This window comes from Somniosus microcephalus, chromosome 13, assembly GCF_052327205.1.
Source record: "Somniosus microcephalus isolate GS21.2 chromosome 13, FLI_Smic_1.0, whole genome shotgun sequence".
NCBI lineage: Eukaryota > Metazoa > Chordata > Chondrichthyes > Squaliformes > Somniosidae > Somniosus > Somniosus microcephalus.
The window spans coordinates 151,009,428-151,081,516 of NC_140999.1; the positions used below are offsets into that span (position 1 = coordinate 151,009,428).

The window sequence follows — 72,089 nt, forward strand, 5'->3', positions numbered from 1 at the left end:
CTGAGTGAAACTGCAGCAACTGATTTTTAGATGGGGAAAGGTTATGAATAATTTGTATCTGTAGATTTTCAGCAGCATGCAAGCATTCAGGTAACACCGTCTCTCTCAGACTGCTGTTCCAGAAACTGTTTTATTCATGCCAATGACATTTTACAGACTATAAACCTGTTCTTTCCAGCCTCACCATTGACATGCATTGAATGTTATGAAGTTGCTGTGTTTGCACAGTAAATACGAATTAAACCCACCTCAGATATTTAGGGCTCATAATTATAAGTGTAAGCATCCTTTTAATGACGTGATAATTGTTCATTACTGCCAATTTGTGGAGTCTCATTCCTTCAGGTTTTGAATTTTTCTGGGAGATTTTAAAAATGTAACATTTTAAATTTAATTTTTGTTTCTTACATTTCCTTTCTGTCTCTTTTCTTTCTCTCTCTTTCTCTTTATCCAATCTTTCTTCACTCTGTTTATTTCTCTTTCTGTACCCTGTACCTGATTTGACATTGAAGTCACCCCCTTTAATTCACCCTCCTTCTCAATCCTTCCACTGTTTATTTCCCAATCCTTAAATCTCATTGGTTAAGGACCTACACTGTTGTTTGCACTGTTTACTCAGGTCCCAGATGCCCTGTTTCCCTCACTGCGCTGTTATCAGCTTGTACTTTCAGCAACTTTGTGAGCAAAAATGTTTTGCGCTGAAGGGCACAGGGGCAAGTCTAACTAATGGCAGATGCCATTGGATGCCCTGTTACAGCAAAATTTGGCCCCATTACTTTAAAGAAATATGATATGACATTAAAAGGACCTGCAATGGCACCATCCACATGGATTTATGGAGAAAAATACATTCTCATATCAAGTCTAAAAAGAATGAACTATCTGTGAGGTTACGCATGACTGTTTCCTTAAACTTTCGAGATTTAGATTTTCAACAGTTGAAATGCTGAACTATACACCAGACTTTGGGCTAGAAATTCACTTTGGGCCCGCCAGCTGGCTAGAGCCCAGAAGTTAGCGCTGCGCGCGGAGCCAGTTGCGCCCGTCGGAAATTCAGTTTCTGCGCCCCAAGTTGAAACCGGCCACTATTCCAGGGTGTGCCCGCCCCCGCTTGGGGCGCTGAAACTGAATTTCGACGCGCTAGGTGCCGCAGCGCCACCCGCTGCGGAGCGGCAGGCTGCGGTACTGCAGGCCTTCCTTCTTCTCTTAAGGGGGAGGTGCCTGCAACAGGGAGATCGCCGCTTGATAGTGCCGGCAAATGAGCCCGGCACCACGGAGAAGTGCCGGGCTCCCGGAAAACAGCCGGCAATGCTGGGGGGGGGGGTGGAGGAGGCCGGGGAAGGAGGTGCGGGCAGGCGGCCGCCGAAAAAGCGGCCGGCCGCACCTCCGCCTTAACTCGCCCCACTAAGGCTGCAGGACGGCCCCGTCTTCACATCGTTGTTTGCGGCCGCTGCGGAAGAGGCGGCCACAACTAAATATGGAGGTCGGGCCGGTAGCGGGGCGGAACCGGGGCACTGCGCACACCGATGACATCATCGGTATCGGCGCAGCGCTACCGGCTACCGCCGCCATTACCGCAGTGCTGAATATCAGCGCAAACTCCTCAAGTGGCGCAGAAGCCCTCTTTGGGCGGTAACTGGGCGCAAATCCCACTGAATTTCTAGGCCTTTGTCTTTCAATATGTTGCTTAAAAGTTTGCAACATTTTATTTTATAGATATATTTATTTACATAGTATTATTGAACAAATCATAAGATGCTGGTTGCAAAGTACAGTTTGGAATAGAAACATAGAAATGTAGAAGATAGGAGCAGGAGTAGGCCATTCGGCCCCTCGAGCCTGCTCCGCCATTCAATGCGATCATGGCTGATCATGAAAATTCAGTACCCTGTCCCTGCTTTCTCCCCATATCCCTTGATCCTCTTAGCCTTAAGAAATATATCTAACTCCTTCTTGAATATATTTAATGAAATGGCCTCAACTGTCTTCTTTGGTAGAGAATTCCACAGGTTCACCACTCTCTGGGTGAAGAAATTCCTCCTCATCTCAGTCCTAAATGGCTTACCCCTTATCCTTAGACTGTGACCCCTGGCTCTGGACTTACCCGCCATCGGGAACAGCCTTCCTGCATCTAGTTTGTCTAGTCCTGTTAGAATTTTATAAGTTTCAATGAGATCCCCTCTCATTCTTCTGAACTCTAGCGAATATAAGCCTAATCGACCCAATCTCTCTTCATACATCGTTACTGCCATCTCAGGTATCAGCCTGGTGAATCTTCACTGCACTCCCTCCATGGCAAGAACATCCTTCTTCAGATAAGGCGACCAAAACTGCACACAATACGCAAGGTGTGGTCTCACCAAGGCCCTGTCCAACTGCAGCAAGACATCCTTGCTCCTGTACTCGAATCCTCTCGCTATGAAGGCCAGCATACCAATTGCCTTCTTAACCGCCTGCTGCACCTGCATGCTTACCTTCAGTGACTGGTCCACAAGGACACACAGGTCACGTTGCACTTCCCCTTTTCCAAATCTATTGCCGTTCAGATAATAATCTGCCTTCCTGTTTTTGCCACCAAAGTGGATAACCTCACATTTATCCACAATATACTGCATCTGCCATGCATCTGCCCAATCTGTCCAAATCGTACTGGAGATTCTCTGCATCCTCCTCACAGCACACACGCCCACCCAGCTTTGTGTCGTCTGCAAACTTGGAGATATTACATCTAGTTCCCTTGTCTAGATCATTAATATATATTGTGAATAACTGGGGTCCTAGCACCGATCCCTGCGGTACCCCACTAGTCACTGCCTTCCATTCGGAAAAAGACCCGTTTATTCCAACTCTTTGCTTCCTGTCTGCCAACCAGTTTTCTATCCAAGTTAGTACCTTACCCCCAATCCCATGTGCTTTAACTTTGCACGCTAGTCTCTTATGCGGGGCCTTATCGAAAGCCTTCTGAAAGTCCAAATACACCACATCCACTGGTTCTCCCTTATCTATTCTACCAGTTACATCCTCAAAAAATTCCAGCAGATTAGTCAAGCATGATTTACCTTTTGTAAATCCACGTTGACTTTGTCTGATCCTGTCACTGTTTTCCAAGTGCTCTGCTATTACATCTTTTATAATGGACTCTAGCATTTTCCCCACTGCCGATGTCAGGCTTACTGGTATATAATTCCCCATTTTTTCTCTGCCACCTTTTTTAAATAGTAGGGTTACATTAGCTACCCTCCAATCCATGGGAACAGTTCCAGAGTCTATAGAATTTTGGAAGATGACCAGCAATGCATCTACTATTTCTAGGGCCACTTCCTTAAGTACCCTAGGATGTAGATTATCAGGCCCTGGGGATTTATCGGCCTTCAATCCCATCAATTTCCATAACACCATTTCCCTACAAATACAGATTTCATTCAGTTCCTCCCTCTCATTAGACCCTATGTTCCCCGACATCTCTGGGAGTTTATTTGTGTCCTCCTTTGTGAAGACAGAACCAAAGTATGTATTTCATTGGTCTGCCATGTCTTTGTTCCCCATTATAAATTCCCCAGACTCTGACTGCAAGGGACCTACGCTTGACTTTACCAATCTTTTTCTCTTCACATATCTATAGAAGCTTTTACAGTCAGTTTTTATGTTCCCTGCAAGCTTACTCTCATACTCTATTTTCCCCTTCTTAATTAATCCCTTTGTCCTCCTTTGCTGAATCCTAAACTGCTCCAAATCATCAGGTTTGATGCTTTTTCTGGCCAATTTATATGTCCTCTCCTTGGACCTTATGCTATCCCTAATTTCCCTTGTTAGCCAATGTTTAGTCACCTTTTTTTTTGCCAAACAGGGATGAACAAATTCTGTAGTTCATCCATGCGATCTTTAAATGTTTGCCATTGCCTATTCACCGTCAACCCTTTAAGTAACATTCCCCAATCTATCCTAGCCAACCCGCACCTCATACCATTGTAGTTTCCTTTATTTAAATTCAGTACCCAAGTCTCTGAATCAACTACTTCACTCTCCATCTTAATGAAGAATTCTATCATATTATGATCGCTCCTCCCCAAGGGGCCTCGCACAACAAGATTGCTAATTAATCCTTTCTCATTTCATAATACCCAGTCTAAGATGGCCTGATCTCTAGTGTGTTCCTCGACATATTGGTCCAGGAAACCATCCTGTATACACTCTTGGAATTCCTCTTCCACAGTATTGTTACTAATTTGGTTAGACCAATCTATATGTAGATTAAAGTCACCCATGATAACTGCTGTGCCCTTATTGCACGCATCTCTAATTTCCCATTTAATGCCTTCCCCAACCTTAGCATTACTGTTTGGGGGTCTGTATACAACTCCCACTAACGTTTCCTGCCCCTTGGTATTTCTCAGCTCTACCCATACAGATTCCACGTCATCAGAGCTAATATCCTTCCTTACTATTGTGTTAATCTTCTCTTTAACCAGCAATGCTACCCCACCACCTTTTCCTTTTTGCCTGTCCTTCCTGAATATTGAATATCCCTGGATGTTGAATTCCCAGCCTTGGTCACCCTGGAGCCATGTCTCCGTAATCCCAATTATACCATATCCATTTACATCTATTTGCACAGCTAATTCTTCCACCTTATTACGAATGCTCCTCGCATTAAGGCACAAAGCCTGCAGACTTTTTTTTAACACTCTTAGACCTTTTAGAATTATTGTTTACTGTGGCCATGTTTGATTTAAACCCTTGATTTCTCTGACTTCCACTTTTGCTTTTCTCCTTCCTGTCTTTTGCTTCTATCCTTGCTTCCCTTTCCTCTGTCTCCCTGCACAGGTTCCCAACCCCCTGCCATTTTAGTTTAAACCCTCCCCAACAGCACTAGCAAACACTCCCCCTAGGATATCAGTCCCGGGCCTGCCCAGGTACAAACTGTCCAGTTTGTACTGGTCCCACCTCCCCCAGAACCGGTTCCAATGTCCCAGGAATTTGAATCCCTCCCCCTTGCACCATTCTTCTAGCCACATATTCATCTGAAATATCCTTCTATTTCTACTATGACGAGCATGTGGCACTGGTAGCAATGCTGAGATTACTACCTTTGAGGTCCTATTTTTTAATTTACCTCCTAACTCCCTATATTCAGCTTTTAGGACCTCATCCCGTTTTTTACCTATATCGTTGGTACCTATATGCACCACGACAACTGAATGTTCACCCTCCCCCTCCAGAATGCCCTGCAGCTGCTCCGAGACATCCTTGACCCTTGCACCAGGGAGGGAACATACAATCCTGGAGTCTCGTTTGTGGCCTCAGAAACGACTATCTATTCCCCTTACAATAGAATCCCCTATCACTATAGCTCTCCCACTCTTTTTACTCCTGTCCCATGCAGCAGAACCACCCATGGTGCTAGGAAGTTGGTTGCTGCTGCCTTCCCCCAATAAGCCATCCTCCCCAACAATATCCAAAGGGGTATATCTGTTTGAGAGGGGGATGGCCACAGGGGACCCCTGCACTACCTGCCTGCGCCTACTACTCTGCCTGGCAGTCACCCATTCCCTTCCTGCCTGTGCAGCATTTACCTGTGGTGTGACCAACTGATTAAATGTGATATCCACGATGTCCTCAGCATCGCGAATGCTCCAGTATGTATCCATTCACAGCTCCAGCACCGCAATGCTGTCTGCCAGTAGCTGCAGCTGGATACACTTCCCGCACACATGGTCGTCAGGGACACAGGAAGTGTCCCTGATTTCCCACATAGTGCAGGAGGAGCAAGCCATGGGGCCAAGCTGTCCTGCCATGACTTACCCTTTCATTAATTTCAATTAAATCAATACCACCAATTATACTACAATTAAATGATATACTCAAGGGCCCTTGTTTCCTCGCACTCCCCTCTACAACAGAGACCTTAGAAACTATAACCACAAAATTAAGACCTTCTAAACTTTATAAACTATGGGCTAGATTTTCAGTAGCTTGCGCCAGCAGTTAGCGCCTTAAGAGAAGTGATTTCCGGGCGCTATGCGTGTAGCGCCCGGGCGCAGCGCAGTTTGCGCCCCGCCCCAAATTAAGTTGCCCATTAGCGCCGGCGCAAAGTTTAGCACCCGCCCGGATGCGCGCGCAGAAAATGACGTCACATCCTCGTGCAACGCCCTTTGGCCGCCCCGATTGCAAACTTCAGTCGGACCGCCCCATTGTGCGGCGGGCGGCCGGAGCGTTTGGAAAAAGGAACGCAACACAACCAGCGCGGGCCCCGGGGGGCACTAATTAAAGGGAACGTCCTCTCCAGTATAAAGGCCATCCTTTTTTCAGAAAACAGTCTTGTGCAACGCATTTCTGGAGACACAACAAGGAGGATAGCTAACTGGTTTCAAGCAGCAAGAGGCAGGTATTTTTGGACTCAGGCAACAGCGCTGCAAGTGGCCATTTGGAAATTAGAGTGTTTGCCAGGATTTGATGGGGGTTGCATGGGGTGCCAACGCGGAGCTGCAGCTCCATGTCCGTAGGGCTCGCAGACGCATTGTGAGAGGGGCAGCCCTGGCTAGAGGCAGAGGGGGCTACAGGCGTCGGCCACGTAGGCCTTACCCAGTCAGGCTATACCGCCAGCAGCGCTCCTACCTAAACATGAGTGCCGCGCGATGTGTTAAAAGGCTCCGATTCCGAAAGGGGGTGATTGCAGAGATCTGCCACCTGCTTCGCCGAGATCTGCGGCCAAAGCTCAGGTGCAGGACGTCTCTGTCGGTGGAAGTGAAGGTGACGGTGGCATTGAACTTCTATGCCACCGGCTCCTTCCAATACGCTGCTGGGGACATAGCAAACATCTCCCAGTACGGCGCGCATCGCTGCATCCGCCAGGTGACCGAAGCACTGTTCAGAAGGAGAAGCCAATTCATCTCCTTCCCCATGGCCCCGGAGAGCCAGCATCAGCGCGCATTGGGATTTTCCAGACTCGGGGAATTCCCCTTGGTGCAGGGCGCCATTGACTGTACGCATGTGGCTTTGCGGGCCCCTCTGGAGCATGGCGAGCAGTATCGCAACAGGAAGGGCTACCATTCTCTGAATGTGCAGCTGGTCTGTGACCACAAGCAGCGCATCATGGCAGTCAATGCCAGCTTCCCAGGCAGCAGCCACGATGCCTTTATCCTGCGGCAGAGTACTGTGCATGACATGTTCCAGGCACAGCCTCCCCCAAGAGGATGGCTACTCGGGGACAAAGGCTATCCTTTGTGCACCTGGCTCATGACCCCGCTCCGCGCGCCCAGGACCGCTGCTGAAGAGGCCTACAACGAGAGCCATCAAACCACCCGCAACATCATCGAGCTAACTATTGGGGTCCTCAAGCAGCGGTTCCGCTGCCTTGATCGCTCCGGAGGAGCTCTCCAGTATTCGCCGGACCGGGTCTCCCAATTTGTGGTGGTTTGCTGCATGCTACACAACCTGGCTATCCGCAGGACTCAGGCACTGCCACCTGACGTTGGACCAGCACCTCAGGAGGAGGAGCAGGAGGAGCATGAGGAGGAGGAGGAGGAGGAGGAGGAGGAGCAGGAGTACGTTCCCAGGAGGGAGCGACCAGGGCCAAGGGCCGCACGACGCCACCTTATTACACGGTACTTCTAAGCCCCCTGTCAGGGAATGGCCAGGGGCCATGAGGGAAGATGAATGCAGCCGCTCCGCAAGCCCTCAGCCGGCGAAGCCAACAAACACTAAGAAGAACAACCATGGAGACTGCATGAATAAAGATAATTTTTTATTAAACAAAAATGAAAAGCCCTTCCCACATGAAGCCCCAAAAACAATAAACGGGCCCCACAAAAAGCCCAACAAACGACTCACTCCCACAAACTGGGGAGGAGCCACTCCACCTTTATTGAAACCGGGCCTCAACGTCGGCCTAACGCAAAAAAAAAGCCCTCCAAAAGCACAACCATGGGCAAAATAAAGATGGCCACCGCCATATTAAAGGAAAGCTGGCCACACCCTCTACTGAGTGGCCCGCGAGGGCGAGACCTTGGCCAGCATTTTGCCTCCCCTGCCCTGCCTGCTGCTCCTTCACAAGCTCTGCCCAGTGGCTGCTGCGAGGCTGGGGGAAGGCGCCTGAGGCTCAGATGCCCTTCCGCCAGATGCCGCTGGGGGGCGGCCTACACGGCGTTTGGGCCTCGAGGGGCCGTCTCCTGAGTGGCGCACCTGAGCCTGGCCACCATCAGCTGCAGCCGCTTGCCCTTGACGCCCCAGAGGGGGAATGGCGGCGACGGATGGCGCAATGTGGGCCAGCTGGCGTCTGGGATGCGCTGGCTGGTGCTGTGGCGCGGTGGCACTCGGCCGGGCCCGCACTGCAGGATCCGCAGCAATCAGCCGACGGCCGGCTTGCTGGGATGGTCCAGCGCGGCGCCTGCCCTGGCAATGCCTGCCTGAGACAGCGCGTGTGGCAGCAGTGAGTGGCCCTGTGGTCCTGGTGTGCGCGCGCATCACATCCGCCAGGGTCTTGACGGCATCAGTTAGCATGCGGCCAGTCGCGGCAGTTGCTGCCCCGAACTCGCGCACACTGGTCGCCAGCGACTCGATGGCCTCAGGCATGCGCCCCACCACGCTCATGAGCTCCGTGTGGCGCCGGTCCGAGTCGTCGGCCATCTGATCGAGCTTCCGCACCTCCTCCGAAGTGAAGGTGTCCGGACTGGAGTCGCGACTCTCCCGCTGGGGAGGAGGGGGCCGAACTAGGGGACCCTTGCCGCGTTGGTGACGGCGAGTGTGCCGAGCAGCAGCACTCCCCTCTGATCCTTCCCCCCTTTGGGGGGAAGGCCGCGGGCCACGCGCACGGCTGCTGGGTGGCTGGACGCCACTGGTCCCAGAAGCTGCATTGCCCTGCGACAGTTCCTCCAGGCACTCGTCCAGTGAGGAGGTGTCGAGCATTTCCTCCTCTCCTGCGGGACGTGACTGTTCCCCCGAAGGTCCGGCTTGCTCCTCCTCCTCCTCCTGGTTGGAGGTGCTGTCACTGGCAGCCTCAGGGTCCTGGTCGTCACCAGCTGAAAGCAGGAATGCACAAGAGTAGCTTCAGAGTGAGGAGACGGCGTCAGCGAGGGAGTTAGGACTGGTGGGATTCAGCGCATTGGTGGGACAGTGGCAAAGGAGGTAGCTCGGATGGGCCAGTGCGACGCGAGAGGGCCAAAAGGCGAGGTCCTTACCATTGCCGGGCAGTGGAGGGTCGGATACACCGCACGCTGTGGGGACAATCACACGTGCTCCCATGAGCACACACACGCGCTCCTCCAGCCGAGTGAGCTTCTGCAGCTTGGCGCGGCCACCCCTGGCACGGGCCTGGCGATTAAACGCTACTTTAGCCTGCAAGAGAAAGGACGGGCTGTAAGTGCGCAGTGAAGCCCTGATGTAGTGTGCACTGCCTCCCATGGTGGAATAGCTTGGACAGAGTGAAGCCCTGATGTAGTGTGCACTGCCTCCCATGGTGGAATAGCTTGGACAGAGTGAAGCCCTGATGTAGTGTGCACTGCCTCCCATGGTGGAATAGCTTGGACAGAGTGAAGCCCTGATGTACTGTCCACTGCCTCCCATGGTGGAATAGCTTGGACAGAGTGAAGCCCTGATGTACTGTCCACTGCCTCCCATGGTGGAATAGCTTGGCCAAAGTGTAGAGTGCCGAATGGCCATTTGATGCTCATGACTGTCCCAATGCTGCTGGCTGAGGGCTGGCCAAAAGGACTTTCAGGTCCCTTTGCCCATCATGTCAGGTGTACATGCAAGAATGAGGAGGAGACTGGAAAGGCTACTCACCCTCACAATCCTGGTCAGATCGTTGTATTTCTTACGGCATTGTGTGTGGGTCCTGGGGGCCTCGCCGTTGAACGTCACCCTCTGGGCGATCTGCTTCCAGGCTTTGGTGTAGTCGTGGTGGGTTGGATTCCTCCCACTCTCTGGGAACAAGATCTTGCGCCTCACCTCCAGAGCTGTGACCATTATGTCCAGATCACCCTCTGAGAAGCGCAGGGCACGCTGACGGGCCTTCTCTGGCGTTGCCATGACTCCCTGGGGCTGAGCAGTAGTGTTGAGGCCTCTTTGCAAGGCTGCAGTGTGCAGGGCGTGGCAGCAGACCAATTCGTCCCTTCCCCCTTTAAGAGCTGGTCGGCACCACGGGGTCTGCTGTCAGTGCAAAAATGACCGCACCCGTGCTGCGCCCCGCCTGGGCGCTATCCCTCTGGACCGCCGGCTTAGCGCCTAAAGAGAGTAGTGGAACGCCTCTTTTAGCGCTCCACCAACCTCTTAGGGCGAAGCCACTGAATTCCCGGCAACGGGGCGCTACTTTGGGGCGGGCGCTAACTTCGGGCGGGCGCTAAGGTTAGCGCCCCAAAACTGCCTATACTGAAAATCTAGCCCTATGAATCTTAACTGTCAAACTATAGAGTAGTATAAGTACTCACCCAATCAGCTGCTTCCTCCTGCCCGCGTCACGTTTTGAATCGTGATGTGGCTCTGGAACGCCGCCGCTGGTCTGCGAGATTGGTAAGCCTGTGAAAGAAAGCCCACGATAGTGAGTTTAAATACTCACTGAGTCTCCGCTCTCACCACTCCTGACACCAGCCTGTGGAAGAAAGCCCGCGAAAGTGAGTTTAAATACTCACTGAATCTCCGCTCTCACTGCTCCCAACAATGGCCTGTGAAAAAAAGCCCGCGAAAGTGGGTTTAAATACTCACCGAGTCTCCGCTCTCACCACTCCTGACAATGGCCTGTGAAAAAAAAGCCCGCGAAGGTGAGTTTAAATACTCAATGAGTCTCCGCTCTCACCGCTCCCGACACCAGCCTGTGAAAGAAAGCCCGGAAAAGTGAGTTTAAATACTCACTGAGTCTCTGCTCTCACCGCTCCCGACACCAGCCTGACACCAGAATTTTAAAAAAAATACACTGGACACATCAGCACAGTGAGTTTGAGAAACGTGACAGTTGGATGCTCCAGTTGGTGAACCTAGGATGTAAAAATGTTTAACTGAGTTCTCTGTAATGCATATCAATGGAAAATTACTTGATATTAGCTAAATGTCCCTCCTGGATATCTGTGTGAATAAATCAGATGCAGCTTTTCATTGGATTATTAACCTCTTGAACAGCTTTTAAATTATATACACTATTTTCTAAGTATTATTAGAAAGGATTTAGTACAATTCTTCTCCAGCCAAACATTATAGCCTCAAAGCTACTGTTGCTGATATTAATGGACTATTATTTAAACCAATTGTACTGCATTCTTTGCTATTTCAGCAGAAGCATTAATCTATTTAAAATGAACAGATTAGTGCCTGTGTTAAAATAACAGTGAAAGCGATCTCATACAAATGCATTAAACATTTGCCTGCTAAGAATGCCAACAATAACTTCTAGTCTTATAAATCTGGTCGAAATACTTAAATTTTAGGGTCCACTTTCTAATTATTGCAATGTGTAAAAACAACTTGTGCATTTGGCAAAATCCATGTGGATGCACAGATGTTATTGCCTATTTTAAGCAGCTTTATACAAATCTCAAAAACAGCATTATAGTGAACCTAAATAATGGCCCGGATTTTCCGGGGCCTATGTGTATGCGATCGTAAGTACCCCGCAAGTTCTGGGTTTCCACATGAGATGCGCATACGCGAAAACCCGGAACTTGCGATGTCAAGTTTCAGCTTGACAGATCGTACAAATCCGCAGGAAATGGACATTCGCTGACGCAGGGTTGAGCTATTTACCCAACCCCTGCCCAGCGAATGCCCACAAAACTCTTATGCCTGGTAAGAGCAGGTGCAAGGCCTTCTTTTACCTGCGTAAGGGTTTAAATAAATATTAAAATACATTAAAAAAAAATATTTAAACACTCAAAAACCTTTAAAATTAGCTTAGGTTATTTTTGGCCCCTTTAAAAATGTTTACATTTATTATTCAAAAAATTAAATTTTTGTTTTATATGTTTAATTAAATTGTATTTTAATTTTTAAATGTGATGATTTATTTTTATTTCAGTTGTGTGAAAATGTATTTTTATGTGATTCCTATTATGCTAATGGGGATTCCGTGCGTAAATGAAATCTCCAAAAGCATAATGGGAATCCCTTGTAGGTATTCGTGTTGACCTCTCGGGACGAATGCCTACTAAATAATTTAGTTTGAGTTCGGATGAATAATCACTAAGTTGTTTATTAACTGGAACTGACGAAATACAACAGGTAAGCTGGCTTTATACAGGAGCAATGCGAGATAGGTCTTACCCCAACAGGGACTCCACGAGGACTGAGTCCGTAGTCCTCGGGAGAGCGTGATGACGTCATCACGCTTAGTCACGTTTTCCCGCTCTTCGGATGTCATGTGACCGCGTCCTGATGCTAGCACATTGGCCCGCGCTTGGGGCGGTCACGTGACCCGCGCCGATACGTCGGCACATTCACCCGGTGCGGAGGCTGGCCGTTGAGGCCGAAGTCGCGACTGCAGTAGCAGGAGCTGGAGGCTGAGCTGAGCCGGCGCTTGCCGCGTGGGATCGCGTCGCTCATGTCTGCCAGCCGATGCGGCCGAAGTCGCGGTAGGCCGGGCTGTGCCGGCGGCTGTCGCGCGTACGTCACGCAATGCGTGATGTGACGTCAGCGCGCTAGGGCGCGTCTTAAAGGGGCAACGGCCCCCACAGGTAAGTTAAAGGGGCAATGGCCCAAACAGGTAAGTAATACACGTACAGTTAGGTTAAAGTGAATTATATACATTATATGTGTAAGGGACACCCGGTGGAACCATCACATGCGCCCCCCCAGAATTCGCTTTAACGAAAATCCAAAGATGAGATGGTCTGACGAGCAGTTGGTCTCAGTGGGCGTGCTGTCTTGACTTGGCGGGCGAGGTCTGAAGATGCTAGTCATCAGCGGATCCTTACGCACGTCATGGCGAATAAAACGTATCCGTCAGGCGAAGGACCGTGGAAATGTGCGAAACAGCAGGCCATGTCAGAGTGACGGGCAGGTCGGGCGGACGCGGGCGATCGCTCTGTTGATGGTAGGAGTCCTTGTTCTGATGAACTCTGCAGGAACGCCAACCGGGCGATCCAGAAGGACTTTACGGGCGAGGTTGGTGAACTCGCCGGCAGGTGAGCATAATCGTTGGGAGCCTGGCACGCACAACGGAGAGTGAGCCGTTGCTACGCAGAGCAGTGCTCAGTGCGGACTGCAACTTTCACGTGGCCGATCGCGGCCGCGGGCTGTCCGTTGAACCCGTCCTCAATGTTTGCTGCGTCAGTAGATGTTTACGTTTGTTAAGGGGGAATGGGCGGCCGCAGCGAGCGAGTGGCTGAAAAACAGCATCGGCATGTAACGGGCTAGAATGGCAAATGTCGGCCCGCGTCAGGTGCTGTCCAAGCGTCGGAGTTGGAGACGGGCAGGCCCTTAGTTCCTAGTTCTGATCATTCTGTTGATTTGGTCTTTTCTGTTACCAGCAGCACCACCCTCAACAAAAGGTATTGTCTTTTCGTTCATGCCACCACGTGGCGAGGACAGTTTGAAGGGCCACAAGACATCATTGGCCATGTTGAAGTTCTTGCCGACTGTGTAGATCCCATGGATCAGATCGTCAATACAAATTATGTCATACTTTCCAAGCTGCTTTGCAATCGAGGCATTGGCAGTGAAAGCGATGCGCTGGTGTTGGATCTGTCGAAACTACGTTTGTAAATCAATTCACGGACAGACTTCAGATTTGGATATTCCCATGTAATGTATGGCTCTGCAATACGGAGCATGTTGATTGAAGCTTTATTCGTTTTTGAATTTCAGATGCTTCGAAGTGGGAAGGAGCGTTTAGGATGATAGTAGGACTAAAAGGTTCACTGGCCTGTGTTGAGACGCATTTTTTTGAATCCTCATCACTGATGGGAGTGACCGAATCGAGTTCTTCATGAGGAAGGCAATTAGAAAAGCCACTGTCCACAGGGTGACGCAACAATTTTACCCCTTGAGTGCCCCTGCCAAAGCGTTTGAAATGAAAAACTGGTGAGGCAGCAACATTGAGGAAGCGATTGAGCAAGGGGGTGTGCATCTTGAGCACCGTCTCTGAATCTTGCCCTACTTGTCTGTTGAGGACTGGGCAATCAATCACACGCATGTCAAAGGCAGATCCTAAAAAGGATGGTTTGTGAGTCTCGTTGGCTGTAGCGATGGTGTAAGGAGGCTGAGCTGCGGATTCATCGCAATATTTCCCAAACAAGCCAACCGGAAGGATTCACTGAGCGAGACTGCTACGTAGACGCTCTTTTGGGCAATTAACGTTCCGAGTGTGTCTTCCGAAGAAAATGGTTACCGTCATTGCATTAAGTCTCTGAGAGGCTTCCGGGAACGCCATTTTAAACAGTAGAGCGGACAGAAGTCATCGGTGATGTCTCATCTCAACATTACGTTCAAATCTGTGCCTTGCGGTGCTAAAGGAACTGAAAGTTAACTAAGCGGACGAGGAAACATTTGTTATTTATTGTCAATTGACGTGCAGCTGTGCTTCAAATCCTTGATGGGTACAGCTTCGCACGAATCCTGTGCCCCCTAGCCCTGGTAGGCAGGTTACTGCTGGACTTGGCACGGACCATGCCACTGTTTGAATGAGCACGAGTCTTGTGTGGTTTACCACCAGGAGTGACAGTGCTGTTCTTAGCTTTGTAGACGTAGGCACCTCTCGTGCCCAGGTAAAGGTCCCCCTCAATCTGCAGGAGAGCAGTGTGCTCTCTTTGGTTGCGAAAGCCTCGTTTATAGCCAGTAAACACAGTTTTGCAGAACATATGGATATTACAAGTCCTGATATCAGTAATGAAACAGTAGAAGGAATAGTAACCTGCTTTCGGTAGGTTTTCTTTCACTGTTCTTGTAGGAAGGCTATTCGCTCGGCTCTTGTCAGGTCGTTAAAATCAGAGTGCAGGTTTTCGACCTTCTGTAGCTTAAAACCTGTTTCTAGCACGTGCTCTATGGAGAGGAATCGCTTCCGGACCCTTGTGCTGATGGACCAGAGAAAGGGTGGGACAGACCGGGTCGTCGTCGCGGTCGGTGGGGGGTAACTGCCGGAAGGGCGGCAACGCTGCTTGTCGTTTCTACTGACTTAGTGAAACTACTGCCGAGAAGGCGGCACACTTCCCTTACTCGCCGGCAAGTATAATAGGTAACACAACTAGCAGGCCGACGGGCTGGTGCGTTGTCGGCGGGGAACGAGTCTTCGTGTTGCACGAGGGGTGGAGCCTCGTGGCTTGCGAGGGATGGGTCCTCGAGGTTTGCGAGGGGTGGGTCCTCGTGGTTCGCGAGGGATGGGTCCTTGCGTTTCAAGAGGAGCGAGTCCTCATGTTTGGGGAGGAGCAAGTCCTCGTGGTTCGCGGGGGTGAGTCCTCGTGGTATCCCCGCCAGGCGCGCTCCGATCTTGTGGGCCCGAACATGCTGTACCCCGCGCTTGGAGAGATTTATACTTGCTGTTGCGTTGGACGTATGGGCGGACAACCCGCATGGCAGTAGAAAAGTCGAACACGGGGGCAGTAAGCAAATGCGTGGTCTGCTCCGTGTCGATGGTCCCGGCAAACTGGGCTTCTACCTTGCCAAAGCACGAGGGCGGTTGTTTCTCCCTGAGGTGCGGCAACGACAGCAAAACGGCTGGTGCTTCCATGGTGTGCTTCTTTTGCGAAAAACATTCGCAAAATCGTGGTCCGGCTGTTTTTTTGTCCGTGAAAAACGTGATCACCTCCAAGCTGTGCTGCCCTTGCGAATACGTTCACAAAAACGGGGTCGCCAGGTTCAGGCTGTGTGCTTCCTCCGTGAAAACCGTCCACGGAGTCGGTTGTTCGTCGGTCGTCGTCTGTGAAGACGAGGTTCAGGATGCGCGTTTCTTCCGTGAAAAACGTTCACGGATACGGGGTCACCAATTGTAGTGTAGGAATTGATGAGCGCCCGTACTCACGTCGTTGGAGGTGTTGTTGGCTGCGCTTTGGCCGTGAAAAACGTTCACGGTCTCGGGGTCACCAATTGTAGGTATTCGTGTTGACCTCTCGGGACGAATGCCTACTAAATAATTTAGTTCGAGTTCGGATGAATAATCACTAAGTTGTTTATTAACTGGAACTGACGAAATACAACAGGTAAGCTGGCTTTATACAGGAGCAATGCGAGATAGGTCTTACCCCAACGGGGACTCCACGAGGACTGAGTCCGTAGTCCTCGGGAGAGCGTGATGACGTCATCACGCTTAGTCACATTTTCCCGCTCTTCGGATGTCATGTGACCGCATCCTGACGCTAGCGCATTGGCCCGCGCTTGGGGCGGTCACGTGACCCGCGCCGATACGTCGGCGCGTTCACCCGGTGCGGAGGCTGGCTGTTGAGGCCGAAGTCGCGACCACGGTAGCAGGAACTGGAGGCCGAGCTGAGCCGGCGCTTGCCGTGGGGGATCGCGTCGCTCATGTCTGCCAGCCGATGCGGCCGAAGTCGCGGTAGGCTGGGCTGTGCTGGCGACTGTCGTGCGTACGTCACGCAATGCGTGATGTGACGTCAGCACGCTAGGGTGCGTTTTAAAGGGGCAACGGCCCCCACAGGTAAGTTAAAGGGGCAATGGCCCAAACAGGTAAGTAATACACGTACAGTTAGGTTAAAGTGAATTATATACATTATATGTGTAAGGGACACCTGGTGGAACCGCCACACCCTCTTTTTTGATTGGTTGGGCCGGCCCACCTGATCCCAGGTACGCTTGCGAACCACGTGTGCCCTGGGATATGTGAGTCTTTACGCAGGCCTACGCCTGCAGGCCCAGGAGCGCAAGTCTGCGTAGGTCCAGGGCCATCAGGTAGGTACGGATTTTATTTGCGGTTTGGAGGCATTCGCCCACAGGAAGCCTCTGACCACAATTTCAGGTCCATTGTCACAATGAGCTGCAAATGATGTGAATGGCATCAGTCCCTTCACCTTGAAGGATTTTTGTTATAATATAGAGCCTAGACATGTGCTTCATTGCTTTTGAAAGATTGTTTTTTTTTCCTTACTTGTTATTTTTAAAGTCCACTAATCAGTGGCATGGATTGGCCACTGACCACCAGGTGAACCTCAAATGTAATGCAGTGGAGCTCTATATGCAATAGGTTTTGCCCAAGAAAAATTGTTAAATATAGCCAAACTTGCTTATGAGCATTAAATTTCTGGCATGAAATCATGTCCTGGGAAGACTGTGATGTGTCAGTGTGGAATACATGTGAGCTGCACTATATTACTAGGATTTGTTTTTACCAATTTTGTGTAATTTAAAGTATGCGCTTGGAATACATGATATCGTTATGCTCAGCAAAATCTGTCACAATGAAGAAAGAGACGGTAAGTTTTAAACGAAACATTGATAAAAAGCACATGTGGAAAAAACACTGTAGGTCATACTGACCTGGAATAAATGTTAATTTAATACTCACTGATTAGATTGTGATGTATCAATGCCAGATTGATGAATTTTGTTGATCAATCAAATAGATCTAACTTTGAAAAAAATTAAATTATATATTCAGAACTGGTAGAGCTCCGTAGAACAGAAGCTATTACTATTTCAGTAATGTGGTCATTTATTGTAATGGGAAGACTAGATGTTTTTCTTTTCAAAATCCTTTACTAGCTTCATCCTAACCTGACAATGTTCCTGAAGTTATCTCTATTCGGTGTCTAATCTGCAATTAATGTCACTGCTCCCTCTATAGTTAACACCTTTACAGAATTACAGTCATGCTTAAAAGAAAAACTTCCTCTGGCCATGATACAGAACCAGATAATGAAAATCATAGTCATAATAATGTTTTCTTAATTTGTTCTTGTAGTGTATCCAACATTCCATTGCTTGTTCATCCTTAGACCGTGATTTTATCAGCGGTGTCGGGATGGTGGCGGGAGAGCTGGTTTCCGGGTTCCGGTCCCGCTCCCAGCTGCAGCTGCTCTGTCAAAGGGATTTTCCCTTGATTGGCCTTGTTAAGCCTGCCCTGCGGGCTTCCTGGCCAATTAACAGGAAGCGGGTCTGATGACGTCATTTGATGACGCGTTATCAGCCGGTTTCCTTAAAGGGACCACGGCCACATTAAGTTTAACAGTTGTTCTGTCAGTGTTTGAAAGCAGTGAGGTGCTGCAAACACTGACAAGCACTGCACAAAGGTGAACGTTTGCACCCAGGCTCTCCAATGACCACAGCATGCAGGGAGGTTCTCTTCCCTTCCAGGGGCGGAAGAGACCTCCCCAGGACACCAACGCAGCCTAGTTGCACATTGCACAGGAGGGCAAAAGCAGGGATGTCGTCAGGGGTCCCTGGCTGCAGTGGCGCCAACCTTTCAAAGATCTCAGTGGATCATGAAATGTTACTGCAAAGCCACACTCAAACTCACCCTGCTGTGCCACTTAACACATCTCCATCACTCTGCCTTCCCTACCCTTCTCTCCTGTACATCCTTACTCACATCAACTTACCTTGCACCTCCACCCATCCCTCTCTATTTTATCACTTTGTAAGGGGTTTTAGATCGCAGAGGTTTCTCTCTCTAGAGGCCTCTCTCTCTTGCACAGTAAAACCATGAGTGGTTCGACCCACTCGCCCCTTAGATTCTGTACTCTGGACTTTGGGGCAGGAACTACAATGTAGAGAAAACTCTTATAGACCAAGTTTGATTAAACGAAATGGAATTTTATTGCATAATGTAAAACAAATCAAATGCAAGCAAATAAGAGGGTACATGGGAGGGAAAAACACAAACAAATCATAACGACACAATACTAACTAAGGCGAACACAGGCATATTATACTCTACAAAGATCATCATGAAATGGGGAAAACACACGGAACATCGAGGGACAACAACTCATGTTAATTATACCCTTAAATGTCCACCCCCTTAAACCTATCTAGATCTGATTATGAAGGGCCAGAAACATGCTCACCAATCCAACTAGGAAGTGTAAGGTTTTGAAACAGGTCTGCGTTTGATCCTTTCAGGCATCCTGTCTCCACGTGGTTAGTGGAGCCCCAACGAGCTGCGCCACACCTCTCTCCTGAGGTGGGGGTCAGGGACGGCTGGACACCGGCTGGTCTGGATGTCGGCGGGGTCGGGGATCGTCTGCTCGACCCCGGTCAGAGGAGCCTCGGGGTGGCCCCCATGGTTTCTTCAGTTTTTTATTGTCTCTTCTCCCGAGCTGGAGTGGGTCGATGGCCTCCCGTTTCGTCAACGGCCCGGGGTTGGTCGATGATCTCCCGATGTTTTACCCCAGGGCGGGACGCCGGCTCGAACCGTCTTCTTCACCTTCTTCTAGCGATGACGCCACCGATACGATGGTAGCACCATGATGACTGCTTTTCTTTCTACCCCTGGGTTCCCAGATATACTTCTCATCAGAAGCCCTTATCTCGCGCCAAATCAGGTTAGTCTTTTGTTTTAATTTTGGCGAGCTGGGAGCACAACGGGGTAGTTATTATATTTTAAACTGTTCTTGGATGGCTGGTAATGGGCCATCTCTGGTCTGGAATGACCTTCATTGTTTTTAATGTCCTGGTGATGTCCTTAACGGGTCCTTGATGCTCTTCTCATAAATATGAAACTGTTCCCTTTTGTCTGGGTAAACATTTAGATGGCCTTTATCTACAGGCCGATCTTGACTGGATCTGCATCCAATCTATATGTATATGTGGGTGTCTGGTTTCGTTCTCTCAGAAACGGCTTCCAGAACTTACTGTGGGCTGAATCCACAAAGCTGTCTGAGGACTGCAGGAACCATTTTAAAGTGTCCCAATAAGTTGGTCACGGGGTCTGGTGGCCATTTTGAATGCCCCTTTTTCCTAGGCTTCTTTTAAAACAGTCTTTAAAATCATGGCCTCTTCTGCCATTCGACCCTTTATAATATAAAGTTCAATTTTGCGAATCCTACACCCCCCCCTGATGATACTGTAACTTGCTTGAAGTATCATAATTCTGGGTGAGCAAAATTTTCTGACTTTCCATAATCAAACCATCCCCAGTATTTACCTATCTATGACCCCACGACACATGCATTTCCCATTTCAGAAAAACCTAGTGTACATTAAGCATCTATAGATGGCAATACTTCAGATGTGAAATTTGACATACTCACTTCCAGGCGTGGAGAGGGGCCTAATACCCTTACATCACCTGGTGCATACACACTATCTTTTAATAATAACACATCTAATAAACTTCAAAAATAAAAATAAAGTACACACACAAAAAATCAAATGCACATGAATACATATCAAAATAATACAGAGGAGGGAGGGAAAACTTTAACTTTATACAGAGCAGCAAAAATCTAAATGGGTGTCTCTTCTTCTGCCCGCACATAATGCTCCCTCCATTCCCCTCTGTTCTCATACTTTTGTGAATGTTTGACCTTTTTACTGTGTACAAACAGTAAATAAACTACAATGATAACCTAGCACACTACAAGAATGTGGGAGGCTATCCTAATCCAAGAAGGGACTTCTATATTAGTGAACAGGTCCCATCACGGTGGTGTCACTATATCCAATATGTCTGCCCCTATCTCTAAAGTCTTCTGCTCCAGTGTATAGAAATGTTTCTGTGAAACAATAATGGCTTTTAATATCTTGGTGAGGTGTTCAGGGAGAGGGCGAATGATATATCCAAAATGTGCAACAAATCGCTGCAAATCAGTGAAATTCTCTTTAACAGTGAGGTGAACAGTGGAAAATTCAGGAATGGGGACAATTCGCTCTTGGGCCACTTGAACTTCTGCCCTGGGCTTGAAACAGAAGCTGCTGTCACTAACCGGACACCAACCGTGCTGTCCATGTTGGTAGTGGGGCGCTGCAGTGGTGACACAGTATGTCCCACCTCCTTTATATGCCACCTGCAGGGGCACATGACCTTGTGCCATTGCCTCCATGGTGCAATTTATAGGCTCGCGCCAACAGTTCTGAACCCACACTGTGGTTTTGAACGGGCATTCAAGTGCTGGGGACACAGGATGATGTGTGTTCCCCGGCTCCGGCACCCCGAGAGGTCGGTACCCATCATTGCATGCTCCCATCGAATGACGTAAGGTGGGACCCCTGTGTAGCGAATGTGCGCACCCCCCTGAATGACTCCAATGTTCTCCACCCTGTATACCAGGGCGGGTTTAGCTGTCTTTCCCATCACCGGCATTCTTACCACTATACCCATGATGGTGTGATTAGACCGTCCACAGTCCACTGGGACTGGGTAGGCTTCTGAAGCTTGTCTGAGCTGGCACGGACTCAATGCATTCTCAAAAGGGTGGAGGGCTGTGAGGTGCTTGTTGCTGATCCAGGAGGGGACTAAACCTTGTTTCAAATCCTCCAGGTTACTGCGGCCCTCGCCCAGTAACCACGCCCCGTATAACACACAAGCTTCGTTCTGCGCAGCCTGATCGGACGCATTCCGATCCTCCCTGATGAGAGCATTTACCGTTTTGGCGTGTTTCTCCAGCTCAGCTATTATCTCTTTTAAGTGTAGTGTCATGGCCTGGTCCTCATGTAACTCAGAACCCACTACCTTGTTCTCGTCAGTCAGTATCTTTCTTAACTGTGTTTTCAAACCATTGATCTGGGTCTGCAGCTCCACGCCATCCAATGTGTTGATGACGGAAGTTCCTGTATTAAAAGCTGTGAAAATATCATTTACTGCACCCCTTCTTTGTCTCCCTACTCTGTCCAAGACCTCATGTGGTATGGTGTACAATTCGGCTCTGTCGACATCGGCAAAGTCGAATTCGTAAAACTGTTTGAACATGTTTGTTAACAGGACCTGGTACAATTGTTCCGTTTCCTTGGGGCACCACTCAGGCAAGCGCACCTCGTGAGGTTTAAAATCACCGAAGCCACCACGTAGTGTACCCCTTGGTACAGCACCTGACCTGTGGGTACTAATACCAATCCGGTCCCGGGTCCCTTGGTAGTGGTGGGGCACCCTTCCTTGCGGGCTTTGGCTACCGGAATCGTGGGCAGGGGTCTGCGGGGGCGGGTGATGAGCTCAGTGGTGTTTACTGGGATCTGAGAGTATGGGACTCCGCACGCCCGTGTGCTGATGTCCCACCTCATTCCTCTCCCAGCATCTTGCCACTGCCTTTAGAAAAAGATGGAGATGCCTGTGGGGCAAGCGCGTTCTGAACCCCACATACAGATGTAGATCCCCTCATCTGGTTCCCACCATTTGTCCCAGCAGACACTCAACCCCCCATGAGTCCCCGTAATAGTCCGATGGGTGTTGTTACCCAATCTCTCCCACTCGACCATGGAGTTCTTCATGGTGCCGCTCAACTTGCGCAGCCACCACCAGCGATTCAAAGGTACATGTCCATTGCAAACCAGGCAAATCTTCTTCCCAATGGTGACGCTTATTCTGGGTGCAATGATCCGCACCCTGGGGCACATCAGAGATGTCTCTCTGTATGCAAACCCCGTCTGGCTGGAGTATTCAGTAGAGTTCGACCCCAGCCAGCCTGGCCATCTTCCTTCATGGAAGTAGGCAGCAGTCTCTTCAGCGTCCAGCAGGCTGGTTCCGTCGATCGCGATGGGGCCTCTGTTGCCAGAGAACCCATAGATCGTGGAGTCCTTGGTGCGGCCCCGATAGGCCCAGCTCCACCCGATTACCACGACCGCGACGAGAATTCCTCTCGTCACCTTTTTGGTTCCTGTAACAAAATTAAACGATATAGCCAGGCTCCCGAGAGATTCTGGCTCAGGTGAAGGCATGATCGGGTCTTTCGACCTCGATCCAAAACAACACACATACTGGGCAGATTCCAAAACTACTTAACGCTACTCACTTTAATATTTACACAACTTACTTAAAACTTAAACTTATGTACAGCGCCGCCCGTCCCCGGGCGGCTGGCCTAATCCCTGTTTGGGCCACAGCTTGCCGCTCCCTGTGGTGGGGCTGCAGTGACCTGTGGCTTGGGTTCCTCGCAGCCTTTTGCTGTCAACTGGGGACTGCGTTCTGCCAGGGGTTTCCCAAGTCTGCGTTTACTGAAGGTGGGGGAATCAGGCCAGGGCTTCCTTGGCTGGGGCGCCCGAGGCGACCTGCGAGAGGGTGCCTTTGGTGAGGCTCCCGTAGCGAGTGGACCTTTGGGTGGGACCTTGGCTCTCACAGCCCGTGGCTCCTCCACGACTGCCGGCTTCGGCTCCCTTCCCTCAGGCTCCGCCCCTTTGGGATTTGGGTCTGCGGCAGACAACTCCTCCTCACCTGTCCCTACAGGTGGAGGATCTCCGCCCCCAATTTCTACCTCCCCCAAACTTGAGTCGAGGGCGGGATCTCTGTCCTCCAACTCCACCTCCTCCAGAATCATATCAAGGGCGTGGCCCAGCTGTTCGGGCTCCTCGGCTCCAATAGCGTTCGGATCAGGGGGAGGGCCTTGATCTTCGGGCTCCTCCTCGTCCGAGTCCCAGGCCATTGGGGAAACCTCCCCCCAGGTGGGCGGGACAGCTTCTCCTTCCAAGCAGGCTACAACGCCAGCTTGTGTGGTCTGTGGCTCTTTACTTGCCTCAGGCTGAAGATTTTCACCCTCAGACCTTGCTTCAGTTGCTGGATCTTTTGCACCCGGCTTAAACAGTTTGCACCGCTTTATGTGAAACCACTCGTTGGGTTGGCCTTGGCATCCTCTATCCCCAGAGACAGTGATTTCTCAGGTCCACGAGGATCCCGTGGGCTACCAAGAAATCAGACCCAAGGACTCCCGTTCCACCCCCCCCCCCACTTCATCAGTGTACACTTCCACATGGTGCGGAGTGGTCCTAAATGAATGGAGAGGGGAATGGAATGTGCGCCAGCCTGTTCTTCGCCCGTGAAGCCCGACAGAAGGTATGGGACCCCGGTGGACAGAGGCGAGGCGGTGGGGTTATCTGCATGGATCACGGTGCACGATGCCCCCATATCCAACAAATAGATCCCTTTTACCTCCTCCACCTCCATCTCCACGAGGGGTCGCCTCCATACATCATATCGCAGCGCACACAGGTAGACGGGCTGCGCCGGCTCTAGTCATTTGGGCACAGGGGTCGGGGTTTCGGGAACGACAAGACCAGTGGTGATGGCTATCTTCCCCTGCGAAATCATAAGAGACCGCATTGTCTCTAAAATTGATTCAATCGCAGTGGGGTTCATAGCTGCACCAACTCCTTGTGCTGGGACAGGAGCTACGGCTTGGGTTTGGGCTGGTGCTGGGGCGGCGGTCTGTGCTTGGGCTTGGGCTGCGGGAAATTTTCCCTTATTATCCTTCCACGGATTTCTACAGTCCTTGCGCCAATGTCCATCCTTCCCACACCCGTAGCAATTGAGCTTGGCTTGGGCAGGGCGATTCCCCTCCTGACGCCACTCCTTCTTGCTTGGGGCTGCGGGTTTTGCCTCATGCACCTTTCCCTTCTGGGGAGGTGTTTCCTGACCTCTACAATTCTTATATGCAACGTTGAGCTGGCGGAGCACCATCTCCTCTGTGACACCGGGACCTTGGGGATCAAACCAAGATCTGGCTAGGGCCCGTATCTGCGACAAGCTGTTGGTAACCAAGCAACGGAGCCAATGAACCCACTGTGCGTTGTTCATTGCAACCCGGTCAGGCATGCCCGGACAGCTGCGTCGATACACTGGCCACAGCCTTTCTGCGAAAACCCGTGGGGGTTCTCCAGATAGCTGCACAGTCCCTTCCACACGGTCGAACGGACTACCGTCGTCCACTCCCATTACTTCTAAAACTTCTTCCCTGAGATCCTCATACCCTTTCCGTCCCCTCTTACTCTCATCTGAGAGGCGCTGAAGGATTGTGCAATCCAGGGAGAAGAGCAACATTTTCGCCTGTTCCTGATCATCACAGTCATTAATGGTGGCTGTCTCCTCTATCTCCCTGAAATGAATCGAGGGATCTCCCTTTACTGTGAGTCTTGCGAGGTGGCTCACCATGGACCTTAATTGCTGGGCAGTGTAGGACACCACGAGCTGGTTCTGGTGGGGTCCGGCATCGCCGTTTGCGGCGTTGGGACTGAACCTCTGGTGCCGAGCAGGACACATTGGTGCTGGTCCCGGCTTTGCTACCAGTGGCTGTTCTTCCTCATATTCCACCTCGGCTACCTCCTCTTTTACCACCCCCTGTTTTTCCGACCAAGTCTCACTGTAGCTCGGCGGTGCTGAGGGCTCGGTGGCTGGTGCCACAACTACTTCGGCTGGAATCGGCTGTTTCGATTCCTTTAAAAAGTCCATGTGACTGGCTTTCGGGCTGATGAGACACACCATGCCTCTTGCCTTAACCAGGGCCGTTCTCAGGTCCTCTATGGTCTTTTGGCAGGGGCCATGGTCTGTGCTCTCGAACCCGTGCTCAAGGGCTAGCTTGTAAGCTGCCTTAACCTCCACTACTCTCTCCTCCTGCGCTCTTAGCTGTTGTGCGAGGCGGGCATTTTTCTCCCGTATCCTCGTTTCATTGATATTTGCCTCAGTAACCTGGCACTCCAGGTACTCTATCCTAGCCTGATGTTGACTAGCTACTACTTGGCGTTCCTGATTCAACGCGTGAAGCGCTGTGATGAGTTTTTCCCCACCCATGGCCTTTTCCTCTATCTCTGCTGCCTGGGTTGTGATCCTGGCTGCCTGTGCTGCAACGACTCGGTCCAAGATCTAGACTTGCTTCTTGTAACACATCAGCCACACTGCCTTCTCCACTGACTTCTTATGCTCTTTGCTCTCTGTCCACCTGATGGCTGCGTCCACCGGACGCCCATCCAGTAAGAGATCGGAAATCCACTGCTTAGTGAGATTTACCTTGCCAAAGACATAATCTGCTATCCTCTCATCCATACCATTTCGTCCATTCAAACTTGGATCTAGTACATTGCAATCCTGCTGCCAGAGTCCTGCCACGGTCGCCATTTTCTGTAAGGGGTTTTAGATCACAGTGGTTTCTCTCTCTAGAGGCCTCTCTCTCTTGCACAGTAAAACCGTGAGTGGTTCGACCCACTCGCCCCTTAGATTCTGTACTCTGGACTTTGGGGCAGGAACTACAATGTAGAGAAAACTCTTATAGACCAAATTTGATGAAACGAAATGGAATTTTATTGCATAATGTAAAACAAATCAAATGCAAGCAAATAAGAGGGTACATGGGAGGGAAAAACACAAACAAATCATAACGACACAATACTAACTAAGGCAAATACAGGCATATTATACTCTGCAAAGATCATCATGAAATGGGGAAAACACACGGAACAGCAAGGGACAACAACTCATGTTAATTATACCCTTAAATGTCCACCCCCTTAAACCTATCTAGATCTGATTATGAAGGGCCAGAAACATGCTCACCAATCCAACTAGGAAGTGTAAGGTTTTGAAACAGGTCTGCGTTTGATCCTTTCAGACATCCTGTCTCCACGTGGTTAGTGGAGCCCCAGCGAGCTGCGCCACACCTCTCTCCTGAGGTGGGTCAGGGACGGCTGGACACCGGCTGGTCTGGATGTCGGCGGGGTCGGGGATCGTCTGCTCGACCCCGGTCAGAGGAGCCTCGGGCTGGCCCCCATAGTTTCTTCAGTTTTTTATTGTCTCTTCTCCCAAGCCGGAGTGGGTCGATGGCCTCCCGTTTCATCAACGGCCCGAGGTTGGTCGATGATCTCCCGATGTTTTACCCCGGGGCGGGACGTCGGCTCGAACCGTCTTCTTCTCCTTCTTCTAGCGATGACGCCACCGATACGATGGTAGCACCACGATGACTGCTTTTCTTTCTACCCCTGGGTTCCCAGATATACTTCTCATCAGAAGCCCTTATCTCGCGCCAAATCAGGTTAGTCTTTTGTTTTAATTTTGGCGAGCTGGGAGCACAACGGGGTAGTTATTATATTTTAAACTGTTCTTGGATGGCCGGTAATGGGCCATCTCTGGTCTGGAATTACCTTCATTGTTTTTAATGTCCTGGTGATGTCCTTAACGGGTCCTTGATGCTCTTTTCATAAATATGAAACTGTTCCCTTTTGTCTGGGTAAACATTTAGATGGCCTTTATCTACAGGCCGATCTTGACTGGATCTGCATCCAACCTATATGTATATGTGGGTGTCTGGTTTTGTTCTCTCAGAAACGGCTTCCAGAACTTACTGTGGGCTGAATCCACAAAGCTGTCTGAGGGCTGCAGGAATCATTTTAAAGTGTCCCAATAAGTTGGTCACGGGGTCTGGCGGCCATTTTGAATGCCCCTTTTTCCTAGGCTTCTTTTAAAACAGTCTTTAAAATCATGGCCTCTTCTGCCATTCGACCCTTCATAATATAAAGTTCAATTTTGCGAATCCTACAACTTCCCTATCTCACTAGCCACCCCTCACACTCACCCTCATCCTACTGCAAGCATACCAACTAACAACACACAAGGGTAGGCACTTAAGAGGTTTAGCCATGTCCATGTGAAGTTTCTGGTAATGTGTTGTCATACAGTGAAATCTATTTTTCCAACGCTGCCCCTTATTGGACAGATCTGTGTGCACCTTTGGAAGTGTCTTACTGAGTTCCAGTGAAAGTTGAGACATAACTTCCCCTCCCTCCCCACTATAGTGATGAGTGTGCATGGAATGGCTTGGACATTAAAGGGATGCTGCACAGTGCTGGTGTGGGATGGTGTCAACCTGGTGTATCATGTGGCAGCCAGGGTTAACAGCGTCAAGTGAAGTAAATCTGGCCATGGTGATGCCATCATTGGCCTCCCAGGCAGCAATGTTGTCAGGGGCTGATGCCTTGCATTTTGTACAGCATCAGTTGATGGCGGAGAAGGTTGGAGATGTTGGTGTGCCTGGTGATGTTGGTGTTTGGGCTGATCGTGAAAGGATTCAGAGGACCAAGGTCTGATTTTTTCAAGGGCACCGATGTTGCTGCAATAGATGGCAGCTGCAGGTGAGATGACAGAAACGGTCTGTCAATGGTGAGAGAGGTTGTTCCAATGAGGTGGCACTGGACATACAGTTGTCTCTAAACACTTGTAAGCTAAAGAAATCTCTATATGTATTACAAATGCAGTAACCAACAGTTTCTGAGCTCTGAAACTGACCACCTGCAACATGGCATCCTTTACACCACTTCTGCAGCTGTCAGCTTATCAGAAACATCAGAGCAGACTCAACTCACGCCAGGGTGAACTGGCATGTTCCCCGAACAGCGAGTAACCCGTGGGGAAGAACATAAAATTGGAAGGAAGCATTAAGTTGGCTGTTAACAAGCCGTTTAATTAGCTCAATTGTATCCCCCGCTGCTTGGTATTGGGTCAGTTCTCCGCTAACAGATCAACACCTGGGAGACTCACGTGGAGGCGGGTTGACAGCGGGTTTTCTACCCGCTGTCAATCTTTACTATTTTGACAGCGGACCCGCCTCCAAACCCGCACTCTGAGCACTGGCAAAATTCCAGCCTTAGTTTCCCTGAGAAGGCGGCAGGCTGCCTTTTTCTAGTGATTTGTAGTGGCTAAGCCACTTCAGAAGGCATTAAGAATCACGTGTAGGCCAGTTAGGAATAGTTCTATTCTCTGAAGGACATTAGTGAACAAATTGGGTTTTTACAGCAATCCAGCTAGCTCAGATATGAATACAATTTCATAACTTATCATGGTGCAAATTTGACTCAGGACCCTTGAGGGTAGCTAATCCAGTACCATAACCACTACATGCCTTTCACGACCTCAGAACATCCCAAAGTTGGCTTTACAACCAACTAAGTACTTTTCAAGTGTAGTCACTGTTGTAATGTAGGAAATGCAGCAGCCAATTGCGCACAGCAAGCTCCCACAAACAGCAATGTGATAATGACCAGATCATCTGTTTCTGTGATGTTGATTGAGTGATAATTATTGGCCAGGACACCAGGGATAACTCCCCTGCTCTTCTTCTAAATAGTGCCATGGGATCTTTTATGTCCACCTTATAGATCAGACAGTGCCTCGGTTTGAAAGATGGCCCCTCCAACAGTGCAGCACTCCCTCAGCACTAGAACATAAGAACATAAGAAATAGGAGCAGGAGTAGGCCATTTGGCCCCTCGAGCCTGCGCTGCCATTTAATGAGATCATGGCTGATCTGATCTTGGGCTCAGCTCCATTTCCCTGCCCGCTTCCCATAACTCATCTGTTCAAAAATCTGTCTATCTCCACCTTAAATATATTCAATGACCCAGCCTCCACAGCTCTCCGGGGCAGAGAATTCCACAGATTTACGACCCTTTGAGAGAAGAAGTTCCTCCTCATCTCCGTTTTAAATGGGCGACCCCTTATTCTGAAACTATGCCCCCTAGTTCTAGATTCCCCCATGAGGGGAAACATCTTTTCTGCATCTACCTTGTCGAGCCCCCTCAGTATCTTATATGTTTCAATAAGATCCCCTCTCATTCTTCTAAACTCCAATGAGTATAGGCCCAACCTGCTCGACCTTTCTTCATAAGTCAACCCCTTCATCTCAGGAATCAACCTCGTGAACCTTCACTAAACTGCCTCCAATGCAAGTATATCGCTCCTTAAATAAGGAGACCAAAACTGTACACAGTACTCCAGGTGTGGTCTCACCAATACCCTGTACAGTTGTGGCAGGACTTCCCTGCTTTTATAATCCAGCCCCCTTGCAATAAAGGCCAACATTCCATTTGCCTTCCTGATTACTTGTTGTACCTGCATGCTAAATTTTTGTGTTTCATGCACAAGGACCCCCAGGTCCCTCTGTACTGCAGCATTTTGTAATCTCTCTCCATTTAAATAATAATTTGCGTTTTTATTTTTCTTACCAAACTGGATAACCTCACACTTTCACACATTATACTCCATCTGCCAAATGTTTGCCCACTCACTTACTCTGTCTATATCCCTTTGCAGATTTGTCCTTTTCACAACTTTCTTTCACACCTATCTTTGTATCATCAGCAAATTTGGCTGCATTACACTTGGTCCCTTCATCCAAGTCATTAATATAGATTGTAAATAGTTGAAGCCCCAGCACTGATCATTGCGGAACCCCACTAGTTACAGTTTGCCAACCAGAAAATAACCCATTTATCCCAACTCTCTGTTTTCTGTTAGTTAGCCAATCCTCTATCCATACTAATATATTACCCCCCAACCCCGTGAGCTCTTATCTTGTGCAGTAACCTTTTATGTGGCACCTTATCGAATGCCTTCTGGAAATCCAAATACACTACATCTACTGGTTCCCCTTTATCCACCCCACTCATTACATCCTCAAAGAACTCCAGCAAATTTGTCAATCATGATTTCCCTTTCATAAAACCATGCTGACTCTGCTTGACTGTATTATAATTTTCTAACTCTCTTGCTATTGCTTCCTTAATAATGGACTCCAGCATTTTCCCAATGACAGATATCAGGCTAACTGGTCTATAGTTTCCTGCTTTCTGTCTCCCTGCACTGGAGTGTCAGCCTAGCATTTTGTGCTCAAGTCTCTGGAGTGGGACTTAAACCCACAACCTTCTGACTCAGAGACGAGTAGTCACACAGGGCTTCTTCGCATCTTATCCTCTTTTATCTTCTTAATTCTATCTCTATCTCACCCTACACACTCTGCATGACAAACTGGAGATACTTTCACAAGCTACATTTCTCTCCCTCACTTTACATTAAAAGCTAACCCTTGTCGCTCTCTCACTTCAAGTGCTGAAAACATGGACACCCTTCTGCCAGTGGAGAAAGAGGAAACCAGCCTTTCTAATGATTCAGCAACACTCGATCACTTGAGCACCAGCTCAGATACTGGCACAATGCATCCTTTGGAGGCTAGGCTAGAGGAGGGGGTTTTCTCATGGTGAATCAGTGGGAACAAGTGTGCCGGAGCTAGGGCAGGGGAATAGGATGCCACAGGTGCCAACACGTTGGAAGGCAAGAGTGAATACTAGCTCTGCTGCAGAGGACTCAAGTGCTGACTTTGAGGGCCAAGCCTACCAAAGTACCAGGAAATACTCAGCGTACTGGGCAGCCTGCCAGTGAGCTTGTGCACAATGTCGCGAAGCACGGAGACTGTTCTGCCCAACATAGACCGAGCAGTTAGCTCCATCAGCATGACAGTGGTGCCTACTGTTATGAAGCCTCTCCTGACAATTCTCGAAGCTCAAATGGCTGCCATCTTGGCTTTGGGAGCTACTGTTGGCAGGGGCTTCTAGAGAGGCACCTCACTCCTACCCTCTGTTCTCGCGCAGAGCCGCAGGAGTGCTGAGGCGCAGTCCCACAAGAGTGACCTTTACTTCATGGGAGAGGCACTTGCTGTCCTCTCTCAGAACAACACCATGACTGCTCCCCTGCCACCCACTCGGTCAGTGCTCCTGTTAGTGCCACGCAGCCATTTGGGTCAGACTGCTCCTGCCCGAGCTAAGATGCTGCAATCTGTAGCTGGGTCCTAAAAATCCACAGCTTCTCGAGGTCACCCACCATGGCTATCTGAAGTGTCCTAAATGGAAGCTCAGCAGCCTTCCACCCACCAGCTGTGGCCACTGGGGAAACTCTTCATCAGAACACGAGACTAGGTAAATAAGCACACAAGACAGGCACTAATGGTGATACATAATTATTTCTGTTGATTATTAGATAGAGATGAAATTGAGTTGTTTGATATACAAGTTGCATTTATATAGCACCTTTAACATAGTAAAATGTCCCAAGGTGGAGTGGGAAGAGAAGCCATTTCAGGAGATTCTCTGGCTATGACTGGATAGATAAGAATGGAACCAGGCGAGGGCAATTCCACTCAGCTGGACAACGGAGGAGAGGCGTTAGAGGAGGATGGTGTGGTCAACCATGTCATAGGATGCAGACAAGTCATGAAGGGTAATGAGGGATAGTGCACCACGGTCACAGTCACATAGGATGTAATTTGTGACATGACGAAATACCGGCAAACTGTACTTCAGTGTATAACACAATCCCTGTCGTATACTATCCTACTTGGCTCTGTGGCCACATTCTTGCCTTTCAGGTCAATGACCCTTCGTCAGAACCTTGTTTCAGGTTATCGACCAGAAATGTTAACTCTGTTTCTCTCTCTCCACAGATGCTGCCTGACCTGCTGATTGTTTCCAGCATTTTCTGTTTTTATTTCAGATTTCCAGCATCCACAGTATTTTGCTTTTATATTCTTGCCTTTGAGTTTGATGACTGTGGGTTCAGGCCCCACTTCGGGATGTGAGCATATAACTTAGGCTGATATTTCAGTGCCATACTGAGAGAATGCTGTATTGTTGAGGAGCTGTCTGTCAGATGAGGTGACTGAGGACCACCTGCCTTTTTAGGTGCTATTATGTCCGTGTATAATTGAGACACGGACAGCAGGAGTTGATTATAACAAGTCTTTACTGAATGGAGACAATCGGGAACTGAAACTACAGAAGGCTGCTAGCGCCTTTTATACAGGGGTGGTCACTGCCGGTACTGCAGTCTGAGACCAGTTATTCCCTTAAAGGTACATACACAACAGGCGCATGTAAAGGATTTTAAGGCACTGTTTTAAGTACAGCAGTGAGTTCTCCTGGTGTATTGTTCAACATTCCACTCTCAACCAACACCACCAAACACAAACTAGTAGGCGATTCATCTCATTTGCTGTTTGTAGGACCTTGCTATGTGCAAATTGACTTCTGCATTTGCCTGCATGAGAACACGAACTTTACTTCAAAGGGTAATGCATTGGTTATGAAGAACCTTGAAATATGCAAAGGTGCTATATAAATTCGAGTTCTTCCTTTCATCTCAGTGATTGGTGGCCTTTTATTTAGAGGAAAAATAGGAATAACTTTGGTAATGAAAGCACTCAGATTTGGATTTAAAGCAATAGCACTGGAAACAAGAACAAAGGGATGGAAATAAATACTGCACTGTATTCCACCAAGGCAATGGTTCAGAACTATCAGCAATCTATTGCTAAAGGTATTGATACACATTTAGGCACAAGTAAAAATGTCAAATTTTATTTGCCACAATACAATTTAAAGGGGCACCACCTTCATGCAAAAGGTATGTGGCAAACTTTTCTTTCTCTTTACATTCATGTACACTTGTTGAATGCATCGCTCATGCTGTGTAATGTCATTGTGGTGAAATGCTTGCCTCTTTCTTTGTAAATAAAAGATTATCATTTGTTTTAAGTGAAGACCCTATCCCTTTAAATTATGTCGGCAAAGCAGCAGTAATATCAATAGCATTTAAAGACTAAAAAAAAATTATTGCAGCAGTCTTTCTTTAAAAGACTGGATAAAAGTGACTTTTTGCTCAAAAATTTCTTATCCAGTCTATATCAACCATAAAAATGTGCACTGTAGTGTCTGTCAGTGATACTTTCAAACCATTGTCGTGAAATATCGCCGCTAGCATCTCTAAAGGTGGGTAGATGGGGTTAAGATACAGATCAGCCATGATCTAATTGAATGGAACAGACTCGAGGGGCTGAATGACCTACTCCTGTTCCTATCTTTCTATGTTCTTAAACATGAAAATACAATTCTCAGAACTTTTTCTGACAGCAAGTGTACTTTGCAAATGGCTGGAAAAGTACCACTTTGCCAAAAGCTTCCTTATTTCGAAACAGAGACCTTTGAAAGAGAGCCTGGAAGTCACCTATAGAGATTTAAAGCAACAATAGGCAGACTTTGCCAACTCTTTAGGCTCGATTTTGCCAGGCCCGAGGAGGCAGGATTGGAGGTGTGTGAGGTCATTAAAATCGCAAAAAATGGCAGGCGGGCCCGATCCCGCCTCCATCCCGCCTCCGGACAATTTTCTCAAATGCGTGTTTTCTGACCCCGTTTCCATCCCGCCTCCAAGAGGCAGGATAGGCCCTTAAGGCCCTTAACAACCACTTAATTGCCTCTATAATCCCATTTTGAGAGGCCTTTCTGATTTTACCACTTTTCCCACATCCTGCACGTCTCCTCTGGAACACGCCAGGTAATCCTGTCGGCCTCACAAGTGGACTGCTTACTAACAGCTGCAGCTACACCATTAAAAAGGAGTTTTCATCAGTCCTCATTTGCAGGTGGCAGAACTTTGTTGTCTCAGGTTTGGGGGAACTTTTAGCAGGCATACCCATTGTTGTGGAAGTTTGGAACCTGACACCCATCTCCAGTGTGACCTCCTGGGAAACACCTCTCCCCACCTTGACTGAGTGCTTCCTCAACTGAGGCATATACCAGAAGCATGGGAACCATTTATTTCCTTTCCTCCTGGACATCAGATTCGGATGAAGACCAGCCGTGGCAGCAGCAGAACTATGAACAACAGCACCACCAACAGCAGCAGCAACAACAGGAGCGCCAAGCTGCTGCTCACCCACCTGAAGCTGCACAGGCCAGAAGGCGCCAACGCCGACCTCATTGCTGCTCGGGATGCAAGGGACGCACTCATCTTGGCCAGATTTGCTTAGCCTGCACAATCAAACACTTTTGCCTTGCACCTTCTTATCAGACCATCGACAATGGCCAAGAATCTGCAGATTCCTATCACTCTGACTACCATACTGACAATTGCAAGTCACCCTAAGCCCTCAATGCGGAAGTCCCATTAGCGAAATGGCACACGCCACACCTGCAACAGTTTGCCATCAGAATTTTTTATGACAATAAGCAACTGATGGCTTTTCAAAATTAAACACATTACACCCAAGTGACTACCTTGGTGACTACTTGTGCATTATCTTCCTCTTACATGTGCTCCTACATTGTGCTTCCCCTGTGGCTTCAGCAGATGTGGAGGCCCCTTGCTCACTTTCTTGCTGATCCTGCCTCGACGCCTTTGGCGGGCGTCCTCTGGGGTTGCGAACCAGTGAGGGCTCGGCAACAGTCTGCTGCTCCTGAGGCTGTGCAGGGGTTGAGAGGCCGATCTCAGTTGGGTGGGGACTCTGGTGGGGCTCTGACCGAGGGCTCTGCAGTGGCATGGTCATGTAAGCGCTTGGAGAGGAGCCCCCACTTCCTTCTTGTATGCCACCAACATCCCTCTCATGGGTCAGCCCCACTTCAGAGCTAGCAAGTGGCTGGACAGCACCTTGCTGCACTGCAGGGGGGCCACGAGGACCCGTTTCTGCACTGGAAGTCCTACTCCAGAGGACTTGCGTGAAGGTCTGGTTTGTTTGCTCAATAGCTGACCATCGCTCCTCAAGAGATGTCAGTCTATTCTGAACAATTACCATGTTTTCCATACCCTGGCGACTAAGCTCCTCCATGGACGTAGCCATCCTCTCCTCTACCATAGCCAGCCTCTCCTCTACAGTAGCCAGCCTTACCATGGAGGTAGCCATCCTTTCCACGGAGTTTGCCATCCTTTCCATGGTGATACGTTCATGCGCCAACACCTCCACAAAGGCTCTGCTCATGTTAGCGATGGACTCCTCCATTCGCTCCACACTCGCAGCGACCCTGGAGACAAAGCCTGCCAGAGACTCCTGCACCTGTTCCTGGAGTTCCAGCACCGCTCTCCTTCCGGATGGACCCGGAGACACAGGGTCAACATGCAGCGGAGCCGAGCTGGGAGCGTCCTCTCCACTGCGACGAGGACTCTCCACTGCTGTCCCTGTCTCCACCATCTGCTGATGCTCACTTGTGAGCTGTGATACACTAGGTGACAACTCTACTCTATGTCCTGAAGGTCCCACTGAGGTGTGAGTGTCTGCGCTGGTGCAGGGTGCGCTTAATTCTGCTGACGGAATGCGCTCAGAGGTTGCAGCTTCCTCTGAGGAGTCTGGAAGCTCAGTCTCTTCCTCCTGGACAGTGGGGATGGGAGCACTCGATGGTCCTGTGGGGGAGTAAAGGAAAGAGTTAGAGATGTGAGGTAAAGGTTGCATGCACATTGAATTGTGCAGATGATCATAAGTCAATCTGTTAGAGCATCAGAATCATTATCAGTCACTCATGCAATGTCAATGAGATGCCAAACTATTCTGTCACCAGCTTGCTGTGATGCACCTGCCTGTCCATCCCCTACTTGGGAATCCTCCTCGATCCCAGCAATTTCCAGGGCCGCCTCCTCTGAGGTGGTGAGCTGGGCTACTGAGGGTGGCCCTCCTCTTGTCCTCGCTCTTTGCCTCTTATTGTGGGCTCTCTTTTCCTGCAATGAGGGACACAAGTGGAGTTTGAGTGAGAATGAAGGAGTGAGTGTTGAGAATCCATAGCATAGCTGCTTAGAAGGAGACAAAGGGCCCTCCCTGTGTGGTGTAAGTTGTTGTCATTGCGTCACAGTGATAGGGAGTGTGAGGTCTGCATGGTCGAATAGTTAAGTGAATGTGACCATAGAGAGAGAGGGAATGGGTAAGGGTGCAGGGATGTCAGTGTCAAGTGAGATGTGGAGGAAGAGGTTGGCAAAGCTGAGTGCTGGTGAGGAGAGACGATGGGGATGAGGTTGAGGGTGATGAGAAAGTCATACTCACTTTTCCTGTGTGGAGAATGTCATGAAACCTCTTCCTGCACTGCAGCCAGGTTCTGCGGCACATAGAGATGGCATTGACCTCCTGGGCCACTTGCAGGCACATAGCTTTAGTCTGTTGTGGTGGCTTTTTTCTCCCTGAGGAAGGGAAGAGCACCTCCTTATTAGATCTTGCTCCCTGCACCAGAGCTTGGAGGGAGGGCTCATCAAATCGAGGTGCACACTTTTGCTTGCTGGTGGACATGGTTGGTAAATGATGTATTTCATACAATGTCCAAAGTGTTTCCAGTCTCCAGAAGAAGCAAGGCTGCTTGCAGGCCTTAAATCCAACAGCATTGATGACATAATCGGAGGCGACTTTCAGGATGGAAAGACTAATTGGGCCAGGGGTTCCCACATACTGGAAATCAGTTGCCCAATTAGGGGAAAATCGCACTTTTTTCCCCACTTCACATCGGAGTCGGGGTCCTGACGTGAAAACCACCTGACATGCCCCAGCCCAACCCCAGTGGCAAAATTCAGCCCTTTGAGTCAGAAATGGTCTTGACCCTCGCCCTCTTCGGAAGTACTACCCAAAGGATCAACTCTGCTTCTTCTCTAAGGGCTTTTGTTGGATCGGCACCCGGGCTGGTGGGGGGCATTCCTGGGTGCAGATCAGCTCCCTCGCGCTCTGGTTGACTCTTTCAATTCACAGGTCCAAGTTGGACGCAGCCCATGGGGAGGGTCGCTGTAGCTTGCTGCCTCTCTTCCGTGGCCTTGTCCGTGCCCAGGTGGCACTAGAAAGGGAGCATGTGGATCCCAACGGTACACTGCCAGTGGTGGACACTGCAGGGTATAGAGTGTCTGGTGCACCTGGACAGTAATATTAGCATTTGGATTAGGAGTTTCCTTTGGTTTTGTTCAAACTAGACTTATGTCTAAACCAATGTTCCCGCTAATTATTTTTTCATACGCGGTCCCTTTAGCTGGCTGTGTGGTCCATTCAAATTTTCGGGCATGGCCAGTTTCCTCCATGTAAAAGCCGGTGAGCAGCCTGCGCGGGACCTCCAGACCGCAGCGCGGACGTGCAACTTAGTGGGAACATTGGTCTAAACTATTCTTTGCAGTTGTGCATCCTGAACATAAAGGGGCACTTGCAGAATTGTTTTTCTGGTGATGGTCACTCCTATTGGCCAAACAAAAAATAGGCAACAATCATTATTGAGGTACATATTCAACACAAGTAACTCAGTCTACGCAACGCCTATCAGTCCATTTGCAGTCAAATACAATTTGTAAGCGACGGGACCGGTCAGAATGCTGTATTATCTAACACCCAGGACATCGGGAGGAGTTAGGGAAACAACGCAACTTTCTATTTGGCTCTTTAACTGTCGTCCAATAACTAATTGGACCTCATGTTGGCGGATGTCAAAATGTCAGCTGGCATCCGGAATTCGGACAAAGTTGGTGGTGTTCCAGAGTTGTCTCTGTTTGCCGTCCAGTCTGTGATTAACGTCACAGCTCCCTATAAATACCGCTACTTCCCCACTCGCCGCAGGCTGCAAAGTTTAAAACAAGCAGCTTTGCAGAAATCTCCACACTACTGCTTCGAACAGACAGCACCAAAACACCATGAGGAATCTCTGGGCTGATAGCGCATTAGCGTTTTATATCCTTTGCATTGCCTACAAGGTGAGAAAACCAATTTGTGTTCCTATTTTGCACATTTGTATACACTTAAGCGGGTTCAGTTTAGGGAACGTGATAGTTTAAGCTATTGCCTCATGTCAACAGATCCTCAGCAAAGTACATGCAGTAGGTGTGCTTATGGCAAATGTTAAAATTTGTATTTTTTTCGGGCTGGGGCGGGGTCTGGCATAATGCATTTTTATATAATAATATAGTGACTTCTAATTCAACAGAAAATAATTGATGTATCGGCCTGGTTTACTGGATTGGTTTTAATTTTAATTTAAGTTGCTTTTAGCATGTTTCCGTGGTTTACATTGTAATTCAGAATGCACTCATGAACTAGACAATTTCGGGGAAGGTGGATCGGAAACTAACAAAACGTTTTCCTTTCTCCCCACTCTCTCAGTTTGATGTTGGAATAAACTATTACTGGTGTTACTCACCTCACAGCCGTCCCACATACATTCCATGTGTCCACCCACAGCCCCGCCTCTCACACTGTCCAGGCCACGCTGTTCCTCGGTGACCGTATTTTGATGACTGCCGTCTCCTCCCGCAGGTTGGTGCTCAGCTCTGCCCCTATCCCTGCCGCTGTCCCCGGATTCCGCCCCGCTGCGCTCCGGGAGCTGCTCTGGTTGTGGATGCTTGCGGTTGCTGCCGGGTCTGTGCGAAGCAGTTGGGAGAATATTGCACCGGTTTGGACGTGTGCGATCCCGATCAGGATCTGTTCTGTGATCACAGCATCAGCTACTCTGGGACCAGAGGGATATGTACCTGTAAGTTTACTTATCAATAAAAAGGTAATCCTTAATTGTGTATATATCTATAAGATAACGCACAAGGTTTGGAAGAAGGCCTTTCGGCCCATTGCATCATGTGCTTCCAGAAGACCAAACCTGGAGTCACTCCACCACCGTGTCAAACTGTTTTTTACACGAACTCGGTGTCAAGTGAACACTGCAATATTGAATTTAATCGCTATGAATTTGCAGGTTACAATACTGCAGTACCTTCTGACTTTATCATGTAGATCAGGTGTTTTCAGTCACATTTAACGATAGTGTTAGTTCATTAAGATCAATCAGCAGACACAGTTCAGTTTTTTATTTATGTCGCCCATTAAATTGATTTGAGCAACAAGTGATTGCTCTCCTTGGGGAAGGGTAGGTCTCTTTGGGCTGAGGTGGCTCCAAGAGGACATTCCTGGCAATGGAAGATCAGAAGCAAGCCAACCCTCTGTGGCTGATTCAGTAATCCAATATCTTTGGGTGGAGGAAGCCAGTGGATACGTTGGAATGGGAAATGCAGCCTGTGAAGAGATTGAGTATAATCCATGTCTTAGAGGGGGTTCATGATTCCTACTCAGTGAGAATAGGAGTTGAAGTAATGAGTCACAGGCAAGTCAAGATCACACTTCTGAGGAGAATGAAGAGGTTTGGCAAAATGGTCATGCAATCTGTGCTTGGCTTTCCCAATATAGACTGCAATACAAAGCACATTAATGCAAGTATTGAACATCTTTGTTTACGAACATGTGCACAGTGGAACACTTTTTCAGGAAGACAAACTATTCCTGTCAGTACTGGGTCATGACTGGAAAAGACAATCTGATTTTAAATGTGTATCTACTTATCTAATCCCAGAGCAGCCTTCAAAGAGTGTGGCTCAATCCATCATCAGTCTTCACTGTATCTCCTGCCTGACCCATCCAAATATAAGCATTCACTGATTTTACATATAGCCTAATCCAACGCTAGTGGCCTAATCCAACATCAGGCTTCACAGAGCATCTGTGTGGATCAAATTTACATCAGTCTTTTCTCATTTAGTACCATTTTAAAATAAAATAATCATTATGGCCCTGAATTTGTGGTTGTAATGACAGCAAAACTGTCAGCATTTGGCGTCATTACAACTGTGAATCTAACAGCAACTTCTGGCGTCCGCACATGCACAGTTAAACGTGGAAATCTAGAAGTTGCTGACAGTCATTCCCTGCTCCTCCATAGGTCCCCAGAGCCAGCAATCAATTGAAATTACTGAACTGACGAACACTTCCCCTTTTACACTGGAATATCGCCGTTAAAACCCTCCCCCCAAAAGTTAAGCCTTGTTGAATGAGGTGTAACAGGGTTTTTAATGGCGTACTGAGTCATAATTACTGCTGAACAACTGTTCTGGCCCTGAAAAATGAATTTTATATTTGTGGAATGTCAAATCTTTCCACTATGATAAAAATTCCATGATTTTTGATGTAATTTTTTTTACGTTTGTTTATGATATTGCAACTTTTACCTTAATCCCATGTGTATGCCCCAACTTTTATTTTGCTATCTGTAAAATGATTAAAAAGTGAAGGAAAATCAATGCATTTTACTTCCTGGTTTGCGGTCTGTGAGAATTTTTCAATGTGATTGGCTGGTTAGCCTGCTTGATGACATCATTGTTGCTGGATGCTGGAGATCCCCTAGACTTGGCGTCAGATTCAAATTAATGTCGGGAGAGGTGAAATTGACGCCACAGAGATTGCTAGATCTTTGTAGGCAGCTTTCTTCGAGGGCAGCGGCGAGCGCCGTCACTTTGCCGCTGACCATGAAATCCGAACCTGTATATGTTCTCGGAGAATCTTGGTGCCTATTTTGAAAGCAGGCAGAACACATGGCAAGGCTTCCTATTTTTCTGTCTGTACCTGTATTTAATATGAAATTCCCATTAAATACCTGAATCATGATGGATCTGGAAATATTACAATTTCCGTTCATAAACCAGGTGGGAAGATGGGGGTTTTGTTTCGCTGTCAGAGATCTTACTTTAACCAGCTCTCTAGCCATGATTCTGTTTGCTTCTGTGAGCATTGATAGATATTTTGGACTTTGTTAAAAGTCCAAAATATCAACAGAATATTGTCAACTTGTATGGTGCCATGTTTTAATCAGAGTGCAGCCATTTGTACCTAAGTCCTTCCATACATGACAACAGTGACTACACTTTAAAAAATACTTAATTGGTTATGAAGCCCTTTGGAATGCCCAGAGATCATGAAAAGCGCTATAGAATGTTCTTTCTTTCTTCTTTCTATGTAGTACAAAACATTATGCATAAAGTTGGATAGTGAGTGCATTCTTCTGTGCATAGGTTTGTAGATATGCAAGCGATAAATGAGGATTTCGGCCCAAAAAACTGGATTTGAAATAACAGTAGCATAATGTTCAACTGTGCAGGATCTATGCTGAAATACAGGACAGATATATAACTTTCACCTCATTATTTAATCATCTTAAAGCGCCCATTCCAGAGTGACGCTTTCTTGGTCAAACAGTGCAACTGTTGATGTTTGAGGCTAAGTCATTTCAAATCTAGTTTGCGTAACATTTTGTTCTATTTTCTTTGTGTTAACAGTAATTCTGAAGTTATTCCTAGAACCTACTAGTCACCTGGTGAAATTGACAGATGTATAACAAGTTAAAGTTTTAGATTTTCGTCAACTAGTTATTAATACAATCGATGAATAATATGTTTTATTATAATATAATATGGCCTGGTATTTGTGGTCAGCGGAGAACAAATAATACTCGCCGTTCATTACGCTTACAGCTGCCCACAGACTTTTTGTGGGCTTTTGAGCAGCAAGTTAGTCATCAGGCATTGGAAACAGCGCCCTCTACAGGGGATCTGAGACCTGTGTAAACAGGGCAAGCAATAGCTCCTCAACCAATCTGATTGAAGAATCCTTACTGCGACACACAGGGGTCGATTTTCAGTGTGCCGTGAGGCGGGCTTTTAGGCGTGCGGGGGGGCTAAAATCCCGAATTCAGGGGTCCCTACACCATCCCGCCCAAAACCCGCCTCCATGTAAGTTTCAAAGGAGGTGGGTACCCGCCCCGCACTGGGACCCGCCGACCCGAGGCGTGAAGGGATTAGTGCCAATTAACTGCCTGTTAACAGGTAGTTAACAGGCAGTTTTTAGCCTAATCCCTATTTTGAAGGTTGTCGTGTGGGATTCCCGACGGCTCCAAACCACGCCAAGTTAGAGGAGTCGGGCCATCGAGTTGAAGGACTTGGAGGGGTCGAGATGTCGGTGTTCAGGTGAGTGATGGGTGCATGAGTGCAAAGGTAAGTGTGTTTGGTGTGTCTAAAGTGTGTAAAGAAGTTTAAATTACCTGTACTTATCTTTACAGCCTTTCTTCCTCTAGGTTTCGGGAGTCCATCATTCAGCCGGCACAGAAAGCAGAATGGCCGCGAGCTGTCAAAAATGACAGCCTGCAGCTTTCAGTGCCGGCGAGATTTCTAACTGAGTCTGCGTAGAAGGACTCAGGTTAGAAGTAAGACTGTCAGTGTTTGACAGCTTCAAACAGCTGTGAAACTCTGATATTTCATCTGTCAACACGTCTTGACAGATGAAATTTCAGTCTGTGACATCACCTGTTGCCGGGTGGCCCTTAATTGGCCTGCTGAGCCCGCTGGGCGGGCTCAACAAGGTCAATCAAGTTAAAATCACGTGGATTGGCCGCATCTCGATGGAGGCGGGACTACAACCCGAAAGTTGTAGTCCTGCCACCTTCCCGACTTCTGAATGAAAATCCAGCCCACAGTCTAAACCAGGAATATTTAATGTAAAATCATGCACAGAAAGCAAAATAAAGAGAGGGAAAGAAAGATAGGATTAAGAGAGATTAAGATTACCCACTAAACTCACCAGAAAAAAAATTAGGGTTTTTCCATTCTAGTGTAAGTTGATTTTTAACAGCATGTAAGTCTTAATTATTGCTAAACAATCTCTCTGCCACTGAAAATTAACTTTTAAAAGTATGGTGTCTCTTTCCTTCAGATTGTAATTATTGTTTGAGATTTAAAAATAAATCTTTCTGTCTCTTTTAATATCTCTCTCTTAATCCCATCTTTTTTCCTCTGTTTCACTTTCTGTATCTGATTTGGCATTGAATAAAATATTCTAATTTACACTTCCTGGTTTAGACTTTATACATCTCAATGTGATTGGTTAAGGAGATACACAGTTGCTTGCCTTGTTCACACATGTCCCAGATCCCCTGTAAAGCGCTCTAATCACAGCAAGTTCCAGTGCAAAGCCCATAGAAAGTCTGTGGGGAAGTGTAAGGGTAATGAACATCGTCGCTGATCACAAAATCCAAGCCATTATATATATTCTATATTATAATATAAATTAGTGAAATGACATGGCTATATAGTGATATTTTTTGAACATTGAACTATATTACAGTGAAGTTTAGTGTAAATGAGATATGAATTATGAACATTTTTAAATTGTGTCTAGCACTTGAAGCTGGAACATGTGAATTCAATGGGGTGATCTATAAGGATGGTGATGTATTCCAGCCCAGCTGTAAATATCACTGTTGGTGCTCAGATGGAGGAATTGGTTGCATCCCACGCTGTAGTGAAGATGTCCGCCTGCCTGGTCCAGACTGCCCTTATCCAAAACGTGTTGAGATCCCAGGAGAATGCTGTCCTCGATGGATATGTGAGAAGCAAGACAATGGTATCTTTGGCAATGCTTTGGCAGGTACTTATTCAGAGTTCTTTTGTAAATATTATCCTTGCTTTACACTGCAACCCTCATGCGTTATCAGAACAATGGAATCTAATTATAGTGATTGATTTGGTTGATCAGTATAGGCATGCTTGATATATTCTATACTGCTCAGTACAGTGTTTTAAACCATACTTTGCCAGTTTGTCACTTAAAAGTCTTCATAGCACAAAATAATCAAACAGATAGCCTGGAATGATAGCTGATACTTCACCCATCTCTAACGTGTGGAGCAGGAATGGGAAAGGATGAAAACATTTTGACTGAATTAGGATTGGTAATAATCTCTGTAACCTGAAACAATATGGCCGGAGAGGCAAAAGGCCATCCATATTTGCAGTAGAAATGTTAGCCACTTCCTTGGTTGTTAAATATTTAATTGTTGATCCTTTCATACAGCAAAAACATTATAACAACAATTTGCACTTATATAACACTTTTTAATGTCGAAAAACAGTGCAAGGCACTTCACAGAGGCATAATCAGACAACAATGGATATTGAGCCAAAGAAGGATATATTAGGAGGGGTGCCCAAAAGTTTGACCAAAGCTTTAAGGAGGGTCTTAAAGGAACAGGTGGAGAGAGAGGGGTTTAAGGAGAAAATTAGAGTGTGGGGCCTAAACATGGTGACCCATGGTGAGGTAAAGGGAGGGGGATAATGCTCAGAGAAACAGAAAGTTTGGGGGGGGGGGGTGGTTGTAGGGCGGGAGGAGGTTACAGAGATAGATATGTCTGCAGATGATTTAATCAAGAGGCAGCATGTAGATGTGGAAGGTGAGAGGAACCAAAGACAGATCCTTTGTGGATTTGAGGTAATATTGCAAGGGCAAGAAGAGAAGCCATTGCTGGCGATGCTCTGGCTATGATCGGATAGGTGAAAGTGAGACTGTACAAAATCAGTGACACTTTGGAAACCCATATCCATGTGTTGAAACCAGTATTTTGAAACTGGCGAATACCAAGGAGCCCGGAGCCTGTAAGGCATCTGTCTTGAGCTTCAATCAAAGCTTCCAAAGCTGATGACACAGACTCCTGTGTAGAGTTCCTGTCTACAGCGTCCCCAGAGGTGATCACACACACTATGGTAGACAGCAGACTGCTCATGAAACTGGCCAGAATGCCGTACATGCTGGTGCATGTCAAGGAGTTTTCTTCAGTAGGCTGGGCCTTTGAGGTCTGCATCTCGATCCTCTATAGCAGAGCTGGGACCTGGTCTTGCCCTCCGGAAAGCCAGGTCCCGGGCTTCCCTTTCTACCGTCTCCTGCTCCTGCTCATTAGTGCTGGGTGACTCACCCTGTGCATCTGCCTCTGCCCCACTCTCTATCCCAACTGGGGTGCCAATCTCTGAACTGGTGTCTGAAGAAGATTGTGCGAAGGAGAATGCATCTTTGGGAGGGTTCAACTCCTTCAAATCTTGAGCTTCCTGTTGTGTAGAATGAGGAGAGCCTAGAGAAAGTAAAAAGGAACAACGGTTAGTGTGGGGATGGCAGTTAACAAAGCTGTTGAGGATTATCAGGCAGTACTGAGGTGCCACACAGTTTACATTCAGGATTGTGAGAGGAAAGAGAGCGAGAGTAGTAATAAAGGCAGAAACTTTATTGTGGGCTTGTGTCAGCTTTGCCTTCATCAATGCTCCCTGGCCCAAAGTCTGCATGCTTTTCTCCTCCATCAGACTTAGTGGGTGCATGGGTGGATGCAATCCCCTCACCCTGCCCCCCTCCCCGCCCTCAGCTCAGGTCCTCTTCCTATTATGCATCATCTTCTCCTGAAAAAAGAGTTAAGAAAGTTTTTTTTTGTTACATGCTATTCAGCTGTGTGAGCCTTTTTCATCTGGAGAGCATGCAGAGCTGGAGAAGCAGCAAGTTTGTAGAAGGATGGGAATGGCTGCAATAAGAAAAGGTGGTAGCAATTAGCAGGAGTGAAAGGCCTGCGAGTTGTGAGCAGTCACACTCAGACTGCTCTTTGTGACTTGTGAGGGCATAAGCTGCAGATGAGTGTCTATTTGTAAGGAGAAGGAAAGTTGCAGCCGTGACCTGCTGTGATTGGAGAAGAAGTAGGCAGAGCGAGGGGGGAGAAGAGTGAAGTATGTATGGCGGGGGTGGGGGTTTGGCAAAACACCGCTATGGAAAGGTGCGACTCATCTAAATGGAGACAGGAAGCCCTGTATCTCATCCTTGCTGTACTGAACCTCTTCCTGCACTGAAGTCATGTCCTTGGGGTAATGCCATGCGCGCTCACCACCTCAGCGACCTTCCTTCAAGACTGCAACTGGGGGTGTTTCGACGCCCTGGTGCCATCCTTTGGGAAGAGGGCATTGGTCCGCTTGTGAACCTGCTCCACCAGTACCTTCACCACAATGTCACTGAAGGTCTTGCTCTCGACATTCTGCAGATATGGCATCAAGTGGAGAAACAATGGAGCTGGCACTTCTGAGGGATACAGAATAAACAGCAAATGCTGAGAAATCACCAAATTAAACAACAGAACTGACAATTCTGAGTGCCAGTGAAACAATAAGTGTTGCTGTGAAATTGATTACAGTCAGCAGGCAACACTTTTTGAGGGTGGCTATACTCTCTTTTTAAGAGGTGCATTCGCCCTTTAAATACTGGAAGTCTGAGGCGAAAATCTCTTCACTCAATCGGGCGAGCTGCCTATCAGTATTCCTATGCCTGGGCAGCCGAACAATGGCATGCAATAAGGCCCGTCCGTCAAACATCAGCCATAAACACTGTTATTGTTTTAGCCTGAACTATATGATCCATTCACGTGGTGTGGGACAGGCCATAGGGGCTGTTTATTGTAGTGAGCATGAATATAGAGTGTTGGAAACTTTAAAACAGAAACCATCACTATGGTCGTTTTTTTGTGTGTAGCTGTCATTTGCTGGTGCTAAAAATTTCCCAACAGAATTTTTGATTTATATCCTGCAATGACAATATAATGGTTGGCAAAAGTATTAGATTTAAATATACAGTGTTCTTATTGTAGTAGCCTATTTGACAGCCTAAATATATGCATGAGTTGTTAGTTTGTTCATTTTATGACTGATTTTGAAATAACTAAGATTATTGCTTATTTTATCTTCAGCATTCAGATCGGAAGCATTCTATGGAAGATATCCCTCCAGTGTGACTTACAACTGCCCAGAGCAAAGCAGTGAGTGGAGTGCCTGTTCCAGGAGTTGTGGGATAGGGATGTCTACCCGGGTTTCCAACAAGAACCGCCATTGTATTTTGGAGACACAAAGCCAACTTTGTATAGTGAAACCATGCCAACAGGACCATGCCAAACAAACTCAGATGGTGAGCAATAGTAAATCTTTTACCAGCTAGTAATTTATTCAGCAATAAAGTTGTTGTTGATGAAGCACCTTGTAATAAGTTTAAAAAATAGAAGATTTCTAACCTAAATAAGAGCTAAACACTATATTGGTAGTTGAAAGAATTTGAATTATTGGTTTAGTACTCCATATTAACTGATGGTATGTATTGAATGAGCACCCTTATACCAAAACAGAGAGAACAATAGAAAGATGAGTGTTTGCTACATAAACAAAAGGTCCAACCGAGAGCATAATCAGTAGTTTATATAATTATCAGAACTACTGGAAGTGTGTTTTAGTGAGTGCCAAATAAAGATAGTATTGGCTGATCTTTGATAGCCCTGTTTCTAAATACAGACCCTCAACCCAATGGCCCGGATTCTGCGGTAAAAATAACAGTGAGGCTATCGGAGCTCACCGTTATTAAAGAGTAAATCAGACAGCAACTTCCGGCAACCACACATGGTGCGGTTAAATGCGGAAATCAGGAAGTTGCTGTCCGAGTTGCTCTGATCCTCCAGAAGCTGTGCTATAACAGTATCGCGCCGAGACACTCGGCATTGAAATACATGGAAGGGCATGAAGTTGTATTACTTATGTGATAGATACCCACTAAACATGCCAGAAAAAAAGTTAGGGCTTGCCCCTTTAAGTGTAAGTGAATATTTAACAGCGTGATAAGTCTTAATTACTGCCAAATAATCTCTCTGGCACTGAAAATTAACTTCTACAAGTGCTGAGTCTCATTCCTTCAGATTTTAATTAATATTGGCGATTAAAAAAAAATAAAACTTATTTTTTACTTTTTCTTTCTGTCCCTTTTATCTCTCTCTCTTAATCCCATCTTTCTTTCCCTCTCTTTATTTTCCTTTCTGTATCTGATTTGGCATTGAATTCACTATTTTAACTGACACCTCTTGGTTTAGACTCGGTGTGGCTCAGTCTGATTGGTTAAGCAGACACACAGTTGCTTGCCCTGTTCACACATGTCCCAGATCCCCTGTAGAGGGTGCTGCGCTGAAATGGCTTTCTAATCACTGCAAGTTCCAGTGCAAAAGCCCATAAAAAGTCTGTGGGTAAGTGTAATGAACGGCTGACGCCGTTCGTTTGCTGCTGACCACAAAATCAGGGCCATAGTAGTTGGGATTGCTTTGTGAAGCTCTGCATTGTCTTGTTACAATGCTCCATTATGCAGAAGATGCTATTGATAGCTATGTCACGTGCAAAGCTGAAGGGATATTTATTAGTTACAGGAAACTCTTTTTTATCCGGCACCGACGTGGTACCGGTTCATCAAAAATTCCGGATAACCGAGAGCTATATTTAAAAGATACGGAGAGCTGAGAGCTCCGTATAAAGCAACAAACCCTGTTGCTTAGCAACAGGTGCAGAACAATGGCCACAAGTTCCAAGCGTCTCTGTAGCTTAGCAACAGCTGCAGCCACACCCGATTGCACAGCAATAGATCGAGGAAGGCAAGTAATATGAAGTAAAACTTACCTGAACCTACTCCTGAATTTTGCCGGTTAACCGAGATTTCCGGTTATTTAGGTGCCGGTAAATCGAGAGTTTCCTGTATACAAAAGCAAAATACTGCGGATGCTGGAAATCTGAAATAAAAACAGAAAATGCTGGAAATACTCAGCAAGTCAGGCAGCATCTGTGGAGAGAGAAACAGAGTTAACGTTTCAGGCCGATGTCCTTTCATCAGAGTTCTGACGAAAGGTCATCGACCTGAAACGTTAACTCTGTTTCTCTCTCCACAGATGCTGCCTGATCTGCTGAGTAGTTCCAGCATTTTCTGTTTTTATTTTGTGGTTATTATCAGTCTCAGGTAAAGTCAGTTATAGTGATATTTTTGCTGCTGTGAAATTGCGATATTACACAATGATTGGACACTATAATGAACTAACAAACCACAAGTGAGATGTATTTTCAAGCCGGATAATTGCTTTTCACAGCTAATTGTTGTGTTCTGTTTATATCATACCACGTGTGTCCTTTTTTTCCAGAGGAGGAAGATTTGCGAGCCAACAACAACGGCCCCTCAACCAATTCAATTTGAATACAACAATTGCATTAGTGTTAAGACGTACAGACCCATATACTGTGGTTCATGCACTGATAGTCGCTGCTGCACTCCACACAAAACCAGATCAGAGCCTGTGGAGTTCAAGTGCAGGCATGGCAGGATTGTGAAACAGCAGATGATGTTCATCATCACCTGTGCCTGTCATTATAACTGCCCACGTGCTTACAAATAAGTTGGAACCCTTTAACATGCTGCAACACTAAGAGCAGTTTATTTCCATACAAGATTGTACAGTGTAAAAAAAAGTTGCTATACTAAAAGTTTAAACATGTCCTACGTTTCTAAAGAATTTAAAAGGAAACGTTCGGCTTTGAACTACTCCTGTTTAATACACAGATCATCCCTTTAATATTGAGTTTCCAGCACTAATTAGCATCTTCACAGCAAAAAAGGTTGAAGTGAACACTTTCACTTACTACATATCAGCCATTCATTGCTTTGCAGAAATCATTAAAAGTCTTTGTCACGAGATCTTGAGGCTACACTGCTGCTTTAAAGCGTGAAACATATGTAGAATCCTTTGATAACCTTGGATGTTTAACTGACAACCGCAGTTTGGCCAGTTGAGGACGTAAAGTCCCGCCCCTGGTATTCATTTGTTGGGCTGTGAGCTCCCTCTGCTGGATGACACTGGGCTGCACTGTTTGCACAATATAGGAGATTGGAGGAACGTTAACCATATATCTTTCAATATAGCAGAATGCGAATGTAAGCACTAGGAAGCATCTCAATATAAGAGACATCAGCTGCAACATAGTTGAAGATTTGACTATCTTGACTCAATCAATAGCAATACAATAGTTTGTTACACTTTTAATTAAAAGTGAATACCACTTGCATGAGTGTATTAGCAATCAATGGTATAAGATAATGTATATTCTAAATCTTTTTGCTTGAGAAATGTATTTTATGTAAATTTCTGTATATATCAGTACACATTTCCATCCATTACTTTTATATAGTAATTAATTAAAAAAATCTTTCCATTATTTGTCACTGTTTGTAACAACACACATTACAAGTTGTATGGGAACGATTTCTTTTTAACTTTGTAAATAAAATAAGTGTGTAATCATTTATGTACCTGTTTTCATCATTTCACCATTTTACATACACACTAATATTCTGAATAACTAGTTCCAAATTTTCTTTACTTAATACAATTTTTAAATGAGCCTTTTTATTTCCTACATTTCCCTCTTAGTTTGAGAGCTAAAATCCCATGATTTTCACCCCATTCCATGGTGTCACAGGGTTACACAGCAACTTCTGGCGTCCGCACATGCACAGTTAAATGCAGAAATTATGAAGTTGCTGTCCGAGTTGCCCTGCTCCTCCACAAACTATGCTCACGTGTCAGATGTGGCTCAGTTGGTATCACTTTCGCCTCTGAGTCAGAATGTTTTAGGTTTATAATCCCGCTCTGGAGACTTGAGCACAAAAATCTAGGCTGACTCTCCAGTGCAGTGCTGAGGGAGTGCTGTACTGTCGTAGGTGCTGTCTTTCGGATGAGACGTTAAACTGAGGACCCCCCGGCTCTTTCAGTTGGATGTAAAAGATCCCATGGCACTATTTAGAAGAAGAGCAGGGGAGTTATCCCTGGTGATCTGACCAATATTTATTCCTCAATCAACATCACTAAAAAAGAGATTAACTGGTCATTATCACATTGCTGTTTGTGGGAACTTACTGTGCGCAAATTGGCTGCCACGTTTCCTACATTACAACAGTAACTACACTTCAAACGTACTTCATTGGCTGTAAAGCATTTTGGGACGTCCTGAGGCAGTGAAAGGCGCTATATAAATGCAAGTCTTTCTCTCTAACAGTACCTTACCAAGCAACTCAGCATTGAAACACACAGAAGAGTGTGAAGTTGCGGTATTTATGTGATAGATACCCACTAAACACACCAGAAAGAGTTAGGGATTGTCCATTCAAGTGTAAGTGAATTTTTAACAGCATGATAAGTCTTAATTACTGCTGAACAATCTGGCACTGGAAATTTACTTTTAAAAGCGTTTCAGTAAAGATTCTTCAATCTGATTGGTTAAGGAGATACAGAGTTGCTTGTCCTGTTCACACTGGTCCCAGATCGCCTGCAGAGTGCTGTTTTTGACTCTCTAATTACTACAAGTTGCAGTGCAAAAAGTATAAGTGTAATGAACACTGAGCGTGGTTTGTTCACCGCTGACCACAATATCCAGGCCAATGTGATGCTGTTGTAATGGTGAGTAAAAAAAGAAAGACTTGCATTTATATAGCACCTTTCACGACCACTGGACGTCTCAAAGCGCTTTACAGCCATTGAAGTACTTTTTGAAGTGTAATCACTGTTGTAACGTGGGAAACACGGCAGCCAATTGCGCACAGCAAGCTCCCACAACCAACAATGTGATAATGACCAGATAATCTGTTTTTGTTATGTTGGTTGAGGGATAAATATTGGCCAGGACACCAGGGATAACTCCCCTGCTCTTCTTCGAAATAGTGCCATGGGATCTTTTACATCCATCTGAGAGAGCAGACGGGGCCTCGGTTTAACGTCTTAGCCGAAAGACGGCACCTCCGACAATGCAGCACTCTCTCAGCACTGCCAGCCTAGCTTTATGTGCTCAAGTCTCTGGAGTAGAGCTTGAACCCACAACCTTCTGACTTAGAGGCAAGTGTGCTACCAACTGAGCCACAGCTGAAACACAACGGAGTACAGCTGCCTTCCCCGTAATTGACCTGAGTTTGATTCTCAGCAATCACATTAAGGGTGTAATTTTAACCTTGGCTGACGGTGTACAATGGGTGATATTGAATTGACTGCCTATCATGCACCTCACCCATATTATAGCAAAATACTGCGGATGCTGGAAATCTGAAATAACAACAGAAAATGCTGGAAATACTCAGCAGGCCAGGCAGCATCCGTGGAGAAAGAAACAGAGTTAATGTTTCAGGTCTGGGACCCTTCATCAGAACTGGAAAAGGCTGGAGATGTAACATATTAAGCAGGTGCAGAGACAGGTGGGGGGGGGGGGCGTTAGGAAGGGAGGAAGGAATTGAAAGAACATCCTGTACTTTTGTAAGAGGCAGGAAAGATAAAATGTTGCAAATGGGAATGGCAAAAATCATACTGCATGAAAAATGGGGGCAGGGATAACTCTCCAACACCTCCTCCTACCTCCGCCTGGACCATGACCCCACTAGCAAACATCAAGCCATTGTTTCCAAGTGTGTCACTGACCTCATCTCCTCTGGAGATCTTCCCTCCATGGCCGCCAACCTCATAGTCCCCCAACCCCGCACAGCCCACTTCTACCTCCTTCCCAAGATTCACAAACAGGACTGCCCTGGTAGACCCATCGTTTCGGCCTGTTCTTGCCCCACAGAACTTATCTCTTCCTATCTCGACTCTATTTTTTCTCCCCTTGTCCAGTCTCTTCCCACCTACATTCGCGACTTTTCCGACGCCCTCCGTCACTTTAACAGTTTCCAGTTTCCTGGCCCCAACCGTCTCCTTTTCACTATGGACGTCCAATCCCGCTACACCTCCATCCCCCCACCAGGACGACCTTCGGGCGCTCCGTTTCTTCCTTGAACAGAGGCCCAACCAGTCCCCATCCACCACCACCCTCCTCCGCCTGGCTGAACTTGTTCTCACATTGAACAACTTCTCCTTTGACTCCACTCACTTCCTCCAAATTAAAGGTTTTGCTATGGGAACCCACATGGGCCCTAACTATGCCTGCCTGTTCATGGGATATGTGGAACATTCTTTGTTCCAGTCCTACTCAGGTCCCCTCCCTCACCTCTTTTTCCGGTACATCGATGACTGTATTGGTGCCGTTTCCTGCTCTCGCCCTGAACTAGATAAGTTCATTCACTTTACTTCCAATTTCCACCCTTCCCTCACCTTCACATGGTCCATCTCCGACTCTTCCCTTCCCTTCCTTCTCCGTCTCCATTTCTGGCGATCGGCTTTCAACAAACATCCACTACAAGCCCACCGACTCCCACAGCTACCTGGACTACACTTCCTCCCACCCCGCTTCCTGCAAGGACTCTATTCCATTCTCCCAGTTTCTCCGTCTCCGCCGCATCTGTTCTGACGATGCCACCTTCCATACTAGTGCTTCCGACATGCCTTCCTTTTTCCTCAACCGAGGATTCCCCTCTACCGTGGTTGACACGGCCCTTGACCGTGTCCGTTCTATTTCCCGCACTTCTGCTTTCACCCCTTCCCCTCCCTCCCAGAACCGCGATAGGGTCCCCCTTGTCCTCACCTTTCACCCCACCAGCCTCCACATTCAACGGATCATCCTCTGCCATTTCCACCACCTCCAATGTGATCCCACCACCAAACACATCTTCCCCTCACCTCCCCTTTCAGCATTCCGAAGGGACCACTCCCTCTGCGACACCCTGGTCCACTCCTCAATCACCCCCAACAGCCCTTCTCCTTCACCTGGCACCTTCCCGTGCAAGCGCAGGAGGTGCAACACATGCCCTTTTACCTCCTCCCCACTGTCCAGGGCCCCAAACACCCCTTCCAGGTGAAACAGCGATTTACTTGTACTTCTTGCAATTTAATATACTGTATTCGCTGCTCACGATGCGGTCTCCTCTACATTGGGGAGACCAAACGCAGATTGGGCGACCGCTTTGTGGAACACCTCCGTTCAGTCCGTAAGGGTGACCCTGAGCTTCCGGTCGCCTGTCCCTTTAATTCACCGCTTCACTCCCACTCTGATCTCTCTGTCCTCGGCCTATTGCATTGTTCCAATGAAGCTCAACGTAAGCTCGAGGTACAGCGCCTCATCTTTCAATTGGGCACTTTACAGTCTGCCGGACTCAACATCGAGTTCAACAATTTCAGATAATTATCCCTGCCCCCATTTTTCATGCAGTATGATTTTTGCCATTCCCATTTGCAACATTTTATCTTTCCTGCCTCTTACAAAAGTACAGGATGTTCTTTCAACTCCTTCCTCCCCTCCTAACACCCCACCCCCCCCGCCCGTCTCTGCACCTGCTTAATATCTGTTACATCTCCAGCTTTTTCCAGTTCTGATGAAGGGTCCCAGACCTGAAACATTAACTCTGCTTCTCTCTCCACAGATGCCTGGCCTGCTGAGTATTTCCAGCATTTTCTGTTGTTATTTCATGCACCTCACCCAATTTTGCTTTCCATTGACTTCAATGGAAAGGAAAATCAGGCAGGCTGTATAATGGACGACTAATTTGATATTGTTCATTTTACAGCATCGACCAAAGTTAAAATGACTCCCTAGGAGTTCTTGATAAGAGATGTATGGAAGTTTTAAAAATTATTGGCCTAGAAATTCAGTTGTTAGCGCCAGCCGCTATCGCCTTAAGAGGAGGAGAAGTGGGGCGCTAAGCAGCTAGCGCCCGGGCACGGCGCGATCTGCGCCTCTCGCGAACTTCACTCAAGATTTAGCGGCGGCGCAAAACTGCAGCGCCCGCTCAGCTGCGCGCGTAGATCCTGACGTCATTTCATGGTGCAATGCCCTTGGTGCGCCCCGAACCAGAACTTCAGTGGCGCCGCCCTTCTGTGCGCCTGGCGCCCCCAGCGACTGGTAGAGGGGAACAGTTCCCAATCGCTGCGGGGGGCGCTATTTAAAGGGGACTCCTCCTGCATTATAAGTGGCAGCCATTTTGTGGCAATCCTTCTGTGTGACAGACGGATATTTGGAGAGAGACAAAGGGAGAGAGCTTTCTGGTTTGACTCAGCGCTCACACAAGTACTTCTGGCTTCAGGCCAGTGCTTTGCACTTGGATTTAACTTTCAATGCCATAGCCTTGAGTCGCCACATATAATGGGGGCTGCAATGGGTGGAAACGTTGGCTTACTGCATTGCATTCAAAGGGCTCAGAGACGCCATAAGAGAGTGCCAGTCATGGCCAGATGGAGAAGGGCCAACAGGCGTCGGCACAGGAGGCCTTACCCACCCAGGGTATACCGCCAGCAGTTCTCATATCTGAACATGTCTGAGGAGCAGTGTGTTCGGAGGCGGTGATTCAGAAGGGAGGTAGTCACTGAGATCTGCCACCTGCTTCGCAGAGATCTGCAGCCACAGCTGAGGAGCAGGACGTCTCTGTCGGTGGCAGTGAAGGTGACGGTGGCTCTCAACTTCTATGCCACCGACTCCTTCCAATCCGCTACTGGGGACATTGCCAACATCTCCCACTTCGCGGTACATTGCTGCATCCACCAGGTGACCAATGCCCTTTTCAGAAGGAGACGTCAGTACATCTCCTTCCCCATGACCCTGGACAAGCAGTAAGAGCGTGCAATGGGATTTGGAGGAATAGCGGGCTTCCCCATGGTCCAGGGAGCCATTGACTGCACGCATGTGGCTTTGCGGGCACCTCTAGAGAATGCCGAGGATTACCGCAACTGGAAGGGCTACCATTCGCTCAACGTCCAGTTGGTGTGTGACCACAGGCAGCTCATTCTAGCTGTCAATGCCTGCTTTCCAGGCAGCAGCCACGATGCCTTCATCCTGCGCCAGACTTATGTGGCAGACATTTTCGAAGCCCAGGCTCACCCATGAGGATGGCTTCTCTGGGACAAAGACTATCCTTTGTGCACCTGGCTGATGACCCCGCTCCGTGCGCCCAGCACCCCTGCTGAAGAGCGATACAATGACAGCCATCAAGCTACCAGGAACATCATTGAGCACACAATCGGCGTGCTCAAGCAACGGTTCCGCTGTTTGGACCATTCCGGAGGAGCCCTACAGTACTCGCCTGAGCAAGTCTCCCATTTCGTTGTAGTGTGCTGCATGCTGCACAACCTGGCTATCCTCAGGACTCAGTCACTGCCATCAGACATTGGAGGACCACCAGAGAAGGAGGAGGAGCAGGAGGAGGAGGAGGAGCACCAAGATGGGAGGGAGGCACAAAGTGCAAGGGCCGTCCGTCGGCGGCTTATTGCAACTCGGTTCTAGGCCCCCTCTCAGGGAATGGCTTGCGCCAATGAAAGAACATGAATGGAGCCGGTCTGCAAGCCCTCAGCCGGTCAAGGCAACAAATAGTTCAAAGTGCAAACATGGACAATGTGATTAAAGACATTTTTTTACTGTGCAAACTCTGTGCCCTTCCCGAATGACAAACTAATTCAGATAACCCCTCCAAAAAACAGTCAGAGACATAACTGGCTCTCACAACCTTCAGAAAATGAAAAAAACAGTTAAACAAAAATGACCATGATCCTCGGCCCTCATATAAAAAACAAACACAACATTCTCGGCCCTCAAATAAAAAACAAACACAACATTCTCGGTCTTCATATATAAAACAAACACAACATTCTCGGCCTTCATATATTAAACAAACACATCATTCTCGGCCCTCATATGTAAAAAAATTCTCGGCCTTCATATGTAAAAAAAACCTCGGCCTTTATAGTAATCTGGGATGTTATGATTAAGGTTATCCACCAGGTGGTGTGTAGCCAATGCTGCTGCTAAGGTCAGAGGTTTGCTTCCTGTTAAGGTCAGAGGTTTGCTTCCTGTCAAGGTCAGCAAAGGTGAAATGCCAGGATGCAAGCATGATGTTTGTTACTCTGTTTGTTAATAAAGTACTCGTGCTAATTCTACGATATCGCCTCTTCGAGTCCTTGTCTCACGACATGGATTTATCACATTTGGCGACGCGGTAACTAAAGGACCCTGAATAAAGAAGAAAAGTCTGCCAGGACGTTTAAACAACAAAATTATGAGCTACGGTTAGCTACCAGCTGGAAGAGAGCATGGCTGCCACGGTAGGAATGGTTTCTGCTTTTGATAGTCAAGCGCAAACCTGGGAGGAATACTGTGATGTGTTGAGTTATTTTTTCGAAGCAAATGAAATAAATGATGCCGGAAAAAGGAAAGCCATCCTGCTTAGTTCTGTGGGAAGCCAAACCTACAGTTTGATGAAGAATCTGCTCAGTCCTGAAAAGCCTGGAGACAAATCATTTATTGAATTAGTGGCTTTGCTAAAAGAACATTTCAACCCTAAGCCTAGTGAGATTGTACAGTGGTTCAAGTTTAATTCAAGGAACAGGAAAGAGGAAGAGAGCGTAATGGACTATGTAGCGGTGTTGCGTAAATTAGCACAAGATTGCAATTATGGGAACAACCTGAAGGAAATGCTGCGAGATAGGCTAGTTTGCGGAATTATGGATGACCGAATGCAGTGTAGATTATTATCCGAGACTGGGCTTACTTATGAAAAAGCATTGGAACTTGCTCAAGCCATAGAGACAGCGAACCAAGATGTAAAAGAAATACAGGGTTCAGACAGGGCTAATGCTATGCAAGTTGCAGGTCAGGTTGTTCTGCACAAGTTGAACATGCATCAGAAACCACAACGTGAGCATGTGCAGGCATGTTATAGATGCAAGGGCGATCACCTGGCAAGTGAATGCCGGTTTCTGGAGGAAAAGTGCTACAAGTGTGGGAAACAAGGACACATAAAACGAGCTTGCAGGGCGAAATCACCTGTGGAGGAATCCAAACCAAAAGGGAGAGGACAGCAAAACCAAGGGAGAGAAGTGAAAAAACATGGAGCACACCACATCAGCGGGGAAGCTGAGGAAGAAGAGGACATGGTCATAATGTACAGCATGTTAGAGAACATTCCAAAAGTGGCTCCTATCACATTGCAACTGAGAGTAAATGACTCTAAGGTGAACTTTGAAGTGGGTACAGGGTGCAGCGTGACCATAATGAACAAGGCAGAGTACTCAAAATTGTGGAACCGTGCAAAAGTTCCAGAGTTAAAGCCTTGCTCCCTGCATCTTAAAACATATACAGGTGAACGAGTAACAACATTAGGTACAGCTAATGTAACTGTGCAACACAGGGACACAGTGGAACAGCTACCTGTAGTTATAGTATCGGGTACTGTTAGGTCGGGGCTGGATAAAAGAACTTAAATAGACTGGGGAGCAGTACATCAAATAGATGTGGGCAAACAGTTGACTTTGCAAGAAGTGTTGAGTGAACATGAGAATGTGTTCAAGGAGTAACTTGGCACATTTAATGGCCCCCCAGCTAAGATTTATGTTGACAAGGAGGCACCGCCAAGGTTTTTTAAACAACGACCTGTGCCTTATGCCATGAAGCCAAAGGTAGAGGCTGAGCTTGACCGTCTATTGAGAGAGAACATACTGGAGCCAGTGAAATGTTCGGAATGGGCAGCTCCCATAGTACCTGTTTTAAAACTGGACCATTCGGTAAGACTCTGTGGAGACTATAAATTGACAGTCAATCGGGTGTCCAAACTAGAGCAGTATCCGATTCCCAAAACAGAGGATCTCTTTGCAAACCTGGCTGGAGGAAAGAAATTCACAAAGTTGGATATGAGTCATGCCTACTTGCAGATTACACTGGATGATAAATCAAAGAAGTATGTCACCATAAATACATACAAGGGCTTGTTTACATATAACCGCTTACCGTTTGGTGTCTCATCTAGTCCAGCTATCTTCCAGAGGACAATCGAAGGTGTACTGCAAGGGATTCCACATGTTTCCATCTATCTGGATGACATTCTGGTGATGGGAAGAACCGACCAGGAGCATCTGAGCACTCTGAGAGAGGTACTACAGAGATTGGAGAGGGCAGGGTTCCGGCTCAAGAGAAGTGCACTTTCCTGGGGAATGAGGCAGTGTTCCTGGGACACAGAGTGGACACCACCGGGCTCCATCCACTCAAGGAGAAGGTACAAGCACTGCAGGACGCCCCTGCTCCTACAAATGTGACTGAGTTAAAAGCTTACCTGGGACTGCTGAACTATTATAACAGGTTTTTACCAAACTTGTCAACTGTGTTAGCACCTCTTCACAAACTACTGCGCAAGGAGACACAGTGGCAGTGGGGAGAGGAGCAGGGGGTTTCATTTGAACAGTCCAAGAAACTGATGCTGTCGTCGGATGTGCTGGTTCACTACAATGCAGAGAAAGACATCATTCTCTCTTGTGATGCTTCACCTTACGGGGTGGGGGCAGTTCTTTCACACTGCATGGAAGATGGAACTGAAAGAACAATAGGGTTTATGTCCCGAACTCTAACACCAGCGGAAAAAAACTATTCCCAGTTAGACAAAGAGGGGTTAGCAGTAATGTTTGGGTTACAGAGGTTCCACAAGTACATATATGGCAGGAAGTTCACCATATGCATCGATCATAAACCTCTTCTCTCTCTTTTCAATAAAATGAAAGCTGTTCCACAGATGGTGTCACCCTGGATCCAGAGGTGGACCGTGACGTTGAGTATGTTATCGTCTACAAGGCGGGCAAGTACCATGGGAACGCAGATGCCTTGAGCCATCTTCCACTGCCAGGCACACCTATCCGTGCAGTTCCAGAGGACAGAGTTTTGATGTTGGAGGACACTGACACGGCACTTGTGACTGCAGAGCAAGTAAGAACATGGACAGGTAAAAATCCAGTACTGTCTAGAGTTCGAGAATATGTGGTGAGGGGATGGCCACAGCATCCAGAAGGGGCTGACTTCACACCCTACAGTGTCAGGAAAACAGAGCTGAGTGTGCAGGATGGTTGCGTGTTGTGGGGAGCACGAGTGATTATTCCACAGCCAGCACGACAGTCTATCCTAGAGCAACTACATCAGTGTCATCCTGGGGTCTCGTGTATGAAAGCCTTGGCTAGGAGTTACTTGTGGTGGCCAAAGCTAGATGAGGAGATAGAAAATCTAGTCAAGACATGCAGCACTTGTCAGGAACACCAGAAGGCACCAGCAGCGGCTCCTCTCCACCCCTGGGAGTGGCCGGATAAACCATGGAGAAGATTGCACTTAGATTATGCGGGTCCATTCATGGGGAAGATGTTCCTCATAATCATTGATGCACATTCCAAATGGATGGATGTTTATCCTGTAAATTCTGCTTCCGCCACTACTATTATAGACTGCCTGCGTCGGAGCTTCAGTAATCAAGGGCTACCGGAGATCGTGGTGAGTGACAATGCCACTTGTTTTGTGAGTACAGAGACAAAAGAGTTCGAAAAAATGGCATAGTGCAGGTGACCTCGGCTCCATATCACCCGTCCTCGAATGGACTTGCGGAGAGAGCCGTACAAACATTTAAGAAGATGATGAAAAAAAGTGCAGAAGGGAGTTTAGCAGCCAAAGTGTCACGGGTTCTGTTCAGCTACAGAATAACACCTCAATCCACTACAGGACTCTCTCCTGCTGAGATGTTATTAGGTCGTAGACTACGCTCCACTCTTGACCTTGTCCACCCAGATCTAAAAAGGAAAATGAAAAACAGACTAAACAAACAAAAAGAGAACCATGACAAAAGAACAAAGAACCGAAGTTTTGGAGAAGGAGATGCGGTCCTTACCAGGAATTTCAGTTATGGACCCAAGTGGATTCCTGGCTTCATAGACTCAATGACAGGTCCAGTATCATACAAGGTCATGTTGGGAGATGGTAGGGTAGTACGCAGACATGTAGATCAGATACTTCCCAGACAAGGGGAAATTGAAATGAAGGTTCCAGATGCAGTGACTGAAGACAGGGTTGCCCCCAGTTATCCAAGTGCATCTGTGGTGCCACTACCAGGGACAGAGACAATTCCACAGGAACCTATTCGTCAAGAGGAAACCATCATTGCAGAGTCAGATACTCTGAGCACTGCTCAGGAGCAGCTGGTGGCTTCACCCCAAACAAGCAGGGACTTTACTGTTAGACATTCACAAAGGCCTCGCAAGCCACCAGAGAGATTGATACTGAACTGTTTGATTCGTCAAGTATGGAACATGATGAATGGAGACTCCTTATGTGACCCTCAGGAATGGTTGTTTGTTAAGAAATTCATACTGAAATCTTAAGGGGGGAGGGATATAGTCATCTGGGATGTTATGATTAAGGTTATCCACCAGGTGGTGCTGTAGCCAATGCTGCTGCTAAGGTCAGAGGTTTGCTTCCTGTCAAGGTCAGCAAAGGTGAAATGCCAGGATGCAGGCATGATGTTTGTTACTCTGTTTGTTAATAAAGTACTCGTGCTAATTCTACGATATCGCCTCTTCGAGTCCTTGTCTCACTACATGGATTTATCACAGCCTTCACATATAAAAAAAAATTTGGCCACACCTTCTACTTTTACCCCTGCTAGGGTGATCCGCCTCGCTTCCGCGAGTGGCCCCTTCCCGCCCTGCAGCTCCTCCTCAATGGGACCCCAGTGGCTGCAGCAAGGCTGGGGGAAGGCTGCTGAGGGTCAGATGGTGAGACTGTAGATGCCCTTGGGGGACGGCCTGGACCAGCTCTGGGCCTGGAGGGCCCGGCTGCTGACTGCTCCAACTCTGCTTGGGCGGCAGCAGTCTGTTCTATGTGTGGTGGCAGCTGCAGTAGAGGAGTGACTGTGTTGGCTGCAGGAATGCTGCCAACCTGACAGAGCACAGGCACTCCCTGGTCGGCTGATACACTGGCACTCGCACGGGCCAGCACTGCAGTATGCGCAGCAATCTGCTGAAGCACAGACTGCTGGGCAGCTGCGGCGCGGCGAGGGTCCTGGCGATGCCTGGCTGATCCAGCGAGGGTGGCAGCAGTTAGTGCCCGTGTGGCCCTGGTCTGTGCCTGCATCAGACCAGCCAGTGAATGCACGGCACGACTGAGCACTTGGCTGGAAGCCGCCTGTGCTGCCGCAAAATCCTGCAGACTCCTTGCCTGTGCTGCACTGAATTCTTGCAGACTCCTGGCCTGTGCTGCTCCGAATTCCTGAGCACTCCTTGCCAGTGACTCTATGGAGTCAGGCATCCTTGCCACTGCAGCCATGAGCTCAGTGTGCCTGCGCTCAGCCTGGGCGCCCATTTCACCAAGGAGCCGCACCTCCTCTGCGCTCACCGTAGCAGGACTGGAGGCCGCACTCACCCTCCGGGGAGAAGGCCGCCGAGCTTCCCGACCCCTCCCGCGTTGCTGCAGCCCGCTGGGCCCCGGAGCTTCACTCTCCTCAGACCCTTCCCCTCTGCTCCCCTCCAGGGAAGACGTGTCCCCATCATGGCCATGGGCTGCCTCGGCTGAGGGTGGCACTGATGGGCCGGCTTCCTCTTCCTCCTCCTCGAATTCAGAATCACTGACAGTGGCAGCTTGAGAGCCCGCCTCCTCACCTGGCGAATCAGCATCTGAAAGCAGGGAGGCACAAGAGTTGCTTTAGAGTGAGGACAGGGCGGCAGCGAGGGAGGCATGAGTGCTGCTATGCACTGCATTGGTTCGATAGTGGCAAAGGATGCTGGTGTGGGGCACAAGTGGAAAGAGAGAGGTGAAAAAGGTGATGACCTTACCATTGCTGTCCAGAACAGGGTCGGCATCTCCACTGGTGATGGGACCAATCAGCCGGCCTGCCATAATGCGCTCCACATGCTGCTCCAGGTCGCTGAGCTCTTTGAGGTCAGGACAGCCTCCCCCGGTCCGTCGCTGCTGCCTGTGATTGTGGGCCAGCTTGCCCTGCAAGAGAAAGGACGGCCTCTAAGTACAGTGTCAAGCCCTGATCTTGCCTGCACTGCCTCCCATGGTGGAATAGCCCTGACAGTGTCAAGCCCTGATCTTGCCTGCACTGGCCTCCCATGGTGGAATAGCCCTGACAGTGTGAAGCCCTCATCTTGCCTGCACTGCCTCCCATGGTGGAATAGCCCTGACAGTGTCAAGCCCTGATCTTGCCTGCACTGCCTCCCATGGTCGAATAGCCCTGACAGTGTGAAGCCCTCATCTTGCCTGCACTGCCTCCCATGGTGGAATAGCCCTGACAGTGTCAAGCCCTGATCTTGCCTGCACTGCCTCCCATGGTGGAATAGCCCTGACAGTGTCAAGCCCTGATCTTGCCTGCACTGCCTCCCATGGTCGACTAGCCCTGACAGTGTGAAGCCCTCATCTTGCCTGCACTGCCTCCCATGGTGGAATAGCCCTGACAGTGTCAAGCCCTGATCTTGCCTGCACTGCCTCCCATGGTGGAATAGTCCTGACAGTGTGTAAAGTGCTGAATGTGCAAGTGGTTTTCATGAGGGTCCCATAGCTCTTGGATGAGGGCTGGGCATTGGGGCTTTCAGGTCCCTTTGGCCAGAAACTGAGGTGCACATGCAGGGATGAACAGGATAGTGGAAAGGGTACTCACCCTGACAACCCAAGTGAAGTCATTGAACTTTTTCCTGCATTGAAGTGGAGTCCTGGCAACCATGCTGTTGGTGGTCACCCTGTTTGCCACCTCCCTCCAGGCTTTTCGCTATTCGCTGGGAAGCAGCCTCCTCCCACTGTCAGGGAAGAGGACAGGTCGCCTGCACTCTACTGTGCCAACCAGTAGCCTCAGGGCACCCTCGCTGAAGCGCTCCGCTCGCTCCCTAGCCTTCTGCATGGTCCTGGGCGTAGAAATGATGATCCAGCAATGGTCAGGCCTTGCTTCAGGGCTGCAGTGTGCAGGGCGTGGCAGCCAAACAGGTCCACCCTCCCCCTTTAAGAGCTGACCGGCGCCAGCGTGTCTGCCTTCAATCAGCAACTCGCCGCAACTGCGCTGCGCCCGCCCTCGGTGGTAGCGCCCCAGATCGCCGACTTGGCACCTTATGATAGTCGTGCACCGCCTGCTTTAGCGCAGCAGCAACCTCTTGGGGCGATGCAACTCAATTTCGGCGAAGGTGGCGCTAAGTTGTGCCGGGCGCTAAATTTAGCGAACGCCCGGCTGTAGCGCCCCAAACGTGGCGATACTGAATTTCTAGGCCATTAAGTGTGAAGAGGGAATTACTATTTCCTTTGGTAAGAGAGTGATAGAGGTTAGGACACATTCTTTAAAGAGTGGATTGTTGGAGCATAGAATACTTTGCCACAGGGAATGATTGAGGCAGAGATCATTGCATCTTTTAACAGAAAAGTATATTAAACATATAAAGCAGAGGAAGATACAGGGCTGTGGGGGCAGAGCAGGGCAGTGGCATTAGTTTTCCAATAAAGTTATACCTTTTCATTAAATCTTGGATTACAAAGAATCCTAAAATAAGTTCAAAAGAATAACTTTACCGTGAGTTTCTATAACTACTAATAGAAAAACTGTATGGTTGTTAATATTTAACAATGATGTCATCAGCACCATTACACAATTTGAATTCAGAACATTGGGAGGCCTGCATGGGGCCAAAACTGACAGCCAGACCTGGGAGGTGTTAGAAGACTGCCCAGAAGTGGCCACGGTTAGTATTTTTATTTAACTTTTCTGAGGATCCCTTGTGTGTGTGGAGGAACAGGAAAATAGATCCTTCTAATGGAATGTTGGTCTTTATCTCAAGGGGTTTGAAAACAAAAGCGAGGAAGTGATTCATTGCACAGAGCTTTGCTCAGATCCCATCTGGAGCACTACATTCAGCTTTGGGCACCAAACCTCAGGAAAGATATATTGGCCTTGGAGGGGGTACAGCACAGAATGATATCAGGTCCTAAAGGGTTAAATTATGAAGATAGGTTGCATAAACAGAGAAAATGTTTCCTTTGGTGGGTCAATCCAGAACAAGGTGGCATAATCTTGAAATTAGAGCTAGGCCTTTTCACAGTGAAATCAGGAAGCACTTTTTCACACGAAAGATAACTAAAATCTGATATTGTCTCCTCCAAAAGGCTGTGGATGCTGGTTCAATTGAAACTTTCAATACTGAGATCAATAAATATTTGTTAGGTAAGAACATCAAGGGATTTGGATCAAAGGCGGGTAAATAAAGTTGAGGGATATATATCAGCCATGATCTAATTGAATGGCTGAATGGCCTATTCCTGTTCATAGGCACCCATGATCATGTCATGCCGGGTTGAAACCAGTAGTATCAGAACTAACATTTTAATCCTAATTAGCTTTAACTATAAATTAACCGTCTGTCTCTCATGTCAAACCAAAGCAACATTTAGATCTGGTTTGGGTTCAAAATATTGCTCCCTTTTCTTTAAGACTTTGCTCTATCCTCCTGCTGATGGTACATTAATCGTGATAAACTGATTTTAAATCATCATTATCAATGTTGGGGATGGTTTCTTACCCACCAACACAGCCCCCCTTTCATTGCAAGTGTTTTTAGTTTCCTTGCTAGTTGGTGATATTTTGCCATCTAACCCTCTTGCTCCATCTGTCTGGCATTAAACATGCTCAGGGGAGCAACAATAAAAACACAGGTGATCCCTAATATAACAAATTCTGTTGGTCTGTCCCTTCCCACAAATTTGATATGAAGGGCACTATTTCCTTTGAACATCTGTGATGAGCTCTGCATAAAGCCAGGTTGTCTTATTTCCAGATACGTTTCATTAGTTGGCCAAGATTCAATTGAACATACTAATTAAATTATTCATTATAGTCTTTTTTTTAAATTCGTTCATGGGATGTGGGCATTGCTGGCAAGGCCAGCATTTATTGCCCATCCCTAGTTGCTCGAGAAGGTGGTGGTAAGCCGCCTTCTTGAACCGTTGCAATCCGTGTGGTGAAGGTATTCCCACAGTGCTGTTAGGGAGGGAGTTCCAGGATTTTGACCCAGCGACGGTGAAAGAACGGCGATATACTCCCAAGTCAGGAAGGTGTGTGGCTTGGCGGGGTACTTGGAGACAGGCGATATTACGGAGGTGGAAGTAGGCGATCTTGGTTATGGAGAGGATGTAGGGTCAGAAGCTCAGCTCAGGATGCTGAGAGTCTGGTTCAGCCTGAGACAGTGGTCAGGGAGGGGGTTGGAATCGGTGGTTAAGGGAAGAATTTTGCAGCAGAGCAGGGACCGAAGACAATGGCTTTGGTTATCCCAATGTTTAATTGCAGGAAATTTTGGCTTATCCAGGACTGGATGTCGGACAAGCAGTGTGACAACACTGAGGCAGTGGAGGTGACGAGATTGATGGTGGTGAGGTAAAGCTGGGTGTTGTCAGCATACATGTGAAACCTCATGTTGTGTTTTCAGATGATGTCAGTGAGGGGCAGTATGTAGATGAGAAATAGAAGGGAGCCAAGGATAGATCCTTCAGGGATTCCAGAGGTAACAATGTGGGGGCAGGAAGAGAAGCCATTGCAGGAGGCTCTCTGGCTATGACTGGAGAGATAAGAGTAGAACCAGGTGAGGGCAGTCCCACTCAGTTGGACAACGGAGGAGAGGTGTTCGAGGAGGATAGTGTGGTAAACTGTGTCAAAGGCTACAGACAGGGCGAGAAGGATGAGGAGGGATAGTGCTCCACTGTCACAGTCATATAGGATATCATTTGTGACTTTGGTTAGGGCCTTTTCAGGGGAGATAAGGCTCTAGTATGCAGGGACAGAGGGGTCAAGGGTTGATTCTTTGAGGAGGGGTGTGATGATGGCAGATCTGAAAGGGATGGGGACAGTACTTGAGGGGAAGGAACCATTTACAATATTTGCTAGCATGGGGGCCAGGAAGCAAAGTTGGCTGGTCAGCAGTTTAATGGGAATAGGGTTGAGAAAGCAGGAGGTGGGTTTTATGGACAAGATGAAGTCGGAGAGGGCATGAGGGGAGATAGGAAAGAAACTAGAGAAATATGTGGGTTCAGGTCTAGGTCATGGGGAACCTTTGGGGAAGTTTGGCTTGGTGGGCTAGTGGAAGGGAGGGATACAGCTGAGGCAGCTGAATGGATGGTCTCAATCTTAGTGATAAAGAAGTCCATGAGTTCCATACACTTGTTATTGGAGGTGAGGGTGGAGGGGTTTAAGGAGACAGTTGGTAGTGGAGAAAAGAAGCTGGGGTTGTTTTTGCATTCCAGTATGATCCTGGAGTAGTGAACAGTTTTGGCAGAGGACAGCAGGGCCCAATAGCGCTTCATCAGGATAATATTTGACAAACAACATTGTGATCTCCAACGTAGAGTTCTCAATCTTCACCCCTTCACTAGCTCCGTAACGCTACTTAGTCTTAACCAATAATCAAAAGTGTTTCTCTTCCTCTGGAAGGGGTCATATAAAAGTCAGCCAAATAGCATACTACTCAGGATAATTTCATCAAATTGCTATTGCAAGCTTCAAGAAACTTTTTTCTTAGTCCTGTTGTATAATGACTTGATGGCTTTGAATATCAGATTTGGCTCTCTTAGCTTTCCCATAAGCCTCTCTATAATTTCTCCTACTTGTTCTGTCTCACCAATCCCCTTTTTCCATAGGTAGTTTTGCACAGCTGCGTGTGGTTAAAGACAAATTTTGTTTGCCACTGAGGTTATTTCATTGAGTTGCTCATGCTACAAATATTAAACAAAAAGCTCAGAAAATAGGCACTTTCTCAGCAAACCAAAATTCACTAATATTAAATAATATCTTGTTTATATTCTGAACAAAATGGAGACAAATTATAATACATTTCAGAGTGAAAATGATCAAATGCAAACCTACCTACAAGAATTTGACCAAAAGGCTGATCCACTGGGCTAGAGGGCAGTTTTATACTCTGAAAAATCAATAACCACAACCACCTTCCTTTGTGCTAGGTATGACTCTAGCCAGTGGAGCATTTCCCCCCCCCCCCCCCGATTCCCATTGACTTCAATTTTATTATGCCACACTCGATCAAATACTGCCTTGATGTCAAGGGCACTCACTCACCTCACCTCTGGAATTCAGCTCTTTTTCCATGTTTGGACCATAGGCCCAACCATCTTCAGCTGCTTCATCAATGGCCTTCCCTCCATCATAAGGTCAGAAGTGGGGATGTTCACTGATGGTTTCTGTGTTCAGTTCCATTTGCTACTCCTTAGAAAATGAAGCAGTCCATGCCTGCATGCAGCAAGATCTGGACAACATTCAGACTTGGACTGATAAGTGTCAAGTAACATTCACGCCACACAAGTGCCAGGCAATGACTATCTCCAACAAGTGCGTGTCTAACCATCTCCCCTTGACATTCAATGGCATTACCATCGTCGAATCCCCCTCAATCAACCTCCTGGGTGTCACCATTAACCAGAAACTTAACTGGACCAGCCACATAAATACTGTGGCTATAAGAGCAGGTCAGAGGCTGGGTATGCTGCGGTGAGTGTCTCACCTCCTGTTTCCCCAAAGCCTTTCTACCATCTATAAGGCACAAGTCAGGAGTGTGATGGAATACTCTCCACTTGCCTGGATGAGTGCAGCTCCAACAACACTCAAGAAGCTCGACACCATCCAGGACAAAGCAGCCTGCTTGATTGGCACCCCATCCACCACCTTAAACATTCACTCCCTCCACCACCGGTGTACCGTGGCTGCAGTGTGTACCATCCACAAGATGCACTGCAGCAACTTGCCAAGGCTTCTCAGACAGCACCTCCCAAACCTGCGACCGCTGCCACTTAGAAGGACAAGGGCAGCAGGAGCATGGGAACACCATCACCTCCAAGTTCCCCTCCAAGTCACACACCATCCTGACTTGTAAATATATCACCATTCCTTCATTGTCGCTGGGTCAAAATCCTGGAACACTCTACAACACCACACAGACTGCAGTGGTTCAAGCAGGCAGCTCACCATCACCTTCTCAAGAGCAATTAGGGATGGGCCATAAATGCTGGCCTTGCCAGCAACGTCCACATCCCAGGAACGAATATATTAAAAAAAAATAAAAACAAGGACATTTGAAATTTAATGACAGCTTTCCTTCTTTGCCAACATTTCTGGTTGAAAGATCCTTTATCCAGGCAACAATGAACTCCCCATACATTTCAATACAAAGAACTGCATATATCTATTTATATATATAAATCGGTCGTTCTGTCTGTCCTTCTGTCTGTCTGTCCTTCTGTCTGTCTGCAGGTGCACGTCTGGGCGGCTATGCGCTCGAAAGTTACAGGGCGTACCTACGCGTGCGTTACGTCGAAAGAAAGCTTACCTTTCCAAAACGGTTTTAAGCGTATTTACGTTTCGGCCGGGCTAAAATCGCGCCCGCGGTATCCGAAAAACCTTAACATTCCGCTCATTAGCATCTCATTATCCGCTCATTAGCGACAGAGTGACCTCGAGCTCGACCAATCGTACGCCGGGTTGCTGGCGTGTGCCGCCGGGCCAATCGGTGCGTGTGTGGGCGGGCCTTATCGTTCTGAACCGAGGTGAGTCGCCGCCATCTTGATTCCAAACTTTTCCTTTCTTTTTCCCGCTTTCTGCGTCTTTAAAAAAAACGTTGCTTTTAAAACACATATTGTTTTTAAAAAAATGATTTAGAAAGTCATTAACTTATCTAATCTCATTAATTTTTCCAGGTAGGCCTCCAAGCCTCGGCCTCTCCTCCGCACCCACGCCCGAGCTAGGCACCTCCCGGCCCCATTCGAAGGCTGGAGGGGCGGGCCTCAGCCCAGCGCCGCTACCTTACTAAAGGGTGCGCGCGCAGCAGGAGCAGCTGAGACGCGGCGTCTCTCTCTCTGGCTCGGCCGGGGGGCGGGGCTTGGTGAGCGTCAAGGGTTACCCTGGCAACCGGGCCCGCCGGCTGTCTCGCACAGCCGCAATCTTGAAGCCAGCTCGGGAGGCCGGTGCTCGGAAGATCGCGCCTCCGGAGTTCGGTGCTTGGTTGGTGGGGGGGGGCGAGCCTTGGGGGTGGGGGTGGGGAGGGCGGGGGTGGGGGGGGGGCGAGTCTCGGGGGGGGCCAACCTCGGGAGATCGGGGGGTAGGGATCAGGGGGCTCGGGGACTCTCCCCCTTCCCCTCCTCTCTCCTCCTCCCTCCCCCCCTCCTCTCTCCTCCTCCCCCCCCTCCTCTCTCCTCCTCCCCCCTCCCCCCTCCTCTCTCCTCCCCCTCCTCTCTCCTCCTCCCCCCCTCCTCTCTCCTCCCCCCCTCCCTCCCCCCCCTCCCCTCCCTCCCGCGGTATCCGAAAAACCTTAACATTCCGCTCATTAGCATCTCATTATCCGCTCATTAGCGACAGAGTGACCTCGAGCTCGACCAATCGTACGCCGGGTTGCTGGCGTGTGCCGCCGGGCCAATCGGTGCGTGTGTGGGCGGGCCTTATCGTACTGAACCGAGGTGAGTAGCCGCCATCTTGCTTCCATTCTTTTTCCTGCTTTCTGCGTCTTTCTTTTCAAATATACATTTCCAGCAAAATAAAATTGAATTTATTAAATTGTTTTAAAATAAATCACTCATTTGTAAATATTTTATCTAACCTGAAGATTCTTTTTCCTACCTTTCCCCGTTTTTTTCTTAGGCCTGAAAGCCTGGGCCTTTCTTGCCCAGCCAGGCCCGAGCTAGGTAATTGGGCTGCTGCTAAGCTCCTCACCCCCCCGCCCCCCGCCGGTGTCACGTTACCCGGGGCAACGGCGTCAGCCACGAGGGTCAGGGTGCGCGCGCAGCAGGAGCAGGTGAGACTCGGCGTCTCTCAGTGTTCCGCGCTTGGCTCGGGCGGGGGGGGGGGCGGGGCTCTTGAGAGTGCGGATCTCGGCCTTGGTGAGCGGGAAGGGTTACCTCGGCAACGGGAGTGCGGGGCGGCTGGGGCTTGGAGAGCGGGGCTCTCAGGAGTGCGGGGCGGGCTCGGAGAGCGGGCGGGGCGGGGCGGGGCGGCTGGGGCTTCGAGAGCGGGGCTCTCGAGAGTGCGGGGCGGGGCGGCGCGGCAGGGTTACCCCGGCAACCGGGCGTGGCCGTCTCTCAGCCTCAAGCCCTCCCTTCCTCCCTCCCCCTCCCTTCCCCCCTTCCCCCTTCCCCCCTTCCCCGCCCTCCCTTCCCCCCGCCCCCTCCCACGCCCCCGCCGCCCCTCCCCCCTCCGCCCCCCGCCCCTCCTCCCCTCTCCCCGCCCCCTCCCTTTCCCCTCCCCCTCCCTTTCCCCTACCCCCCTCCCTTTCCCCTACCCCCGCCTCCCCTCCCTCCCTTTCCCCTCCCCCCGCCTCCCCTCCCTTCCCCCCCGCCCCGCCCTCCGCCCCCTCCCTCCCCCCGCCCTCTCTTCCCCCCCCGCCCCCCCTCCCCTCCTGCCCCCCTCCCCTCCCCCCTGCCCTCTCTTCCCCCCCGCCCCCCCTCCCCTCCTGCCCCCCTCCCCTCCCCCCCGCCCTCTCTTCCCCCCCGCCCGTGCTTTCTCTCTTCCCCCCAGTCGCTCTCTCTCTACCCCCCAGTCGCGCTCTCTCTCTCCCTCCCCCCCCCACCCCCAGTCACGCTCTCTCTCTCTCTTCCAACAACAACATGCCCTCGAAAAAGCCTCGGCACCGCCGGGCACTTCGGCTAGTCTATATATATATAGAGCGATGCTTCTGTCTGTCTGTCCTTCTGTCTGTCTGTCATCACGTGTGCGTCTGGGCGGCTATGCGCTCCAAAGTTATAGAGCATACCTACGCGTGCGTTACGTCGAAAGAAAGCTTACCTTTCTAAAACGGTCTTAAGCGTATTTACGTTTCGGCCGGGCTAAAATCGCGCCCGCGGTATCTGAAAAACCTTCAACATTCCGCTCATTAGCATCTCATTATCCGCTCATTAGCGACAGAGTGACCTCGAGGTCGACCAATCGTACGCCGGCTTGCTGCCGCGTGCGGCCGGGCCCTCCTACGGTCGAGTGACGGGACGATTGACCAATCCTACGCTTTGGTCACCTGACGGTCGACCAATCGGTGCGTGTGTGGGCGGGCCTTATCGTTCTGAACCGAGGTGAGTAGCCGCTATCTTGCTTCCATTCTTTTTCCTGCTTTTTGCGTCTTTCTTTTCAAATATATATTTCCAGCAAAATAAAATTGAATTTATTAAATTGTTTTAAAATAAATCACTCATTTGTAAATATTTTATCTAACCTGAAGATTCTTTTTCCTACCTTTCCCCGTTTTTTTCTTAGACCTGAAAGCCTGGGCCTTTCTTGCCCAGCCAGGCCCGAGCTAGGTAATTGGGCTGCTGCTAAGCTCCTCACCCACCCCCCCCGCCCCCCCGGTGTCACGTTACCCGGGGCAACGGCGTCAGCCACGAGGCTCAGGGTGCGCGCGCAGCAGGAGCAGGTGAGACTCTGTTCCGCGCTCGGCTCGGGCGGGGGGGGGGCGGGGCTCTCGAGAGTACGGATCTCGGCCTTGGTGAGCGGGAAGGGTTACCCCGGCAACGGGAGTGCAGGGCGGCTGGGGCTTGGAGAGCGG

At 48.3% G+C, this 72,089-nt stretch overlaps 1 protein-coding gene across 1 annotated transcript; it reads left to right on the forward strand.

The window, feature by feature from the left end:
- Positions 1–37,938: 37,938 nt before the first annotated feature.
- On the forward strand, positions 37,939–50,134 carry LOC147108661 (CCN family member 2-like). The gene is made up of 5 exons (XM_086005357.1): positions 37,939–38,070; positions 38,630–38,846; positions 43,364–43,612; positions 46,731–46,945; positions 48,978–50,134. The coding sequence occupies exons 1-5, from the start codon at positions 38,011–38,013 to the stop codon at positions 49,227–49,229; spliced, it is 993 nt and encodes a 330-aa protein (XP_085861483.1). The 5' UTR covers positions 37,939–38,010; the 3' UTR covers positions 49,230–50,134.
- The last annotated feature ends 21,955 nt before the right edge of the window (positions 50,135–72,089 follow it).

What these genes read in the sequence shown, in the direction of transcription:
- LOC147108661 (XM_086005357.1), top strand. Translation starts at nt 38,011, where the DNA reads ATGAGGAATCTCTGGGCTGATAGCGCATTAGCGTTTTATATCCTTTGC. An exon ending in TCCTTTGCATTGCCTACAAG is followed by an intron (nt 38,071 to 38,629) that starts GTGAGAAAACCA and finishes CTCCTCCCGCAG; the next exon opens with GTTGGTGCTCAGCTCTGCCC. An exon ending in CTTTGGCAATGCTTTGGCAG is followed by an intron (nt 43,613 to 46,730) that starts GTACTTATTCAG and finishes TTTTATCTTCAG; the next exon opens with CATTCAGATCGGAAGCATTC.